The sequence below is a fragment of the Pipistrellus kuhlii genome, unplaced genomic scaffold, assembly GCF_014108245.1.
Source record: "Pipistrellus kuhlii isolate mPipKuh1 unplaced genomic scaffold, mPipKuh1.p scaffold_m20_p_16, whole genome shotgun sequence".
In the NCBI taxonomy this organism is placed as follows: domain Eukaryota; kingdom Metazoa; phylum Chordata; class Mammalia; order Chiroptera; family Vespertilionidae; genus Pipistrellus; species Pipistrellus kuhlii.
Window position 1 is genome coordinate 27,537,052 of NW_023425471.1, and position 55,626 is coordinate 27,592,677.

Below are 55,626 nucleotides of genomic sequence, written 5' to 3' on the forward strand. Positions count from 1 at the left end.
TTTAAAGAAATTTCTGATAACAGCTCTATTGTGCCAACAATCCACCATTTAGTAGTGTATAGTTCAGTGTATATTCACAAGATTGTGCAAGCAGAACTGCTATCCAATTCCAGAACCTATAAAGAAATAGCATACCCATTAGTAGTTACTTTCCACTCCTCCTCCCTCCTTCTAAACCCTAATAACTACTTATATTTCTGTTCTTACGAATTTTTATATTATGGACATTTCATATAAATGGAATCATACAATATATATCCTTTTATATCAGGTTAAATGGATACAAAATGCTGTGTGGTTCATTTAACATAATAATTTAAAGGTTCATTCATGTTGTAGCATGTACCTATCTGTACTTTATTACTTTTTATGTCTGAATAATATCCCATTGTATAGATAATACCACCTTTTGCTTACCCATTCACCTGCTGATGGGCAATATGGGTTGTTTCTACGTTTTGTCTATTGATAATAATGCTATAATAAACATTCATGTATAAGTTTTTGTGTGAACAAATATTTTCATTTAGCTTGGATATATATTTAGGAGTGGAATTGCAGGGTAATCCTATGGTTAACCTTTTGAGGACTTGCCAGACTGTTTCCAAAGTAGCTGCATCATTGAACATTCCCACCAGCAGTACATGAGGATTCCAGTTTTTCTATATCTCCTTTAACTTATTCGTTTTCTTTTTGAGGATAGACATCCTTATGTGTGTGACGTGGTGTCTTTTTGTGATTTTGATTTGCATTTACCTAGTGGCTAAGTATTGTTTTTATAAAAATTTTATTGAAGTAGAGTATATATCGTGTAAGTTTTTAAGTGCTTCAGTACAGCAATAGAGGAACACAGTCAGCTTTTCTACTAGAAACAGGAAACACAAGAGAAACAGGTTGAGGCTGATTAGAAATCATGGCACCAATACTCTATACTTACAAAAATCTCTTCCTCAAATGCCAATTTCTCACCACTCTATGAGCCCACACATTTATCTTTTTATTGCTGCCATTATTTACCTAGACAGTGGGAGATAACAGGAGTAGAAAGTGAACTAGAATTACAACATCCAGAATAACCCAAGCTATCTCGCTGTCTTCCAAAAGGTCCACATTGCCTTCCTCCAGAGGACTAGGAACCACAACCACAGGACACTCAGCAGGGCCTCTCCAGATATCTAGATTATTTCTATCCCAACTTTGTTTTTTGTTTTCACTTGCATAAAAATTTTCTCCATCCCTTTACTTTCAGCATATATCTTTTGATCTGGAGTGAGTCTCTTGTAGATAACACATACGTTTCTTTTTCTTTTTTTTAATGTTTCTTATCTATTTATCTTTCCTATATCTTTTTATTGGAGCATCTAAGCCATTTACATTTAAAGTGATTATTGATAGGTATGTATTTATTGCCATTAATTTATTTTCATTTTTCTCATTTTTTCTTCCTTCTTAAAGAAGTTCCTTTAACATTTATTATAATACTGGTTTGGTGGTGAAGAACTCATTTAGCTTTTACTTGCTGGGAGGATTTTTATTTCTCTTAATTTTCAGTGACAGCCTTGTTACATAGAGTATTTTTAGTTGTATGTCCCCGCTTGTCATCATTCTGAATATATTGTGCCAATTCATTCTGGTCTGAGAATTTTCTGTTGAAATATCAGCTGGCAGTCTTAGCTCCTTTGTAGGTAATTGTCTTTCTCTTGCTGCTTTTAAAATACTTCAGTCCTAAACCTTTGGCATTTTAATTATGATATGACTTGGTGTGCACCTCTTTTTGGTTCATCTTGTTTGGAACTCTCTGCTTCCTGGACTTGGGTGGCTTTTGCCTTCACCAGATTAGGGAAGCTTTCTGCCATTATTTCTTCAAATAGGTTTTTAATTCCTTGCTCTCTCTCTCCTCATTCTGGTATTTTTGTGAAGAGGATGTTGCTGCACTTGATATTGTTCCAGAGATCCCTTAACTATCCTCATTTTAAAAAATTCTTTTATTTTTTGCTGTTTTGCTTGGGTATTTTATGCTACCTTGTCTTCCAAATTGCTGATTGGATCCTCTGCTTCATCCCACCTCTTTCCTTCTAGTGTACATTTCATTCTAGATATTGTATTCTTTATTTCTGACTGGTTCTTTTTTATGGTTTCTATGTTCCTTTTTTATTTTAGCTTACTATGTCTTTGTTGAAGTTTTCTCTGAGTTCATCCATTCTTTTCCTAAGTCCATGAGCATCCTCATAACCATTACTGGGAACTCTGTATTTGGTAGATTGATTGCCTCCATTTCATTTAGTTCTTTTTCTGGAGATTTATCTGCTTTTCTCATTAGGGCATATACTTTATCTCCCTATTTGACTTTCTCTGTGTGTTTGTGACTATATATTAGATATATCTGCTATGTCTCCAAGTTGTAGTAAGGTGGTCTTATAGAGTTGGTGTCCTGTGGGGCTCATTAGCACATTCTCCTTGATCACCTGACCTGGATGCTCCAGGAGTGTTCCTTATGTGTATTATGTGAACTGTCCTGTTATTATTGAGACTTGGTTGCTGTTGACCCTCAGGCTGTACCTTCAATTTTCTCATCTCCAAGTTGATCACCAACTATTGCTAGGAAGATTTGATTTGTTTACTTTGTTTATCAAACACTCAAATAATACTTTCTATGTGCTCTTCATAAATATTATCTCATTTAATCTTCATAACAATCCAATGAAGTAAATTATTTTATAACTGCCATTGTACAGATGAGGTTCAAGTAGTAAATGAGCTCACCAAGGTTCACAATTAGCAAATCACATTGCTGACAGGTGAACCCAGACACTCTGATTTTAGTATCCATGCTCTTAGCTACTATACTATGTTGCTTCCCATATGTGATTATGTATGTGAAAGCACTAAGCACATTGCCCTCTAAATTATGGGTATCCATTAAATGGTGACCCTTTCTTTCTTTATTTGTAAAATTGTCTCTGAGACCCCACACAGCGAGTCTCTAGTTCTCAGATGGGAAATGTTGAGGTCAAAGAAGTTTGATAACATACTTAAGAATGCACTGCTTATAAATAAAATATTTGGGATTTGAACCCAGGAACAACTGATTCCTGTGTCAGTATTATTTCCCTGTATTTTGTCACATAGACACCACAGGAGTACACATGATCCTAAACCACCTTATGAGGAATTCTTGTTTAGGGATGGTCATTATTCCTCAGTCACAGCAGAAAATAATGTAGAAAAAAAGGGGTTTCTGCTTAGTCTCCAGGAGTGACATGAGTCTTTTACAATCATTAAATAGACTCAATGGCAGGTGAAAACAAAGCCTGAGAGCCTCATCAAGCTCCTGGAAAGGAACCATGACACTCAGCTATCAGCTTTCCTTTTATGGGAGGCCCTACAGGGGGTAATTTTTTTCCTCTTCCCTGTTTTCCCCATTATCCTCCCTTTCTATTCTCCTTTCTTCTCTTCCTCCTCTTCCTTATCACCATCAACAACAACCCAGGAAACCAGTCATAATTATTATAATTTTCTTTCTCATAATCTCCATTTACTGAATGCTTTTTGGGTGCTTTTCTAGGCACTTCACATGTATTGATTTACTTCAACTGCACAACAATGCTATGAGGAGAGAATTACTACCATTTCTGCCTCACATATGAGGAAATGAAAACCCAGAAAGGTTAATTAACTAAATAGTACATGGCCCTGAGTTAACAGCCTTTCCAGAGGTCACCTTGGATGATGTTGATTATTGTAAAAATGCTGTTAGTTGCTATTGGATAGCTGAGGGCATTACTGTAATAAGGAACTGGACTTCAAAGCATAACTGCTAAAAGTATTTGGTCTTCCCCTATGGACTGAGCTATCATCAGTGTAAAAGCAACTTTTAGCACAGAAAATGCATACAATTCATTCCCATTGTGTCAGGGAAGTAAAAAAGACCCCAGACTGTTCTCAGATTAGAATGCTTGGCTTCCAATGTGGCATTTATCTTAAATTGCCATGAGATCAGTTACCTCATCTATACTAGTAAAATATGGATTATAATAATGTATGCATTACTAACAGTATTGGAGTTATTAATGTGAGCATCAAATAAGAATGTTGAAAAAGGTGTAAAGCACTTTACCAATATGGCAACTGCACTTACTCTCCTCCTCCTCCTCTCTCTCCTTCATCCCACTTGTCTTATTTTACTCTATTTTTGTTCTTTTTCTCCCCTTCTTTACTCTTTCTTAACCATGTCTGGGACTTAACTGTAGCACTGCACTTAGGCAGAAGGAACACAGGCTATATGGGCAGATAAACCTGAGTCTGCTCCTGGCTTTGCCCCTTCCTAGATAGTCCTCCCTTTGCCCAGAGTGAGCCCGAGTCACCTTAAAAACAGGCTTGTGGTTGAACAAAACCTGGGGTGATAGAGTAATACCAGATAACATAAATAGTATGTATTTTGACTGCTCATCCAATCTACCTGGTGCTGGAGACACAAGGAAAAAAAGAAAATTCATACTTATTGAGTACTTACCATGTACCTGGCATTGCTCACAACAGCCCCAGAAGTAGGTACTATTATTTCCCCCATTTTCCATTTGAGAACACTAAGGCAGACAGAAGTTTTTGTCAGCTGTTGGGCTTGTGGAAAACACTATGGCAGTTTCATGTTCAGGATATTAATTAGAGAACCCTTGGAGAAGGGAAGAGAATGAGGCAAGATTGGACTGAGGGAGCTATTGAACTGCAATGCAGTATTACTGGAAACCTCAGTCCTCACTATGAGGAGCTCTGAAGATGGAATGGCCCTTTAGAGTTATTGCCTACCTATTGTATCTCTACAGGGGACCAGGCCTTCATATTCCTGCAACAGTCACTAGATTCCTAGTGCCTGATTTCTAGTTCATAGTTATTTCAACTACACCTGTTATCATGCCATCCCAAAAGGGAGAATAAAGGATTATGGACAAAAAGTAGAAGAAAAATGGTCCCTGAAACCAGACAAATCTGGGTTTAAATCCTGAAACTTTTCTTACTAGTCATTTGTTAACTATGGACAAATTATTTAACCTCTTGAACTTTAGTTTACCTTTTTGAAAAATGTCAATAAGAATACTTAGCTTGAAAGGTGTTTTGCATATCAAATGCAATCACTTATATAAAGCATCTTGTATAGAGACCTAGCACAGAGTAAGTACTGAGTAAATGGAAATAATTATAATAGCAAAATAAATTATTGTGCAGTGGTGTGCCAGGTTTTCTCATTTGTAGGATAGAGAGAATAAGAGTGAATAAGAGCTACCCAGAAGGGGAAAGGTCTTTACATCTTCCTGGTAGTTATAGGTACTCAGCAGCATTTACTCCAATGAACTTATGTTTATTTAAAAGGTTTTGTATAGACATAACACTCTCAATTTCAAAGAGCAGAGGAATCTCTATATTTTGAACACACAGACACTGTAGAAACTTAAAACTGCAGTTGAGTAAGGAAGGAAGGAAAGAAAAATATCTCTCCTTCCCCACCAGGGACTGAGACTTGGAGATAAAAACTTTTTCAGTCAGGCAACCCCCAACCCTGTCTCTTTTAGAGATCTGACTTTGGTGGAGTAGAGAGTTGTAGGGCTTTGGGACCCTGGTGCCTTTTCTTTAGGGAGGGAAGGCTACCTGCACAATCCACAGGAAAGAGTGTAGCCAGCAGCTGACCTGAGTTGAGGCTGCATTATAGAGGAAGACCCAAGAGAAGGAGGAATGAATGGAGAAGTCCCATCCACTCACATGTGTAAAGTAATTGCTACTCACTTGAATATCACTGTCACCTCTAAGATATAGAATTCAGTAGGTGCCAGAATAATGGTTTTGAACAAAAGGCAACACAATTGTCAGCCTGGGTCCCATCTAAGCCTATAGGAGAGCTGAAGCCCAATGACTTAGGTAGCAAGTTAGGCAGGACTTATAAAGTGGGTACAGCTCCAGTTCCCTGATTTCATTGTGGGGAACTTCTATAGACCTGTGAAAACTAGGACTATGAGAGAAAGGCCCGCGGATCACAGGATCCCCAGACACACAGCCTGGTACCTGAGAACTTTTGCATACTTAGAAGACTAGGGGTGCAGTGTGATGGTGAACTCTATAATGACAGCCAGGCCTCCAAAATTAACATAAAAAAGAGGGCTTCTCCAAATTACTTTTGGGCCTTGAGGATGAGATGAGAGTTGGGAAAATATATGCACCAAGCCTTTTGGAAAGTCCAGCAAGAAGACTGTTGTCCTTTCAATGCCTAAGGCAAACACACAGAAAGGGGGCACATTTTATACAAAACAAGATATGGGCCTCCCCCAATGCTCAAATTTTAGGTCCCAGCCTTCAGGCAGAAGAGACAGAGGATACATCTGGGCCTTCTGCCCTATCCTTAGCTCCAAACAAGAGCAGGGCTTGAAATGTGAGTGTAAAAGAAGGGATTATCAGACATACTGTTATTAGCACCTGAACCACATGTCTTCCTGAAAAAGAAAGCCGAGAGCAGAAAGAAATACCAGCAAAGTAAGAGAGGGATTGTGCTTCCATTACATTAAACAGGAGACTTGGTAGAGGTGGGAAAGGGTTGTTTCACATCAGGACATCAACTCTGGCCAAGGGAAAGGGTTATGAGCAGCAGAGCTCTATGTATTCTTCCTCTCTTCATTCATCCTGCTTCCGTTTTGGCTTTTTGGGGTTCCGGGACCGACTCTTGGCTTTGCACAGAGGGCATATAGGTGCATTCCGGTGAATTTGCTGATGACATGACAAGCAGGCCTGGTGGGGTACATAGGAGAAAGAACATTAGTGGTCAGATTCTCCTAGGCTATGGTTCAGCCTTTTGATTCCCAGGGTTCCAAAAACAGTTGTGATTTTTCCCAGCAGGAAGGAGCAGTAATTAGTGACTGAAACCCAAGAACAGAGATCAGTGCTGGATGTAAGGGATATAAAGGATAAAGGAGTGAGAGTTAAAAATGGGTATTGAGGAAAAATTTTCAAATCTCAGAAATAAGAAAAAATGAGAATTGTGTATCCATTTAGATTATACTGGAACATGGTTTAACAGGCCCACTCAAGAATCCATTCTCTTAATCAGGTATCAGTAAACATTTTCTATAAAGGCCAAAATAGTAAATATTCTAGATTTTTCAGCTCATATACTCTTAGGTGTGACTACTCAACACTACCTGTTTTACATGAAAGAATCTACAGGCAATACATCAATAAGCATGCATGTATAATATACCTTAATAATAAACTTTAAAAATAAAACTTTATTTATAAAAACAAGAAACAGTTCAGACGTGGCTGTAGGCTCTAGTTTGCTCACCTCTGCTCTCTGTTCAACTATTTACTCTTTTTTTTTTTTTTTAACTATTTGCTATTGATCAGTGTTCAAACTGTGACTTATGCTGATAAACTACAAAAGGCTTTTGTCTAATAGAGAAGCAGATTATTTATGTTCTGAAGAAATATAATCTCAAGTGTTACAGTTTTATTGCCCTATAGAACATAAACCAATTCTGTGTTTAACTTTGAAAATTTATTTCAACATTCCTTTCCTTCCCTGACTATATAATTATCTATTCCTCAAATGATCTTGGAACCAGCTTTGTAATCCTGTAGGCTCTGTCATTAAAGATACATATTTACTATATATTTGTACCAGTCATGCTTTTAAGATTAAAAATATATATATATAGTTCAGCAGAGCCTGCCAATCTCCTTGCGTTCTAACTCCTCTGAAAATGTGAAGAAACAAAAGAAGCAGTTCCACTCCAGCATACACATCACACTCCCCTTCCTCTGTATCCCAAACAAATGCTGTTTTAAAAAGGCCCCAAATAAGTAAAGCCAATATTCCAATGTTGCTTAAGGATAAATTGCTTCTTCTACAGCCCCTACCTAGCTCACTCACCTTCATGGGTGGGGGCTGCTGCCTGAAGGTGGCTGTCTGCCGGGTGTCCTGCTTCCTAGCCACTTGAAGTTGTTGGGCAGCAGCGGCTGCAGCAGCCAGGGATTCAGGGATGGGAGGCTCCTGAGGCTCCGTCTGCCACTCTGCTTTCTGCTTCTCAAAGTAACTATGGAGATGAGAGACATTAGCTGAATCATTCTGAAAATAGGAGAAGCTTATCCCTCTTAAAGAATTCATGCCACAGACCCAAGGAGGTTGGGCTGTGGCTCACTTCAGAAAGTTCCTGCACCCTCCCCATCAAAAAGTTCTTCTCCCTGGGTACCAGACCCATTGTCTACTGGAAGGGTAGCTCTTGCTCCTTGCTCTGACAGACCCAGAAAATAAATAAATCCCAGGGTTAGCAAAGTCTTAAAAGAGCATTCACTTATCCTCATCTCATGTTATTTTATAGTATTTCCATTGTGTCCTTAGGCCTTTACTGGCATACCTCTAGGAATAAGAAACTGACCACTTCCACAGGCAATCTGCTCTACCTTAAGGAAGTATATTTCATTGTACTAAACTGTACTTTGTCTCTCTGTAACGTGAGCCGCTGGATCTTAAGATGAAGTTCCAGACTAGCCTCTAGAGCACATGTGTCAAACACAAGGCCCGCGGGCCAAATCCGTCCCGCCAGGCCTTGCAATGTGGCCCGCACTGCGCTGTCATCACTGCACTCCGCTGCGTTTCCATCACAATGACAGTTTATGACTGTTCAGTAAACCATTTGGCCCGCGATTTAGGCTGGATTTTAGATTTTGGCCCCTTCTCTGATTGAGTTCGACACCCCTACTCTAGAGAGCATGAAAGCTTCTGTATTTTCAAAGGTTTTTGGACACCTTTCTCAATCTTGATTTGGGAAGTAACACACACACACACAAACATAGCTTTGTATTGTTAAAATTGCACAAAGAATTTTAAATACCATCTAGTAATTCTAGTCTAATCATTCTTCTTTTGTTATAACAGCCCAACACAGGAACGTGCCCAAGGTCATGCAATGAGTCAGCCACTGACAGGCCTGGGGCAAAGAATGACTTTCACACCAAGCCATTTGTGTGTATATGTGTGTGGTTTGTGTATGTTTCAGGACAGGGGGAAGGCTGCTTACTCCAAGGATAGCTTCTCCTCCTCTTCACATAAATCAGGGAGCCTCTGCAGGCCAAGAGTCATGCGCAGGGCATCCACATGTTCCTTCAGTGGCTTATACTCATCATGTAGCCGGCGAGTAGATTCTAGGAGCTTGTTTAGGTCATTCTCAGACTGTTTGATGGTATTTTCCATCTGGAACACAGAGTAAGGGAGGAACAGAGCAAATACCCCAAGATTCTCCATGATGCTGTATAGGTGAGTAGATATAGCATAGGCTCCAGAGCAAGACCAATATATGGTCAAGTCCTCAATCTGCTATGTATTCTATGTGACTCTTGTCAAGCCTCAGTTTCTTTATCTATAAAATGGTGATAATATTAGTGCCTACTTAATATAATCTTGATGAGGATTCAATCACTGAATTTATATAAAGCTCTCAGTACAGGGGCTAACACAGAGTAAAGGCTCAATAAATGGTAGTTATTATTCAAATACAGCATTCTAGAGCTGGAATGGCCTTTAGAGCTAATTTAGGGGAACTCACCACTATTTTATAAATCAAGGAATTGTCTCAAAGAGAAGGAACTTCCTCAGAGAAATATTTCTTAGGGGGAAAGCCTAGATAAAAATTCAGGGCTTCTGCCTCCCAGGCCAGTGGCCTTTCCCTCAAATTAATGGTTCTCAAAATGTGATAACAAAATCAGCAGCATCAACATCAGCATCAGCATCACCTGGGAACTCATTAGGAATGCAAATTCTCAGTCCCCAACTCAGACATACAGAATCAGAAACTTTAGGGTGGAGTCCAACAATCTGCTTTAGTAGGTTCTCCAGGTGCCTGATGGATATTCAAGTTTGAGATCTAGTCACCTAGATTCTCAGTCCCTCTGTGGCTAATATCTTGTTTATTTTATTGGCTCTGTATTCTTGGGTTAGCTGGCAGCAGAACTGCCAACTCCTCATGAGATCCTGGAATCATGTGATTGTGTGACACAAAAAATTTCAAATACCTACTGTTTGAATTGCATTCAGAAAAATCAAGAAATAAGTATTACCACAGAAGTGAGTTTCCCAAGAATAGAAACTCCTTCAAATATAATTTTTTAAAACTTCTCATTATCATAGGCTCTGAGTTGGAAAGGACCTTACAAGTCAACAGCTTCAAAAACTCTCCTGGTGAAGGAATCATCAATACTGTGGCCCAGATAGGCGATGATTCAGACTCTGATTGAGTAATTCCAAATAGTTAAAAACTTGCCATGATAGCATAGTTCATTCACCACGTTCCAATAATATTCAAAACAGAGACTCTAATGGGGCCCTCCTTTGGCATGCTGGCAGAGGTGATTTTTTGAGCTTAGTTACAGAAGCTTTGGAGCTCTTTAGGCTGGACTCCAGAGTCAACTGCCTGCTCTACTTTTTACCAAGGCTAGCTCCTAACTCCCAGACTCCAGTAATAAGCACATCAGAGCTGAATTATACCTTAGATGAATTCCTCGACTGAATTCCTCTTATAGTACAGAGAGGACTAGGAAGAAGGGACTTGTCCAGTGATATACAGTGACAGAGTCAGGCTGGATCTCAGAATTCCTGAATTTTTCCACTCCAACACAGCCCAAAGCCTACTACCCCAAGTTGGCCACAGCCATATCTTAAGGGGAGACTACAACACTCACTATTACCTATTTCTCAAAGAGCCCAAATGCAAGTTTTAGGCAGCCAGCCACATACCACATTGATGTCAGCATGGATTAGTCGGAGTTCCTCCACATGGGCCATCTTCTCTTGTAGGAGGAGGTCCATTTCCTGCTTGTATTCCTTCAGGTGTCTCTCTTCTGATTCAAGGGCTTCAAACTCAGCCTTCAAACGGGTCTTGATCTTCTCCATCTGCAGGGTCTTATTCCTGCAATTCCCCAAAACCAGGATACAGACCAGAAGAAGAGAGGAAAATGAGTTATGCTCTGAGCCAGGGCAATCTTTCTAAGTGCCCCTCTCTCCAAGAGGAGCCAAACTGAAGCCATCTCAGAAAAGTTAGAAGATTCTCTTTTTTTGAGATAAAAGCTTAGTGAGTCTCAAATGGAAATAATTTTGCTACTTTATGGGGCATTTTCAAACGTGGGACAGGTTTTACCTCCCACCCAAGATGCCAACCATGACTTCCTGAGAAACTCCAGAGCAGCACTGTCCAATAAATATTTTACAATGATGGAAATGTTCTGTATCTATACTTTTCAATACAGTAGCCTCTAGACACATCCAGTTATTGAGCACTTGAAATGTGGCCAGTGACACGAAGGAACTAAAATTTGAATTTCATCTAATTTTAATTAATCAAACTTTAAATTTAAACAACCACATGTGGTTAATGACTATCAAATTGAGCAGCACAGGTCCACTCATCAGTTACAGAAGAACAAGGCAGAAAGAATTGTAGTTCATTTCTTTTCTTAGAAAAATAAAACGTTTTTCTGGTTGTTATATTCCAATTGCATACCCTCTGACTCAGTAATCCCATACCTGGAAATTTTTTCTAAGAAAATAATGGAGGGAGGGAAGGAGGGAGGGAGAGAAAGGGGAGAGAGAGAGAGAGAGAGAGAGAGAGAGAGAGAGAGAGAGAGACTTACAAGGGATCTCTTATTGGACAATCAGCTGATTTCACAACAAAAACACATCAGGCCAGAAAGGAGTGGTAGGAAGTATACAAATAATTAAAAACAAGGGGCTGAATCTCAGACTACTCTATCCAGCAAAGCTATCATTCAAAATTGAAGGTGAAATCAGAAGCTTCACGGAAAAAAAAAAAAAGAATAAAGGAGTTTATTACCACCAAACCAAAATTTCAAGAAATACTAAAGGGGCAGTTGCAAGAATTAAAAATAGAGAGGTAGAAACACTGGCATAAAGAAAAAAGAATGGCAACAAACAAGGACCTAACAATAATAACTTTAAACATAAATTGATTAAATGTTCCAATCAAAAGACATAGGGTAGCTGAATGCATAAGAAAGCATGACCTATATATATGGTGTCTACAAGAGACTCACCTTAGAACAAAGGACTCACACAGACTAAAAGTGAAGGGATGGGAAAAAATGTTTCAGGCAAGTGGAAATTAAAAAAAAAAAAGCTGGGGTAGCAATATTTATAACTGACAAAATAGAACTCAAGAGGAAGGTTGTAAGGATAAGGAAGGCCACTTCATAATACTAAAAGGATCAATTCAGCAAGAGGCTATAACTCTGGTAAATATATATGCACCCAATAGAGGAGCATCTACGTATAAAAAATACTTCTGAAGGATATCAAGAGAAAGATCAAAAGCAATAGAATCATAGTAGGGGACTTCAATACCCACTGACACCACTGGATAAATCTTCTAGAAAACAACAACAACGAGGAGACAGCCATCCTAAATGACACTATAGAACAGATGGAACAAACTGACATCTTCAGGACCTGACATCTTCAGGACCTGAAACCCAAAGCTGGAGAATATATATTCTTCTCAAGTACACATGGGACATTTTCAAAGATAGTCCTCATGTTAGGACATAGACTAAGTCTCTACAAGTTCAAGAATATTGAAATCATATCAAGCATCTTCTCAGATTGCAATGTGATAAAATTAGAAATCAACTATAATAAAAATAATCATAAACAACCAACTATACAGAGGCTTAATAGCATGCTATTAAACAATGAATGGGTTACCAAAGAGATCAGAAAGAAATAAAATGTCTACTGGAAACAAATAAAAATAAAAGCACGACAAAGCAAAATCCATGGGACACAGTGTAAGCAATGTTGAGAGGGAAGTTCATAGTAATACAAGCTTACCTAAAAAAAGTAGAAACACATGTAATAAGTTATCTAACCCTACAACTTAACGAATTAGAAAGAGAGCAACAAGAAAAACCCAGAGTAAGTAGAAGGAAATAAAACTCAGAGCAGAAATAAATGACATAGACACACACACACACACACATATATATATATATATATATTTTTTTTCTTTTCCCCCCTAATAAAACCAATAGCAGGTTCTTTGAAAGGATAAACAAGATTGATGAATCTCTTGCCAGACTCACTAAGAAATGGAGAGTTCCCCCCACCCCCCAAAAAAAATCAGAAAGGAAAGAGGTGAAGTAACAACTGAATGCATGGACATACAGAGGTGTGTAAAAATATACTAAGAATAACTCTACTCCAATAAACTGAACAACCTTGACAAAATGGACATATTCCTAAAAAATATATACAACCTTCCAAAACTCAATCAGTAAGAATCAGAAAACCTGAATTGACCAATAACTACTGATGAAATTGAAGAAGCAATAAAAAAAAAAAAAAATCCACGAGCAAACAAAAGCTCTGGTCTGGACAGCTTCACAGGGGAGTTTTACCAAACATTCAAAGAAGAACTAACATCTATTCTCCTCAAATTATTGTATTCGCAAAAAATGCAGAAAGAAGGAACACTTCCAAGCTCCTTTAACTAAGCCAGAATTACCCTAATTATCCCAAAACCAGATAAAGACAAAGAAATAAAATGAATTAAAGGCCAATATCTATGATGAACATAGATGCTAAAATCCTCAACAAAATTCTAGCAAATCAGACCCAGCAATACATTAGAAAGATCATACATCATAACCAAGTGCAATTTATTCCACAGATAAAAGGCTGGTACAATATTCACAAATCAATAAACGTGATACATCACATAAACAACCGTAAAGGTAAAAAAATCACATAATGATATCAATAGATCATAAAAAGTATTTGACAAGAGAGAGAAAATGGCGGAAGAATAGACAGGCGGATTCTGAGACTTGTTCCGAAGCAGAAAGAGAGAGCAGCTGAGGGTCTGCTGTGAGAGTTTATTAGCAAGCCAAGAGAAAGCCAAACACCAGAGAAACTGGAGGGCTGCTAATCAGGGTACCCCTGACAGGGAAGCACCCACAGATTAATAGCAATACAATCATAGCAGGAGATTTTAATACCCCACTGTCACCTTTGGACAAATCATCTAAACAAAAAACAAGCAAAGAAATATCAATCCTAAATGATTCACTAGACCAGATGGAATTAATCGACATCTTCAGAACATTCCACCCCAAAGCCACAGAATATACATTCTTCTCAAGTGCACAAGGGTCATTTTCAAAGATAGATCACATGTTGGGACATAGGCATAGTCTCTTCAAATTCAAGAAAATAGAAATCACACCAAACATCTTCTCAGATCATAGTGGCATAAAACTGGAAATTAACTACAGTAAAAATAACCCAAAGAAATCAAACACATAGAGACTAAACAGCATGCTATTAAACAAGGACTGGGTTACCAGAGAAATCAAGGAAGAAATTAAAAACATCCTGGGAACAAATGACAATGAAAACACAACTATCCAAAATCTATGGGACACAGCAAAAGCAGTTTTGAGAGGGAAGTTCATATTCCTACAAGCCTATTGCAAAAAACAAGAAAAAATGGTAACAAATTATCTAACTCTACAACTCAAAGAGTTAGAAAAAGAGCAACAAGAAAAGCCCAGTGTAAGCAGAAGGAAGGAAGTAACAAAAATCAGAGCGGAGATAAACGACATAGAGGCCAAAGAAACAATACAGAAGATCAACAAAACCAAGAGCTGGTTCTTTGAAAGGATAAACAAGATAGAAGAACCTCTAGCCAAGCTAACCAAGAAACAAAGAGAGAGGACTCAAATAAACAAAATCAGAAACGAAAGAGGTGAAAGAACAACAGACCCCGCCGAAATACAAAGGATTGTTACAAAATACTACGAACAACTCTATTCCAACAAACTGAACAACCTGGAGGAAATGGACATATTCCTAGAAAAATACAACCTTCCAAAACTCAATCAGGAAGAATCTAAAAATCTCAATAGACCAGTGACTTGGGAAGAAATTGAAACAGTCATCAAAAAGCTGCCAGTAAACAAAAGCCCAGTGCCAGATGGCTTCACAGGAGAGTTTTACCAAACATTCAAGGAACAACTAAAACCTATCCTCCTCAGACTATTCCAAAAAATTTAAGAGGAAGGAACACTTCCAAACTCCTTCTATGAAGCCAGCATCACCCTAATACCAAAACCAGATAAAGACAACTCAATGAAAGAGAATTACAGGCCAATATCCCTCATGAACATAGATGCCAAAATCCTCAACAAAATTCTAGCAAATCGGCTCCAGCAGAACATCACAAAGATCATACACCATGCCCAAGTAGGATTTATTCCAGAAATGCAAGGATAGTACAATATCCACAAATCAATAAACGTGATACATCACATAAACAAATTGAAAGATAAAAATCATACAGTCATATCAATTGATGTAGAAAAATCATTTGATAAAATCCAACACCATTTCCTGATAAAAACTCTCAACAAGGTGGGAGTACAAGGATCATACCTCAACATAATAAAAGCTATATATTATATGATAAACCCACAGCCAACATCATACTCAATGGGCAAAACCTAAAACCATTCCCTCTAAGAACAGGAACAAGACAGGGATGCCCACTGTCGCCACTCCTCTTTGACATAGTACTGGAAGTACTAGCCATCGAAATTAGACAAGAAGAGGAAAAAAAAGGCAACCAAATTGGAAAAGAAGAAGTAAAGTTATCCTTATTTGCAGATGACATGATATTGTACATAACAAATCCCAAAGGCTCCATTAAAAAACTAATTGACTTAATAAATGAATTTGGCCATGTAGCAGGATACAAAATTAACGCCAAGAGATCTATGGCATTTCTATACACCCACAGTGAGCTTACTGAAACAAAGACTAAAAAAGCAATTCCATTTAACATCACACCAAAAAAATTAAGATACCTAGGAATAAACAACTAAGGAAGTAAAAGACCTATATGCAGAAAACTACACGACACTGAAAAAAGAGATAGAGGAAGATGTAAACAGATGGAAGAACATACCTTATTCATGGATTGGTAGAATCAACATCATCAAAATGTCCATACTTCCTAAAGCAATCTATAGGTTCAATGCACTCCTCATTAAAATACCAACGGCATATTTCACTGACCTAGAAAGAACTCTCCAGAAGTTCATTTGGAACAATAAAAGACCCCGAATAGCCACAGCAATCCTGAGAAAGAAGGGTAAAGTAGGAGGGACCTCAATACCAGACTTCAAACTGTATTACAAAGCCACTGTTCTCAAAACAGCCTGGTACTGGCACAAGAACAGACATATAGATCAATGGAACAGAATCGAGAACCCAGATATCAACCCAAATCACTATGCTCAATTTATATTTGACAAAGGAGGTACGAATATACAATGGAATCAAGACAGTCTCTTCAATAAATGGTATTGGGAAAATTGGACAGATACATGCAAAAGAATGAAACTAGATCACCAACTTACACTATGCACAAAAATAAACTCAAAATGGATACAGGACTTAAACATCAGACGGGAAACCATAAAAATACTAGAAGCATCCACAGGCAGCAAAATCTCAGACATATGCCAAAAGAACTTCTTCACTGATACTGCCCCTAGGGCAATGGAAGCTAAAGAGAAAATAAACAAATGGGACTACATCAAAATAAAAAGCTTTTTTACAGCAAAAGAAACCATCAACAAAACAACAAGAAAGCCCACTGTGTGGGAGAACATATTTGCAAATGTTACCACTGATAAAGGGTTAATCTCCATCATCTACAAACAGCTTATACAACTAAATAAAAGGAAAATGAATGATTCAATTAAAAAATGGCTTATTTTCCGGGGGATGCCTTATATTTCACTCAGAAGGAAACCTGTAAGTAGGTCTTATTTTCGGAGGATGTCTTATTTTCGGGAAACATGGTATGTAATAATTTCAACAATAAATATTTAAAAATAATAATATTAATAGAAATAATAACCATAAATGTAAATGGATTAAATACTCTAATCAAAAGACATAGGGTAGGGAATGGATTAAAAAAAAAAAAACATGACCCATATATATGCTGTGTACAAGACATCCACTTCAGAACAAAGCACTCACACAGACTGAAAGTGAAGAGATAGAAAAAAATTCTTCAGGCAAATGGAAGTGAAAGAAGGGGGAGATGGCAATACTTATAGCTGACAAAAATAGACCTCAAAGTGAAGGCCATAACAAGAGACAAGAGATAATGAAGGCCACTTCATAATATAAAAGTGATTGATAAAATAAGTGGATATAACTGGTAAATATATTGTATATGCACCCAATACAGGAACATCCAAATATGAAAAAACAAAAAAGCTTTTGGAGGATTTTAAGGGAGGACTGACAGCTATACAGTCACAGTAGGGGACTTTACCCCATTGACATCACTGGATAAATCTTTTGGACAAAAAAATCAACAAGGAAAAAATCAATCCTTAATGACTCACTAGATCATATGGTACTAATTGACATCTTCAGAACATTTTACCCCAATGCTACAGAAAACACTTTCTTCTCAAGTGCACAGGGGACATTTCCAAAGATAGAACACATTTTAGGATACATACAATCTCTATAAATTCAAGAAGATTGAAAACATATCAAACATCTTCTCAGATCACAATGGCATAAAATTAGAAATCAACTACAATAAAAACACTGAATAACATTCAAACACATGGAGGCTAAATACCATGATATTAAACATTGAATGGATTATCAAAGAGATCAAAGAAATAAAAAAAACACCCTGGAAACCAATGAAAATTAAAACACAACAATTCAAAATCTATGGAAAACAGTTAAAGCAATCCTGAGGGAAGTACATAGCATTATTATAGGCCTACCTCAAAAAATAAGAAAAACTTGTAATAAGTTATTTAACTCTACATCTTTAAAATATATATATACACATATATTTTTTTAATTGATTTCAGAGAGGAAGGGAGAGAGACATCAAAACATCAATGATGAGAAAGAATCATTGATTGGCTGACTCCTGCATGACCCCCACTGGGGATTAAGCTTGCAATTGGGGCATGAGCCCTTCACGGGAACAGAACCTGGGATCTCTCAGTCCACAGGCCAACGCTCTTATCCACTGAGCCAAATGGGCTGAGGCTCTAGATCTACATCATAAAGAATTAGAAATAGAGAGAAAAGAAAAGCCCAGAATAAGTAGAATGAAGGTAATAATAAAGTTCAGAGTGGAAATAAATGATATAGAAACACAGGAATAATACAAAAGATCAATAAAACAAAGAGCTGGTTCTTTGAAAGGATAAATAAGACTGATGAACCTCTAATCAGACTCACCAAAAAACAAAGAGGGAGGACCCAAATAAACAAAATCAGAAATGAAAGATGTAAAGTAACAAACTGACCCCACAGAAATACAAAGGATCATTTAAAAGAATACTAGGAATATCTCTATTCTAACAAACTGGACAACCTTAACCAAATAGACATATTCCTAGAAAAATACAATCTTCCAAAACTCAATTAGGAAGAACCAAAAAACCTGAAGAGGCTGGTAACTAGTGATGAAATTGAAGCAGTCATTTTAAAATGTGCCACATACAGAAGTCCTGGTATGGACAGCTTCACAGGGGAGTTTTACCAAACATTCAAAGAAGAACTAAAACCTATTCTCCTCAAAATATTCCAAAATATTTAACAGGAAGGAACACTTCCAAACTCTTTCAATGAGGCCAGCATTGCCCTAATACCAAAATCAGATAAACTACAAGGAAAGAGAATTACAGACCAATATCCCTGATGAACACAGATGTTAAAAGACTCAACCAAATATTAGCAAATCTGATCAGGCTATCAGGCAGGCAGGCAGGTTAGTGGTTAGGAGCCAGCAGTCTCGGAGTGAAAGGGATGTCTGACTGCCTGTTTAGCTCCAATCCCACAGGAATCGGGCCTAAACCGGCAATTAGACATCTCCCAAGGGGTCCCAGATTGGAGAGGGTGCAGGCTAGGCTGAGGGTCAACCCCCACCCCCCAATGCACAAATTTCATGCACTGGGCCACTAGTAAAAACATAAAAATAGAATGTAGAACACTAATCCAACCCCCCAAAACAAACAAACAAATGAAGTTTAAAAATAATAATAAAGAAAGAAAAAATTTAGTTTCTTATGTAAAAGATAAAAAACGTTAAGTAGTGAAGTTGGTTCATTTCAGCTGAATATTTAATGTACCATGGGGGCTGGTCTAAAATCCCTCTCCACTGTTCTGTCTGCCAGGTCTCAGCTTCCTGCTAGTCAGCACTATGTTGAAGCTCCCAGCGATCCACTGCTCCTTGGTGTCAGATGCCACAGCATTGGTGTCAGCCAGGTGGGACCACTTGCCTGCTTTTAGTTGTCTTTACTCAAGTTTCTATTTCTGACACTGCCTTTAGGTGGCAGTGTTTCTGTATTAGTTTCCAGGATCATGTGGCCCTTCAACACAGTCCCCAAGGGTTCCCTGAGGGTATTTTGAATTTTTGTTTCCCTGGCGAGGGCGAGGATGGATGCAGCTGTGCTGCTTAGGAGGGGCCTGGTCTTCAGGAGAAAAATGTCTGTTCAGGGTTCTAGGCATCTGACCGTCCCAGAGCTGGCTTCCTGATCACCTCTCCCTATTTGTTCCCAGCTTCCACAAAGCCACCTTCCCCTAAACTGCAGCCATGGTGAATGTTTGTAATTGAAGTCCTGGGTTTTGTGAGTAAAATTACGGAGATTTTAAAGACAGAGCAGCCCTGCCACTGCACGATCTCCCCACCCCCCACCCCACCCCGCACTGTGCATCCAGTGCAGTTCAGGGCTACCTTTCTTGTTGCAGCCCTGTGGACACCCTTTCATAGTCTAGTGCTACACATGTACCCAATAGCTGTGGGCTTTGATCTAGAGTCCCCCACTGCCAGCAGCCCTGTGGACACCTTTTCACAGTCGAGTGCTACACTTGTCCCCAAGGGAAGGGATGTTGGTGCAGCGCATTCTAGGCTGCATGTGTCTCCCTCCCCCCCCCCCCCCCCCCCCCCTGCCAGATCTCCGATCCTACCAGTTTCCTGGCTAGCTCTGATCTTTCTGTCCAGAGATTCTCTCCAGCTGTGTTTAATTCACCAGTTCTGGGTGGATGTTATTTGATTCAGCTGTTTCTTCAATCTGCTCCATGAGAAGGTGCCAGACTTATTCGCCCATTTGGCCACCATTTTGTCTCCCCCGTACAAACTTTTTAGGAGCCCATAGCCAGGGAGGCTGGAGTCTGGGTATTCATGGGTTCGCAACCATGGCAGCTGGTCCCCGGCTGTAGGGTCCTGGGTGTTGTCCAAGGTTTCCCTGGGTGGAGGTAAGGCTGGGCTTCCAGACACACCCTCTTTCCCCTTCAAGATTGGAGTGGTCTCTGTGGCAGAACCAGCCAACCGAGGATGGATTTCATCAGTAATAGAGGCTGCCCAGCCAGCGGAACCTGGTCCACCAGTCCCCAACACTCCTGTGGAATATAATTGTCCCTCACTCACACATACACACACTCCCGGCACATTCATGCTCTCCCCTTTCACTCTCTCTCTTACTGCCCTCGGTCAGCCGCTATCTTGGATCCTTCTCTTCCTTCTTCATATCCCAGATTTACTTCTTTTATTGTTTCCTTTCTTTTGAGAGAAATTCCTTTAGCTATTATTTTAGGATATACCTGCTGGTGACAAATTCTCTTAGTTTTCCTTCATCTGAGAATGTCTTAATTTCTGCTTTATTCTTCATGGATATTTTTGCCATATATAGTTGTTTTTTCAGGACTTAAAAAAATCATGTGTCAAGTCCTTTTGATGTGTCATGTTTTATGATGAGAAAAGTACTGTAATTCAAATTGTTTTCAACTGTATATAAAGTGCTATTTCTCTTTGGTTAAGAAATTATTTTTCTCCAGTTTTTAGACATGAACTGTGATGTGGTATGGTAAGAATTTACCCTGTTTGCATTTCATAAAGTTACTTGAATCAGTGGGTGTACTAGTATATCTTTTGACAGATTTTTCATTATATATTTTTTTCCATTACAGTTTATATTCAATATTATCTTGTATTAGATTCAGGTGTACAATATAGTAGCTAGAAAAATCATATACTTTGATTTTTCAAAGTGATCTTCAATATTTTTAGTTCCACCTGGCACCATACATAGTTACTATAATACTACTGACTACATTCCCTATTCCCTATTTACATCACTGTGACTGTTTTGTAATTACCAATTTTGTTAACCCCTTCACCCTTTTCACCCAGGCCATAACCCCCTTCCTCTCTGGCAATCATAAATTTTTCTCTGTATCTATGAGTTCGTTTCTGTTTTGTTTGTTCATTTATATTTTTTCAAAATTCACATATAAATGAAATAATGTCATATTTGTCTTTGTCTGACTTATTTCACTTAGCCTAATATCCTCTAGGTCTATATTGTCCCAAATAGTAAGATTTCCATTCTCTTTTATGAATAATATTCATTGTACATAAGTAGCACATCTTTTTAACCATTGGTCTGTCAATGGACACATAGGTTGCTTCCATATTTGGCTATTGTAAATAATACTGTAATAAACATAGGGATATGTATGTCTTTCAAATTAGTGTTTGGAAATTCTTGAGTAAATAACCAGCACATTGTTTTCCATAGTGGCTGCATCAATTTATCATCCCACCAACAGTGCATAAGGGTTACCTTTTCTCTACATCCTCACCAACATCTGTTGTTTGTTGGTTTATTGATGATAGCCATTATGACAGGTTTGAGGTGATTTTAGTTATTATTATAATTTACATTTTCTTGATGATTAGTGGCATTGGACATATTTTCATTTGTCTATGGTCCATCTAAATGTCCTCCATGGAGAAATGTCTATTTAGTTCCTCTACCCATATTTAATTAAATTTTGGGGGGGTCTTAAGTTGTATGATGTCCTTATATATTTTGCATATTAACATGTTACCAGATGGATCATTGATGAATATCTTATACCACTCAGTAGGTTGTCTTTTTGTTCTGTTGGTTTCCTTTTCAATGCAAAATATTTATTTTGATATAGTCCCATTTGTTTATTGTTTCTTTTGTTTTCCTTACCTGAGAAACATATCCAAAAAATATTGCTAACAGCAATGTCAAAGAGTTTACTTCCTATTTTATTTTAGGAATTTTATGGTTTCAGTCTTCCATTTAAGTTTTAATACAACTTGAGGTTTTTGTGTGTGTGTTTTTCTATATGGTATAACAAAGTGGTCTAGTTTCATTTTTTGCATATAGTTGTCCAGTCTTCCCAACACCATTAATTAAAGAGACTCTATAATGTTTCTTTTTTAGTCACAGATTAATTGACCATGGAGGTATGGGTTGATTTCTGGGCTATTTAATCTGTTCCATTGATCTATGTGTATTTTTCTTTACTTTGATATCATGCTGTTTTGATCACTACAGTCTTGTTGTATAGTTTGATATCAGTTAGTGTGATATCTCATACTTTGTTCTTCTTTTTCAGGATTGCTTTGGCTATTTATGGTCTTTTGTTATTCCTTATAAAATTTAAGATTATTTATCCTAGTTATGTGAAAAATGTCTTTGGCATTTTGAGTGGGATTGTGTTGAACCTGTAGATTGCTTTGGGTAATATGGACATTTTAATGATGTTAATCCTCCCTATCCATGAGCATGATATAGCCTTTCATTTACTTGTGTCTTCTTGAGTTTTTTCTGGGACCTGTCATACCTATATTTTTCTGATTTCTTCCCTTTAAAAAGAGAATATATGTCCAATGCCTGCCCTACCACTATAATTGGGGAGCAGATAATTTGTCTGATTTCATAACTGGAAATAAATTGGAAATAAGATCAATCATCACTCAAATCTTATCCCAAATGAATTAGATGATATTAAAATGAGACTTTTGAAATGGACAATGATGCTGGAATAGGTTAAGATATTTGGGATTGTTGGGGGGTGAATGAGTTTTGTACGTGAGAAAGACATGCATAGATGTGGGATTGGGTGGAATGTTATGGAATGTATTGTGTTCCCTTTAAATATATGTGTTCAAGCCCTATTCTCCAATGTGATTATATTTGGAGAGAGGACATTTAGGGAGATAAAAAGATAAAATAAGTCATCATAGTTGGGCCCTATATGATAATGGTGCATTTATAAGAAGGATAAGGGATGTGAGTTCTTTCTTTCTCCACATCATTAGAAAGTAGAAAATGCCATGTGAGGACCCAGGATAGAGGTAGCCATTTATAAGACAGGAATATCCCTTACCAGAAAACAAAATCATTGGCATCTTTACCAAGGACTTTTAATCCCTCGGACTATGATGAAATAAATGTCTGCCGTTAAAACCACAATAAATTTTTCACTGTGGCACCCTAATCTCACACATGCACAAGTAAAATGTGGTGGATGGCCACATTTAGAAACAAGAAATCCTGGATATTAACAGAGTGCTGCTTGAAATACATACACACACACACACACACACACACACACACACACTGAATGGCCAGATTATTGTGATCTCTGAATGAATAATAATCTAGCCAGTCAGCATATATATATATATATATATATATATATATATATACACACACACACACACAATATTAGAGGGCCTGGTGCATGAATTTGTGCATGGGTGGGATCCACCCAGCCTGGCCAGGAGGAGGGGACATGGGCGGTTGGCGGGCCTGCCTGCTGGTCGAACTCCTGGTCGAGGGGACAATTTGCATATTAGCCTTTTATTATATAGGATATACACTGAATAGCCAGATTATTATGCATCCAGAGATAATAATAATCTGGCCACTCAGTATATATATATATATATATATATATATATATATATATATATATATATATTTATATATATATATATATATTTATATAGATATTTATATATATAAATTTTTTTAATTATTTTTTTTTCAAGCAGCACTCTGTTAATATCCAGGATTCCTTGTTTCTAAATGTGGTCATCCACCACATTTTACCTGTCTACTTTTCCAAGGATAGACTCTCACTTTACTTTCATTTTTCTCCTCCACAAATAACACTTCAATGTATATCCTTGTGTCTTTCTGAGTAAATTTAAGGAGATATATCTCAAGAGTGGAAATTCTGGAACACAAGTAATGTCTATTTTTATTTCATCTAAGTAGTGCCAGTTTGCTCTGCAGGAGAGCTGCACCAGTTTACATTCCTACAGTAGATCATGTGAGCTCCTGTACCTGTGTTTGTACTCAGAAAGCAGGAGCAATGAGGAAACTTGGGGGATCCACCCAATAGGACACCTGTAACAGAACACATTCTGAGCTGGTCTCATTTCTCTGTTAGACAACCACTGCCCAATTCTCTTAGTATTTCTACCCACCACCATCAAGATCTGATTAAGAGTTTTATCTAATGATTGCAGCTCTGGCCCCAACACCCCATCTACGATCTCTGGTGGTTAAGTGAAAATTTTATCTAAAGTTCTGTACTTATTTGCAGTGAAGTCAAATATGGAGCAATCTGGGCACTGATAGCAGCCAAGTGATTCATGTGCATCAAGTTGTTCCAGAGACTCTAAGTCCAATGTGGGTAGAACCTGAGCACATGTGAATTTCCAGTCTGAAAAGGACCTTCGAAGGCATCTACTGTTCCTTCCCCAACCACTATGTAAGTACCATTTATAACATCACTGCCAAGTATTCAATTAGGCCTTCTTTGAACAATTAAGTCATAGAGCTCTTACTACTTATCTAGATAATTCACTCCATCTATTGTATAAGCAGCTCAATAATTTGAAAACAATAGGGTCACACAAACACAAATACCTCTAGTCTCCCAAAATTCATTTACCCCTATTTTGATAGTAAGAGAACCTCTGCTTTACATCTGGGCCTGGGATGAGGACTATATTTTTCCCATCTACTTAGCAGCTATTTGTGGCCATGTGATATGTGCAACTTGTAGGCTGTAACTCTAAAGGAAGAAGCATGCAATTTACTTCCCTTTTGTCTCCTTCCAGCTGCCTAAAATGTGTATATAACATTAAGCCATCTTGAGCCATGTAGATGAGGGCAATACCCTGTACATGGTGAAGCAACAAGATAAAAAGATCCTGAATCCCCAACATTGAGAAACTACATAAACTGTAAGTAGCTTTTTCCTGACAATGTAAGAGAAAAATTATCTTTCTTGCTTTAACCACTGTTATTTTGGAACCCGGTTGGATTAGCTTTACTAATATTCTAACTAATTGGTTATTTTATTAAATTGAATTTAAGATGTTACTGAACATAAGGTACACGTTATTTTACATACAACTAAGAAAATATGCTACCAATTATATTATGACAAAATGTTTTCTTATTATTTAAATGTCAATTTTAGTTCTTGTTAAAAAGAGCTCTTATAGACTTATTTAGGACACTATTTTTATCTGAAGTTTGCAGTCTGATTCATTCCTCCTACACAATAACTTTTCATTTCAAGGGAGAACCATGATGAAATCTTTTTGAAGATATTTTAAATGACAATTAAATTAAACACATACACTGACAATCAAGGAAATAAGTCAGTTAAAATGATGATAGTATGAACAGCCATGGACAAGTACGTATGTATTCATGCAATGATAACAACACAATTACCTCTTGGCCAACAGGGATAGAAAGGTACCATTATAATTAAGACGCTTCATGATATTAGATTTGTAAAATATAAAATGTGTGTGTCTTAAAGGGTGAAATCTGATATTTTGAAATCAAATTTGGAGAATAACATTGACTTCCACTTCTAGTCAAAACACAGTAATAGGGACCAGACATACCTTCTCATAAAAAATAACTAAAACAAATTAAACAAAAATGCCAGACAAAATATCTGAAACAAGAATGCTCAAGTTATTGGACATCAGGCAAGTCAATTCAGTGATTTCTGTGAGATGAAAAAGCTTAGATGACCCCAAGCTTTCTGCCTAAATTATCCTATCTTTCTGCCTAAATTAATATTCTAGATTGCAGGGCAGGTATGGGGAACTGACACAGCCTGGCAGTCTACCTCAACTGAGAAAATGGAGCCATGAGTCTGGAGAAGACAAGGCATCTGGAGTTTGCTGGGAAAACTTTTGGATAGGGAAGACCTGTGGAGAGAGATATTATAAGCTTCGGAGGATCCTCCTCAAATACTTAAGTATTGATCAGCATGTGTGTGTGTGTGTGTGTGTATAAGGAAACTACCTGAGGGCAATGAAAGAACCACTAAAAAGGATTAGAGGGAACAGTGCTCAGAGCCCACACATGGCTGGGAACAGTGACTGTTCCAAACAGCCAATGTGGAAAATTTTCACAATTCACAAATCATTAAAGTACAAAGAAAATGTTTTACGGTACATTACTACATGTGAAAATGAGCCCTACACTAAATCATGTGATGGTCCCATTAACTAAGCGGAAAATCACAGTCCAGAAGGTTAGAACTGTTTCCAAGTGTCATAATGACATGCCAGAAGAAAGCTCAAGAATATTTATAAGAATGTGAAAATATGAAAAATCAACAAGGTAAAATTCACAATGTCTGGCATCCAACCAAACCCTGTTAGTATGCAATTAAGCAGGAAAAATGTAATCTCTAACATGGAAAATAATAAAAATAGCACAGAGATGACAAATGTGAACAAAAAGGGGCCACATACTAATCATTACAAGCTCAGGGGAGGGCTACATGGCTGCCTTACAAACTCAGAGATCTAAAATAACTATGATAGGACAGACAAGCAGAGTGAGGACCATGGGCTAGGTACAGAAGGTCATCAGGGTGGAAAGAACTGGGTGCCTAGCAATGGACAATTACACAGTGGGACCGAGCCCCCGGGGTGACCTTTCTCCACTAGCATATGGAGAGTCATGTCGTTTGGACATCTGACCTTTCCTCCCTAGAGATAGCATCTAACCTCAATTGTATTTCAGCTCCAGATCCAGAAAAGCAGTAAAACCAGCCAATGCTGACCTCAGGAATAGCTGCATTGATTAATGACCCCCTGCCCAAGTGCCCACCAATCAATCAGTTGAGACCATAAGCATGAAATGTCACATTTGAAAAACTGTTGAATATTCTATTGAGATCTCCCTTGGGACCTCCCCTAAAATCTCTACCCATAAAACTTAGGAGTAGGACCCAGAGGGATCTCCTTCCCAGTAGCATGCCGTTCCCTTTCCCCTCCTCAGCCCTCTCCCCAGAAACATTACCATTAGCTTCCTCACTCCCAAGCTCTTTTACCTTCATAACTTGTTTCCTAAGCCAATTTCTTCTAGGAATTACTTTTTCTACCTCTGTAATTTACCAAATAAATGTTCCCTTAGAGTTTGGGTCTTGGCTCTGAATTCTTTCCTAGCCAGAACCAAAGTACTGAGGTTGCTGAATCCAGGTCCAGTCTGACCTCATGGGTCTAACACCTGGTGCTATTCCCACCACCTACAACATAACCACATAGGATGGACTGAAATTAAAAATTTTTAGCTAAAAGCAGGTCATGGTCCTAGGCAGTCATGTCCTAGGCTAGAATATTTCCTGACAAAAGTCAATCTTTACCTTAACTGAACCTGTCCATAGTCTTTTGCATCTATGGTAACATATCTTTAGAATGTCAAAGTAACTTCCTTTATCCCAGACACCTCAGGGCATAAACACACCAGATCAGAGGCCATAAATCCCCTCACTGTTGTTATTACCAATTGTTAATTGTTGACTGTTAATTATCCTATATTCAACTATGAAAAAGATGTAGTATGCCTATCATTTTTCTTTTTATCCAATCCCAGAGGTTTTCCTACTTTGCTTTCTCCCACCTCCCTAATCTATCACCAATGGATTTCATGTAATCCACTTATGCCTTCTCTTTTAAGTATAATGTATAAACTAAGGTGCAAAACTACTATTCTCTGGAGTATTCTTTCAATCTGTTTAGATTTTGCTTCCAAGCAATTGTTGACAGTTTAGATCAAATAAACAAAATTCTCTACAGGTTTGAATGTTTTTCACATTGACACAGAGTGAATGAATTAGAACCCAAGGATACGAACAGTTACTATTGATATATTTCATATATTCACAAAGCTTGAGAAATTATTGGCCACACCAGGTAAAAATGAAAAAGGCCCAAATAAAATATTGAGAGATGATGTTCTGGTCTACAAACATTGCACAGCTTCTCTGTTGCCTGGAGGCAGGATGCCTTGGGACAGAGGGAGGTAGAGTAGGTCACTGAACAATGGGTTTGTTGGAGTTTAGAGGGACGTGATGGTTCAAGCTCCAGCCAAGCGTGCCCAGGCACTGCACCTGTGCCCTGAGTTTCTTGGAAACGGCTGAAATAGATTTTGTAACCTTTGGGTTGTCATTGTAACTGTCCTAACTCCATCTTGTAGATTCTGGGTATAAATTTGCTGTAACACCTGTGGTCTGCACTGTAGTTTGGCCTTTACCACGGTGAAGTACTACAACTGTAGTTGCTGACCAGCTTAATAAAGGCTCATAAATTTTTATCTGTCTCTGGTGGTCATCTCTTATGGGTCGCCCCCTAACAATGAAAAACTGCATTAGTGATCTAAGACAATAAAGGAGAAAAGACTAATGAATATGAAGACATAGCAATAGAAAATTTCACAAATTATGTATGTCGAGAAAAATCGATTTGAAAAAAAAATCAGAATCAGCAGAGTGTGTGGCTACTTCAGTAGCTAAAAATTCTAGACTGCCGAAACTAGTTTGGCTCAATGGATAGAGTGTCAGCCTGCGGACTGAAAGGTCCCAGGTTCGATTCCATTCAAGGGCATGTACATTGGTTGCAGGCACATCCCCAGTAGGGGGTGTGCAGGAGGCAGCTGAGTCAATGTTTCTCTCTCATCGATGTTTCTATCTGTCCCTCTCTCTTTCTCTCTGTGAAAAATCAATAATAATAATAATAATATATATATATATATAATAAAATTATATCTATATATCTATATATCTATATATCTATATACATATATATCTATATATCTATAATTATTTTTTATTATATATATATATAATAAAAAAAATAAAAATTCCAGACTGGGAGAACATCTTGCCAAAGCATGTATCTGATGAGGGACTTCTTATATCCTGAACATATAAAGATTACTCAGTTGATTACCCAACTTATAACTGAGGAAAAGGTTTAAATAGACACTTCATCAAAGAAGATATAAGGGTGCAAATAAACCCATAAAGAATTTTAGTCATTAGGGAAATGCTAGTTAAAACTAAAATGAACTACAAAGAACTACCATTTCACACAACTGGGGTGGCTAAAATATCCTTTTTAGACACACAATAACAAGTGTTGTTGAAAATGTAGAGAAACATACCTTCATATTTTGCTTCTGGGGATGGAAATTGGCACTACGATTTTGGAGAAAAGTTTTGCAGTATTTTTTTTTCAGAGAGGAAAGGAGAGGGAGAGAGATGGAAACATCAGTGATGAGAGAGAATCATTGATCAGGAGCCTCCTGCATGCCCCCCTACTGGGGATTAAGCCCACAACCCAGGCATGTGACCTTGATTAGAACTGAACACAGGACCCTTCAGTATCCAGGCCAATGCTCCATCCACTGAGCTAAACCAGCCAGGGGTGTTTCACAGTATCTTAAAAAGGTATATGCATGTTCGTTATATGACCCAGAAATTTACTCTTAAGAATCTAACCAGAGAGATTAAAAATGGTGGCTGAATAAGTATATGCTGCAAGGACATGGCCCCAGGACTAAACTGAAATTATTGTACAAGTAGAATACAGAAAACCTTCCTGAATAATCAACAGAGAACCCTGATAACCAAGGACCAAAAGTGGAGAAACTGGTAGGAGGGGAGGAGGTGCAAAAGGACTGGCTGGGCCCACACAGATAGCAACTAAAGTTCTAGAGAGATATCTCAGCTGTGGGTGTTGCTACTGAGAACTCGGGGATCTAATCCCCAAGCTGGGCCTCTCAGCAGAGAGCACCAGAACTGAGAAGGGTACCCACATGACATCTGGCTGTGAAAAGCAGCAGGGTTGCTGTCTGCCTGGGAGAAGCTGATAGAAATTCAGGCACCCTCTTGAAGGACCACTGCACAAAATTCCCTGTCAAACCACCCACCTTGTGTCCAGCAGAGGGACAGCAGAGTGGACTGGAGCTGAGTGAACAGAAGCCAGGATTAGGGGTCTCTGGGGTTAGAACTCAGAAGGCAGACACCCAGTTTCCTGTGCTGAGTCATTCCCTCACACTGCATAAGTCAGCGTTTTTCAACCGCTGTTCCGCGGCACACTAGTGTGCCGCAAGATGTTGCCTGGTGTGCCGTAGGTGCAGACAAGACAAGAATTTTATAATTTTTCACTATTTTGTTTACTTAATATTTCATAATAAAGTAATTATAAAATACTTTCTTTGTGTTTATTTGATTCCTATTCAAGAGAATTACTTTATATATAGTCAATATAGGCACAGAGTTAAATTTTTTAACATTTTTTAATGGTGGTGTGCCTCGTGATTTTTTTCATGAAACAAGTGTGCCTTTGCCCAAAAAAGGTTGAAAAACACTGGCATAAGTCATCTTTCCCATCCAGACTTCTGCTATACATCTGCAACTGTCTTGCCTGGGGGAAAGACAGTTGATCCATCCCATCGGAAAACACCTTGCCCCGTGGTGTGGATTTGCTCAGGCCCATTAAGAGACTGAGAATAACAATTAGTTTCCAAGAAGAAGCAATTGCCCCACACTGTTGAAAAACTCTTGCCACATCTGTGGACCACTGCCTGAAGGCAATCAAAGACAAAATCCTATCAGCCTGTAGATAAAGGCAGTCTCCAGAGTCTTTGAATCTTTATCCAATCTAATTAGTCAGAAACAGTGTTTAACACTGTCCTGCACTAGAGATTGAGAGGCGTAGCAGATCTATCTAATACATAGTCACAAACCCAAATAGACAACCAAAATGAGGAGACAAAGAAACATCCCTCAAATAAAAGAACAACAGAACTCTCCAAAAGAAGAAATAAATGAAACAAAGATTAAAAAAATTATCTGAATCAGAGTTCAGAATAATTATGGTAAATATGCTAAACAGTATGAGAAAAGACATAGAAACTATTAAAACAAAAATAAACACGACATAGCACAAATGAAGAACACATTGGAAGGAATGCACAACAGATTAGGGGAAGCTGAGGAATGAATCAGTGAATTAGAAAATGGGGTTGAAGATATCACTCAGAGATCAAAAAGAAAAAAAAAACAATTAAAAAACAGGAGGAGAGCTTAAGGGAGTGTGGAACAACATGAAACATAACAATATTAGAATAGCAAATGTGCCATAAGAGGCAGAAAGGGATAGAGAACATGTTTGAAAAGATAAAGGCAGAAAATTTCCCTAACCTAGTAAAGGGAAAAAAAATCACACAAGTCCAGAAGGCACAGAGAATCCCAAGCAAGGAGAACCCAAACATCATAATTAAAATGGCAAAAAGTAAAGACAGAGAGAATCTTAAAGGCAGAAAGAGACAAGCAAACTGTTACCTATAAAGGAGTTCCCATAAAGCTGACACCTGATTTCTCATCAGAAACTCTACAGGTCAGAAGGAAATATTGTTGGGAGCCAGCAGAGTTGAGACGAGCAACTCAGTCTTAAGAAAATAGAATTAAGTTCCTTCTAACAGAAGTTATTCGGTGCCCTGAGGGCTTGGCCAGAAGATAAGATTAACCTGGGGCTTAGCATCTTCCTGTCTTCCTGCCACTTCCCCTTCCTGATCCTCTCCCCCTAGATAGCCCAGCCTTGGAATGTTGCACCTTGGAATGTTAACATCTTTGCAACTTCCCCTTCCTGATCCTCCCCCATGGACACTGCCAGGGACCCCTCTGCATGGGCGGCCCTGCCCCCCTTTGTCTCTGCTGTATAAATACAGCCATTTCAGAGAATAAAAGTTCGAGGCTTGATCAGAACCTTGACTTGCCTTCATTCTTTCGTGTTCCTTGTTTGTTTCATTCTCTTAGGTGGTTCCTGCGTGCCCCCATTGTTGTCCCGCGGGTTGGGACAAAATAGCATGAAGTACTCAAGGTAATGGAAAGCAAAGATCTAAATCCAAGATTATTATATCCAGCAATGTTATCATTCAAAATAGACAGTCAAATAAAGAGTTTCCCAGACAAACAAACAAACAAAAAATAAACTAAAGGAGTACATCACCACTAAGAAAAAATTTTAAAACTTCCTTGAAACAAATAAAAATGAACAAACAACAACCCCAAATCTCTGGAACATAGCAAAAGAAGTCCTGAGAAGGAAGTCCATAGCATTATGAGAAATGCTAAAGAAACTGCTGTAATGAGAAGAAATAGGGAGAGAAACCTATCCATATAGAATTAAAATGGAAATATATAAATACCCATCAATAATAACCTTAAATGTAAATAGATTAAATGCTCCAATCAAAAGGCCTAGGAGAGCTGAATGGATACAAATACATAACCCAACTATTTGCAGTCTACAAGAGACCCACTTCAAAACAAAAGACACACACAGGATGACAGTGAAGGGATGGAAAAAATTTTCCATGCAAATGCAAAAGAAAAAAAAAAGCTGTAATAGTAAACACTCAAATCAGAAAAAAAGGAGACTTAAAATGAATGCCATCGCAAAATACAACAAAGGTCATTACATAATACTAAAGGGATTGATCCACTAAGAGGATATAACCCTGGTGAACATATATACACCCAATATAGGAGCATACACACACACACACACACACACACACACACACACACACCTTCTAGAGGACTTTAAGAAAGTGACAGACAACAATACAGTCACAGTAAGGGAATTTAACACCCAGCTGACTTCACTGGATAGATCTTCCAGACAAAAACTTAACAAGGAAAGAGTGACTCTAAAGGACATAATATATTAGATGGATTTAATTGACATTTATAGTACATTTCACCCCAAAGCTATAGAATATACAATCTTCTCAAGGGCACATGGATCATTCACAAAGACCACGTTAGGACACAAAATAAAGCATCTACAAGTTCAAGAAGATTGAAATCATATCAAGCATCTTCTCAGATCACAGTGGAATGAAATTAGAAATCAACTATAGTAAAAACACCCAAAAACATTCCAACACATGGAGACTAAATAACATGTTATTAAAAAATGAATAGGTTACCAACGAGATTAAGAAAAAAAATAAATAAAACTTCCTTGAAACAAATGAAAATGAACACTCAACAGCCCCAAATCTCTGGGACACAGCAAAAGAAGTCCTTAGAGGGAAGTTCATAGCACTACAGGCCTACCTCAAAAAACAAGAAAAATCGACAATAAACTATTTAACCCTACAATTTAAAGAACAAGAAAGAGAACAACAAGAAAAGCCCAGAGTAAATAGAAGAAAGGAAATAAGATTAGGGCAGAAATAAATTGACCTGGAGACTAAAAAAACAAACAAACAATGCAAAATAATCTATGAAATGAAGAGCTGATTATTTGAAAGGTTAAACAAAATTGATGAACTGTTAGCCAGACTCATCAAGAAACAAAGAGAGAAGACCAAAATAAATAAAATATAAAACAAAAGTGGGGAAGTAACCACTGATACCACAGGAATACAAATGATTGTAAGGAAATACTATGAACAGCTATATGCCAACAAACTGGACAATGTGGCTGAAATTGACAAATTCCTATAAAAATACAATCTCCAAAAACTGAATCAGGAAGAATTAGAAAACTTGAATAGGCCAATAACAAATTAAGAAATAAAAGCAGTAACAAAATCCTGAGCCTAGACATCTTCACAGGTGAGTTTTACCAAACATTCAAAGAAGAACCAGCACCTATGCTCCTCAAATTATTCCAAAAAATCCAAGAGAAAGGGACACTTCCAAGCTCTTTTTATCAGGCCAGCATTACCCTAATTCAAAAAGCAGACAAAGATATTACAAAGAAAGAGAATTACAGGCCAATATCCCTGATGAACATACTACCGTGTTTCCACGAAAATAAGACATCCTCCGAAAATAAGAACTACTTACAGGTTTCCTTCTGAGTGAAATACTATAAGGCATCTCCCCGAAAATAAGCCCCCTCCCCCGCCCCTAAGCTAAACATGAGACATTTGGTCCACTGATTCTGAAAGAAATGGAGTCACAAGAAATTTACCAGGAAATTCAGGAATTGGATTGTTATGATGATGTTCCAGAAGATGATGACATGATTGTCATTAAATAAATGAGTAGATTCTTGATACTGTAGGATTCACAGTTTGTCTGGTTTGTGTTGACAACTACAGTACTACCATACTGTATACAAGTAATAAATTTCCTTTATTTTCATTTAACAATAAATGTGTACTGTATTCTTCATGAAAAAATAAGACATCCCCTGAAAATAAGACCTAGCCCATCTTTGGGAGCAAAAATTAATATAAGACACTGTATTATTTTCGGGGAAACAGGGTAGTAGATGCTAAAAAGCTCAACAAAATACAAGCAAATCGGATCCACCAATATATTAAGAAGATCATACACCATGACTAAGTGGGATTTATTCCAAGGATGCAAGGCTGGTATAATATTCACAAATCAATAACCAGAATTCATTATATAAACAAATTGAAAGGCAAAAATCACATGATCATATCAATAGATGCAGGAAAAGCATTTGACAAAATCCAACACCCATTTTTTTTGTTCTATTTTTTTCCTATATTGATTAAAGGTATTACATATGTGTCCTTATCTTCTCATTACCCCCCCCCCAGCATTATGCTAAGCGAATAAGTCAGAGAGGGAGAAATATCACATGATTTAACACCCATTCTATCTAATACAAGAGTAATATGCAAATTAACCATCACTCCGCTACACCCATAAGCCATGCCCACCAGCCATGTCCATCAGCCAATCAAAATGAGTATGCAAATTAACCCCAACCAAGATGCTGTGGCCACAGAGAGCAAGAGGGAGGCTTGGGTTTCCCTGGCAATGGAGGAAGCCAAGCATTCCACACACCCTGGCAGGCTCAGGCATCCACTCAAGGGTACAAAGTTTCAATTATAGAAGGTAAATAAATTCCAACAGAAATGGTGGCAGCCATTGAGCTGGAAGAGCAGGAGGCTAGGGTTGCCCCCCAGCGATGGAGGAAGCCAAGCTTCTGAAGCCCTGGCCTGCTTTGGCCTTCACTCCAGGCTACAAAGTTTAAATTATAGAAGATACATAAATTCCAACAGAAATGGCTGCCAACAGGGAGCAAGCAAGAGGCTTGGCTCCACTCCAGACTACAAAGTTTCAATTGTAGAAGATAAATAAATTCCAGATACCAGGGCCTCTGCTTGGATTGCCAAGGGGCATGGCTGGCCTGCAAACCACCACTGGCCCCTCGCCAAGGCTGCCCCACGCCCCAAGTGAACCCCTTCAGGGCAAACCAGCTGGCTCCCACCCGTGTACCAGGCCTCTATTTTAAATAATAAAAGAGTAATATGCAGATTGACCATCACTTCAACATACAAGATGGCTGCCCCCATGTGGTCAAAGATCCTGCCCCCATGTGGACACAAGATGGCTACCACAAGATGGCCAGTAGGGGAGGGCAGTTGGGAGGGACCAGGCCTGCAGGAGAGGGCATTTGTGGGCGATTAGGCAAGCAGGGGAGGGCAGTTGGGAGGCACCAGGCCTGCAAGGGAGGGCAGTTGAGAGGGACCATGCCTGCAAGGGAGGGCAGTTAAGGGCGATCAACCCTGCAGGGGAGGGCAGTTAGGGGTGACCAGGCTGGCAGAGAAGGGAAGTTGGGGGCAAACAAGCTGGCAAGGGAGCAGTTAGACATCAATCAGGCTGGCATGGGAGTGGTTAGGGGGTGATCAGCTGGCAGGCGGAAGTGATTAGGGGCAATCAGGAAGGCAGGCAGGCGAGCAGTTGGGAGCCAGTAGTCCTGGATTGTGAGAATGTTCGACTGACTGGTGGGATCAGGCCTAAACGGGCAGTCGGACATCCCTTGAGGGATCTCAGATTGGAGAGGGTGCAGGCTGGACTGAGGGACACCCCTTTCCCATGCACGAATTTTGTGCACTGGGCCTCTAGTTTTTTATAAAAACCGTCAACAACAAAGTGGGAACAGAAGAAGCATATCTCAACAGGATATGGGCCATATATGACAAACCTATACCAAACATCATACTCAATGGGCAAATACTAAAACCATTTTCCCTAACAACAAGAACAAGACAAGGATAACCACTTTCACCACTCTTATTCACCATAATACTGGAAGTGCTAGCCATAGCGATTAGACAAGGAAAAGAAATAAAAGTTATCCAAATTGGAAAGATAGAAGTAAAACTCTCATTATACATAGATGACATGATATAATACATAGAAAAGCCTAAAAATTCCATAAAAAATACTAAATTTAATAAATGAACTTGGCAATGTAGCAGGATACGAAATCAACACCCAAAAATCGATGGCATTTTTATACACCAACTAGGGGCCCATTGCAGGAAGATTCCTGCAAGAATATGGCTTCTGGTGGGCTTTCCTCCCAACACCACCACCTCTCCTGTCCCCCCCACACTTTCCAAGCAGCCTCTGCCCCCTACCCCACACTTTTCCTCCCGCTGCTACAGCCTACCCCACCAGCCCCGCCCACGCTTTCCCTCCTGCAGTTGCTTTGCTCTCTGCTTTTCCTCCCTCTTCCTTCTATGCTGTCTTCAGTCTTCACTCCTTCCCCTCTCAGTGTATGCAAATTAGCTACAATCTTTGTTGGGTTAATTTGTATACTTGCTCTAATTGGCTGTGGGTGTGGTAGAGTGATGGTTAATTTGCATATACCATTTTATTAGTGTAGATGATGAATTAGAAAAAGAAACTAAACAAGAAACCCCATTTACCAGTGCAACAAAAATATTTAAATTATTTAGGAATAAACTTAACCAAAGAGGCAAAATACTTGTACTGGGAGAACTATAAGATGTTGAAAAAAGAGATAGAGGAAGCTATAAACAAGTGGAAGATTGTACAGTGTTCAGGGACTGTTAGAATTAACATCATTAAAATGTCCATACTACCAAAGGCAATCTAAAGATTCAATGAAATCCCTATTAAAATACCAGCAGCATATTTCACAGATCAAGAACAAATTTTCCATAAATGTATATGGAACCAAAAAAGACCCGAATAGCTGCAACAATCTTGAGAAAGAAGAACAAAGTTGGAGGAATCACAATACCAGATTTCAATTTATAATACAAAGCTACTGTAATCAAAACAGCCTGGTACTGGCACAAGAACAGGCATATAGGTCAATGGGCCATAATAGAGACCCCACAAATTGGCCCAATCCATTACTCTTAATTAATATTTGACAAAGGAGGCAAGAGCATAAAATGGAGTCAAGACAGACTCTTCAATAAATGGTGTTGGGAAATTGGACAGATACATGCAAAACAATGAAACTAGACCACCAACTTACACCATACATAAGAATAAAGTCAAAATAGATATAAAACTTAAATGTAAGTCATGAAACCATAAAAATCTTAAAAGAAACCATAGGCAGAAAAATCTCAGACATCTCTCATAGCAATATGTTTACAGATATCAAGGGGAAAGGAAACTAAAGAGAAATTTTTTTAAATGGTACTATATAAAAATAAGAAGCTTCTGCACAGCAAAAGAAATCATCAACAAAATAACAAGAGAGTCAAATGCATGGGAGAAAATATTTGGCCATTATACATCTGGTAAAGGATTAATATCCAAAATATAGCAGGAAGTCATACAACTTAGCAGAAGGAAGATAAACAACCCACTAAAAAGTGGGCAAAGAACCTAAATAGACATTTCTCCAAAGTGGACATGCAAATGGCCAAAAAAATATGAAAAAATGCTCAAAGTCACTGATCATGAGAAAGATGAAAATTGAAATGACAATGAGGTACTCACCTCACACCTGTCAGAATGGCTACCATTAATAAATCAACAATTGACAATGCTGGCGAGGCTGTGGCCAAAAGGGAACCATAATGCACTGCTGGTGGGAATACAGACTGGTATAGCTGTTATGGAACAGTATGGAGTTTCCTCAAACACTTAAACATGGAACTACCATCTGACCCAGTGACCCCACTTCTAATAATATATCCTAAAAAACCTGAAATAACAATCAGAAAGAATGTATGCACCCCTATGTTCATAGCAACACAATTTACAATAGCTAAGATGTGGAAAAAACTTAAATGCTCATCAGTAGATGACTGGACAAAAAAGTCTGTTGTAGGGAGAGACAAAATTGCAGCGGAATAGAAGGATGTATGCTGAGCCTTGTCCCAGAGCAAATAGAATGAGCAGCTGAAATGAATAGAATTCAGCCCGGATTGGCGAAGGAGACTCAGCTGGTGAGACAGTTTGCAGCCGGGAAGGGCAGAGGTCCCCTGGCGGTAAAATCAAGGATCTGGGCAGGAGAGTCTGCTGGACCTCTGTGCCCAGAGGGTCAGGGGAAACCACACGGTGCCAAGCCGTGTCCCTGGGGACAGCCAAAGAGTCTGGCTGTGAAAAAATAGTCCAAGAGACTGTGGGAGGCAAGGGATTTTGGACTTTGGATTTTGGATCTGAGCTCAGAGGTAGCCCTGAAGGGCTGGCCTGACTATGCAGTGCCAGCAAGAGAGGAGCTTGCAGAGACACAGTCCTTTCCCAGCTCTGGGGCCTGTGCCTTTCTTCACTGAACCCAGTTCATAGGACCTTTCAGATACAGACACTTACCCATGGCTGAGGTGCTGGAGAAGGTGTGGACTTGTGGAGTGTGGGGAGGGGAGGCAGGCCAGGAGAGGTGGTAGCGAGACTGGTGCGGAGTCATACCTGAGCATGAGGTCGCCATTTTCTCTTGAGAGAGAGCCCTTCCCTCCAGTCTCCAGGCAACCAATACAGCCACACCCAGATTCCACCCTGAATGACTCAAAGGAATCTGAATAGTCCCTGAGAGTCCACTGGGACTGGACTAAAGAGAAAAGTTCAGCCCCAGTAATGGGAAGCTTAGAAACAGTACAGTACAGATGACTGGAATCATAAGCCAGCCAAAAGAATGACACTTCACTTTTTTCATTTTTTTAAATGTTTTTATTATTTTGTTATCCTTTTTTTCTTTTTTTCCTTCATTTTTGTTTGTTTTCCTGTTTTTGTTTGTTGCTTTATTTTCTATTTCTTTCGCATTAATTTTCCATAATTATATTTTATTTTATTTTCACTTGCTATTTTTAATTTTTTATACCATTTGTGAAATCAATTTTCTTGTAAATTTATTATTATTATTTTCTTCTCAATCTCTTTCTTCTTATCCACTCATTCCCTTTCTACTTTGTCAATAGCGAATTGAGGCTCTCTCAATATTCATCCAATTCTTAATCTTATTTTCAGTATATAAGCTCAGCCTCTACAGATTCTGCCCCAATCCTCTTAGCTCAGTGTTTAGTATTTGTATTTTTTTGGTTCATCTATTGGTTCTGTGGTGTTTTAGCCCATATATATATTCTCCTTTTTTCTTTTATCTCTTATCTTTTCTCTCTCTTCAATATCATTTGTGCTCTCTTTTCTCTTCCCTAATTCTCTTTTCTCAGGTGGTCACTTATATTGTGATTATTGGTGTTGTGAGTACATTTGTGCTTAGTTCCCTTTGTGTTGTGTCCTGTCGAGGTGAATTTTATCCTATCTGGCCAAGGTGCTAGAGAGCAACCCACACAACCAGACACCTGGAGAGGAAACTCATTCCACAAACGGGTCAATAACACCCAGACCCGACTATAGAGGCAGGAAGAATGCAGCAGTGAGGGAGAGAGCATGAGTGAGTGAGGGAAGGAGGGAGCAAAAGAGGAGTGTGTGGTCAGGTGAGGTGTGTGTGTGTGTGTGTGTGTGTGTGTGTGTGTGTGTGAATGAGGCACAGTTAGATCCCACAGGACCTCCAGGGGCAGGCATCTTCGCTACCACTGCAAACAGTACCGAGAGGCTGGCTCATTCTCAGAGGCCTAGCCTTTTTGAAGGGGTGAGCTGCTGTATCTGGGTGCTCAACCACAACTCCACCCAGAGTGCCCTCAGAAAACACCTGGGATTCTACATCCACCCCTTCCAGGGACCTGATACCTATGCTGTGATACCATGGTCAACAAGGCTCCAGCCACCCTTGGCATAGACTCCAGTGAGTTCTGAAGTGCACTCCCCTCTGACTGGCCCTATGCTTTAGTCCAGGGGACTGCAATGACATGAACAGCAGAAACGTGAGCAGCCTGCTCCTGTCCAAGGAGCAGAAGCCCCATGAGCAACCCATCCCAGGCATAAGAGCAGAAGCTTCACGTGGCCTACCCATCTCCAAGGAGCAGCAGCTGTGTGAGTGTCCAGTTCCCCTGTCTGAGGAACAGAAACCATGCAAGCAGCTGACCCCATCCGAGGAGCAGAAGCCGCATGAGCAGACACATGACTGAGGAGCAGCAGCCACACACAGCCGACACCCATCTGAGAAGCAGCTGTGCTCAGCCCACATTGTGCACCTGTCTGAAGAGCAGCAGCTGTGCAAGCAACCTGCCCCCAGCCAGGGAGCAGCAGCCACATGAGCAGCCAGTCCCCTTCAAGGAGCAACAGCTATGTGAGCAGACCACTCCCTTTCGAGGAGCAGCAGCTGCATGAGCCACCTGCTCCCATCGGAGAAGCAGTAGCTGTGTGAGCAGCCTACTCCCTTTTGAGGAGCAGCAGCCACATGAATGCACCTGTCCGACGGGAAGGAGCCAGGTGAGCGACCTGATGCCTATCCGAGGAGCAGCAACAAGACGTGCATCTTACTCCCACCCAAAGAGCAGCAACCACACAACCAGCCCATTCCCCCGTCCAAGGAACAACAGCCACGCGAACACATCACCCCCTGTCCAAGGAGAAGCAGCTGCATGAGCAACCCACACCTGTATGAGAGTCAGCCCTACAAGTAACTTAGCGCTGTCCAAGGAGCAGCAGCATCTTGAATACCCCATCCCATCTGAGGAACATTAGCACCATGCAGCCAGCCCCCATCTAAAGAGCAGCATTCACAGTGAGCAGTCAGCCCCTGTCTGAGGAGCAGCAGGCATGTAAGCAGCCAGCAACAAATGACAATGAAAACAAAACAATCCAAAATCTATGGGACACAATAAAAGCAGTGTCGAGAGGGAAATTAATAGCTCCACAAGCCTACTGCAAAAAAATAAGAAACAATGGGAATAAATTACCAAAGTCACTGATCATGAGAAAGATGAAAATTAACCCTACAACTCAAAGGGTTAGAAAGAAAGCAACAAGAAAAGCCCAGTGTAAGCAGAGGAAGTAAATAATAAAGATCAGAGCAGCGATAGACAACAGAGAGACCAAAGAAACAATACAAAAGATCAACACAACCAAAAGGTGGTTCTTTGAAAGCATAAACAAGATTGATGGACCTCTAGCCAGGCTCACCGAGATGCAAAGAGGGAGGACCCAAATAAACAATATCACAAATGAAAGAAGTGAAATAACAACAGACGCTGCTCAAATACAAAGGATTGTTAAAAAATACTTTGAACAACTCTACTCAAACAAACTGGACAACTTAGAGGAAATTGACATATTCCTAGAAAAAATAACCTTCCAAAAGTCAATCAGAAAGAATCAAAATAGCTCAAGAGGCCAGTAACTATGGAAGAAATTAAAGCAGCCATCAAAAAGCTTCCAGCAAACAAAAGCCCAGGAACAGATGGCTTCATAGGAGAGTTTTACCAAACATTCAAAGAAGAACTAAAACCTATCCTTCCCAGACTATTCCAAACAATTAAAGAGGAAGGAACACTTCCAAGCTCCATCTATGAAGCCAGCATTACCCTAATACCAAAACCAGATAAAGACAACAGAATTACAGGCCAGTATTTCTCATGAACATACATGCCAAAATCCTCAACAAAATTCTAGTAAATCGGCTCCAGCAATACATCAGAAAGATCATACACCATGACCAACTAGGATTTATCCCACGGATGCAAGGGTGGTACAATATCTGCAAATCAATAAGTATGATACATCACATAAACAGATTGAGAGATAAAAATCACATAGTCATATCAATTGATGCAGGAAAAGCATTTGCAAAATTCAACACCCTTTCTTGATAAAAACTCTCAACAAGGTGGGATTAGAAGACCCATACCTCAACATAATAAAAGATATCGATAAACGCACAGCCAACATCATACTCAATGGGCAAAAACTAAAACCATTTCCCCTAAGAACAGGAACAAGACAGGGATGCCCACTCTCACCACTCCTGTTTGACATAGTACTGGAAATTTTAGCCACTGCAGTTAGACAAGAAGAAGAAATAAAAGGCATCCAAATTGGAAAAGAAGAAGAAAAGCTGTCCTTATTTGCAGATGACATGATATTGTACATTAAAAAAAAAAAACCCTGAAAGACTCCATCATAAAACTAATATTCTTAATAAATGAATTTGGCAACTTAGCAGGATAAAAAATTAATGTAAAAAATCTATGGCCTTTCTGTACATCAATAGTGAACTTACAGAAAGAGAGATTAAAAAAGCAATCCCATTTACCATCACACCAAAAAAATTAAGATACATAGGAATAAACTTAACTAAGGAGGTAAAAGACTTATACATGGAAAACTACAGGACACTGAAAAAAGAGATAGAGGAAGATGTAAACAGATGGAAGAACATACCATGTTCATGGTTTGGTAGAATAAACATCATCAAAATGTCCATATTACCCAAAGCAATCTATAGATTCAATGCACTCCCCATTAAAATACCAATGGCATATTTCACAGACCTAGAAAGAACTCTCCAAATATTCATCTGGAATAAAAAAGACCCTGAATAGCCAAAGCAATCCTGAGAAAGAAGAACAAAGTAGGTAAGATCTCAATACCAGATATCAAGCTGTATTACAAAGCCACTGTTCTCAAAACAGCCTGGTACTGGCACAAGAACAGACATATAGACCAATGAAATAGAATAGAGAATCCAGATATTGAACCAAAGCTCTATTCTCAATTAACATTTGACAAAGGAGACATGAATATACCATGGAGTCAAGACAGTCTCTTCAACAAATGGTGTTGGGAAAATAGGACAGATACATGCAAAAAAATGAAACTAGATCACCAACTTACACCATATAAAAAAATAAACTATGAATGTATATAGGACTTAAACATAAGATGGGAAACCATAAAAATACTAGAAGAATCCACAGGCAGCAAAGTCTCAGACATATGCCAAAAGAACTTCTTCAATGATACTGCCCCTAGGGCAATGAAGCTAAAGAGAAAATAAACAAATGGGACTACATCAAAATAAAAAGCTTTTTCACAGAAACAATCAACAAAACAACAAGAAAGCCCACTGTATGGGAGAACATATTTGCAAGTATTATCACTGATAAAGGTTTAATCTCCAACATCTACAGGCAGCTTACACAACTTAATAAAAGGAAGATAAATGGTCCAATAAAAAATGGGCAACAGACCTAAATAGAATCTTTTCAAAAGAAGACATAAGGAAGGCCAAGAGACACATGAAAATATGCTCAAAGTCACTAATTATCTGAGAGATGCAAATCAAAACAACAATGCTGTACCATCTCACACCTTTCAGAATGGTTATCATCAACAAATTAACAAATGATAAGTGCTGGTGAGGATGCAGAGAAAAAGAAACACTCGTGCACTGCAGGTGGGAATGCAGACTGGTGCAGCCACTGTGGAGAACAGTATGGAGTTGCCTCAAAAAAACTGAAAATGGAACTCCCATTTGACCCAGTAATCCCACTGCTAAGAATATATCCTAAGAAATGAGATGCACCCCTATGTTCATAGCAGCACAATTTACAATAGCTAAGATTTGGAAATAGCGTAGGTGCCCATCAGCAGATGAGTGGATCAGAAAACTATGGTGCATCTACACAATGGAATACTATGCTGCCATAAAAAAGAAGGAATTCTTACCATTTGCAGCAACCTGGATAGAATTGGAGAACATTATGCTAAGTGAAATAAGCTAGCCAATAAAAACAAAAAAACCACATGATCTCCCTCATTTATGGATAATAAAGAACATTATAAACTGATGAACAAAAGATAGTTACAGTTACAGTAAAGCATCAAACAGATTGTCAAATTACAGCAGTAGGTTAGAGAGTAGTAGGGGAGTTAAGAGATCAACCAAAGGACTTATATGTATGCATATAAGCCTAACCAATGCACGCAATACTCTGGGGGGTGTGGGCATGTATGGGAGTGTGTGGAGGGGCAATGGTAAGATATGAACACATATAATATCTTAATACAAAAAACAAAAATGTAAAAATAAAAATTGAAGATGAAGTAGGGAGCTTCACAGACAAAAAAAGGCTAACGAAGATTATCACTACCAAGCCAGCAATGCAAGAAATGCTAAAGGGACTGGTGTAAAAAAAATAATAATAATAATAAAAAGGTAAGAAGGAACACAGGCACAAAACATAAAAATGGCTACAAACACGTACCTTTCAATAATAGCTTTAAACGTAAATGGACTAAATGCTCCAATCAAAAGACAATGAGTGGTTGAATGGATAAAATAAAAAAAAACATGACCCATATATATGCTCTTTATAAGAGACCCATCTCAGAACAAGGGACTTACACAGACTGAGTGTGAAGGGATGGAAAAACATCTTTCAGGCAAATGAAAATGAAAAAAAAACAACTGGGGTAGCAGTACTTATATCTGACAAAATAGTCCTCTTAATAAAGGCCATAAGAAGAGATAAGAAAGGCCACTTCATAATAATAAAGGAATCAATACAACAAGAAAATATAACCCCAGTAAACATATATGCACCCAATGCAGGAGCACCCAAATGAATAAAAAAAACTCTAGGAAGATATCTAGGGAGAGATCGACAACAATACAATGATAGTAGGGGACTTTAATACACCATTAACATCGCTGAATAAATCCTCTAGACAAAAAAATCAGCAAAGAAACAGCAATGCTAAATAACTCACTAGATCAGATGGCCCTAATTGACATCTTCAGAGCATTTCACCCAAAAGCCACAGAATATACATTCTTTTCAAGTGTACATGGGACTTTTCAGCAATAGACCATATATTGGGTCACAAGCAAAGTCTACCAAAATTGAAGAAGATTGAAATTATATCAAGCATTTTCTCAGACCACAATAGCAAAATATCCTATCTAATAAAAGAGTAATATGCAAATTAACCATCACTCCATGACAAAATGGTAGCCCCCATAGCCACAAGATGGTGGCACCCAGTACTCTAAGCCCTGCCGGAGTCCCGGCAGAGTAAGCAGTCTGGCAGAATGCTGCCCAGAGGCCCTCCTGACCCTTTGTTAAAAAAAAAAAAAAAAAAAAAAAAAAAAAGCAAATTCACTAGCCACAGAGTGATCCTGTCCCAGTCCCAGCCTGGGGTCTCAACCTGGGAGGGGCGTATAACCCTACTCTGGGGCCTCATCCAGGGAGGGGTGCATAGCCCCATGGAGCAATCCCCTCAAGCCCCAGCCTGGGGTCTCAGCTACTGAGTCACACCAGCCAGGCAGAAATGGAGGAATCTTAAATGTTTCTTTTTAAAATATATGTATATTTTATTGATTTTTTACAGAGGGGAAGGGAAAGGGATAGAGAGCTATAAGCATCTACAAGAAAGAAATATCGATCAGCTGCCTTTTTCACACTCCCCAGTAGGTTTGTGCCCCCAAACAAGATACATGGCCTTGACTGGAATCAAACCTGGGAGCCTTGAGTCTGCAGGTTGTCACTCCATCCACTGGCCCAAAACAGTTAGGGCTGTCCAATATGTTAAAGAAAAAAACCCTATCTAATAAAGATGGAATATGCAGGGGAGGGCATTTGGGGGTGACTGGGCTGTGACGGGAGGGCAGTTGGGGATGATCAGGCCAGCAGGGGAGCAGTTAGGCATTGATCAGGCTTGTAAGGGAGTGGTTGGGATGATCATGCCAGCAGGCAGAAGCGGTTAGGGGCAATCAGCAGGCAGAAGAGCAGTTGGGAGCCAGCAGTCCTGGATTGTAAAAGGAACATCTGACTGCCTGTTTAGGCCCGGCAGTTGGGCATCCCTGAGGGTCCTAGATTGGATAGGGTGCAGATTAGGCTGAGGGACACAACCTCCCATGCACTAATTTCATGCACCAGGCCTCTAGTTAGAAATAAACTACAATAAAAACATTCCAAAAAATTCAAACATTTGGAAGCTGAATAACATGCTATTAAACAATGATTGGGTTACCAATGAGATCAAATAAGAAATTAAAACCATCCTGGAGACTAATGACAATAAAAATTCAACAATGCAAATGCTATGGGACACATTGAAAGCAGTCCTAAGACAGACGTTTATAGCTTTACAGGATTACCTCAAAAAAACAAGAAAAAAAAAATGGTAATAAAGCATCTAACTCCACAACTCAAAGAATTAGAAAGAGAGCAATAAAAAATGCCCACAGTGAGCAAAAGGAAGGAAATAATAAAGATCAGAGCAAAAATGAATGACATGGCCGAAACTGGTTTGGTTCAGTGGATAGAAAATAGGACTGCGGACTGAAGGGTCCCGGGTTCAATTCTGGTCAAAGGCATGTGCCTTGGTTGGGGGTGTGCAAAAGGCAGCTAATCGATGTTTCTCTATCATTGATGTTTCTGACTCTCTATCCCTCTTTCTTCCTCTCTGTAAAAAAAAAAACAACATTTTTTTAAATCAATAAAATATATTTTTTTTAAAAAAGAAAAGAAATGAATGACATAGAGAAAAAGAAAAACACTAAAAATTCTCTCTTAAAATCCAACCCTAGATAACTCTACCAGAGTTCACATTGACATACCTCCCTGGCACTCCCAGGCCTACTCAGAACATTATTTGCAAGCTTTCAATCAAATCCATCCTCTTCATTTCAGAAATGAAGAAACATATTCAGAAAGGAAAAGGAACTAGCTGAAGAGGAAGCAGGTATGGTCAACTGAGTCCTCTAAATGTAAAGACTTACACATAAAGCAAATTGAAACCTAGATGATTATAAACACAAGAGCCTTTTAGAGACTGGCACTATATCATATTTCTCTCTGTAAATTCCCTGTCATCTATCACACTGATTTGGTCATCAGTGGGGGATCAAAAATTACATTTGAAGGATAAAAATGAATGAAAATAGGTAGTAAATCTCAGATACTGCTATTACCATTGGTGTGTATGGGGAGATTTCATACATTCAGTTAACATTCACCAAGAGTCTATAAGTGCCAAAAACTGGGAAGGAATTGGGTTAAGAAAGTGGTACAGCCCTAGCTGGTTTGTTTCAGTGGATAGAGCATCGCCCTACCGACAGAAGGGTCCTGGTTTCAATTCTGGTCAAGGGCACATGCCTGGGTTATGGGCTCGATCCCCAGTAGGGGATGCGCAGGAGACAGCCAATAAATAATTCTCTCTCATCACTGATGTTTCTGTCTCTCTCTCCCTCTCCCTTCCTCTCTGAAATCAATAAAAATATATATTTTTAAAAGTGGTATATTTACATGATGGAATACTATGCAGCTGTGAAAAGGGAATATATTACCCTTTGAGACAACATGGATGGAGCTGGAGATTATTATACTAAGTGAAATAAGCCAATCAGAGAAAGATAAGCCCATATCACCTCACTTACCTGTGGAATCTGATGATCAAAATAGATCCGGAGACATGGAAGAATGCAAAAACTGATCAATGTCAAAGGGAAGGGGGTAGGAAGAGATTAATCAAATAACTTATATGCATAACCCATGGACACAGACAATAGTGTGATGAAGCCCTGAGGCTGGAGTGGGAGTGGGGAAGCAGGCTTGGCTCCACTCCAGACTATAAAATTTCAATTGTAGAAAGTAAATATATCCCAGATACCAGGGCCTCCACTTGGGTTGCTGGGGGGTGTGGCAGGCCTGCAAACCACCACAGGCCCCTTGCTCAGGCCAGCCCACGCCCCAAGGGAACCCCCACCCTGACCTGGGACACCCTTCAGGACAAACCAGCTGGCCCCCACCTGTGCACCAGGCCTCTATCCTATCTAATTAAAGAGTAATATGCAGATTGACCATTATTCCAACACATAATATGGCTGCCCCCATGTGGTCAAAGATCCTGCCCTATGTGGACACAAGATGGCCAGCAGGGGAGGGCAGTTGGGAGGGACCAGGTTTGCAAGAGAGGGCAGTTGTGGGTGATCAGGCAAGTAGGAGGGCAGTTGGGAGGCACCAGGCCTGCAAGGGAGGGCAGTTGAGAGGGACCAGGCCTGCAAGGGAGAGCAGTTGAAAGCGATCAACCCTGTAGGGGAGGGCAGTTAGGGGTGACCAGGCAGGCAGAGGAGGGAAGTTGGCGGTTTCTTAACTTTTGATCCAAGATTTCTGACCTCCCCAGACCACAGCCTCTCCAGACAGAGTCCTGGTTCAAAGCAAAAACATTCAACTGGCTAACTTCTTTCCAATGGATCTACACTGGCTAATGTGGAGGAAGGGTGAAGAGCAGGAGAGGTTCTGGGACAATGGATCATCCATTCCTGGGGCAAATTTGGCAGGCTCATCTGTCTTCCAGCTTCAGAGGTGACTTAACCCCAACCTTCACTCAATAAGCAAGGTAAGACAGCTGGGACATGTAGGACTTGAGGATGGGCAGATCAAGTGAAGACACTAGCTAGTAGAGATGTTTGGAAAATTGCTCAGATTTATTGATGAGCTAAGGAAATGGTGAGAAGTGGACAGATCCAGAATATATTATGTATGCAAAACCCCAGGTTTTACTAATGTAATGGTTTTCCAAGTGTGGTCCCTGGACCAGCAGCAACAGCATTGCCTAAGAACTGTTAGAAATGCAAATTCTTAGGTCCCACTTCAGATCTAATGAACCAGACTCAAGATGAAACCCAGCAATCTATGTTTCAACAGCCCTCCAGGTGAAGCCTAATGCACACTCAGGTTTGATAAACACTGTGCTAATGTTTCACATACACAGGGTCAGGAGTGGGAGATATGAAGGATGATTTCAGATTTTTGGATGGGGAGACATTTACTACTGCTGGGGAAGACTAGAAAGGGAGAATGTTTGGGGGTGGAGTGAAATTGAGAGTTCTCTTGGGGCCTGTTTGAGATGACAGCGATACAACCAGTGGGAATGGTTAAGTGGGAAGTTGGATATGTGAGTCTGGAACTCTGAGGAAATATCAAAGATATTTACCTTAATTCTAAGATCCTTGAGAACAGGCCTAATTCATCTTACTGGTTTTCACAAAATATCCCAGCCCTGTGTATGGCCCAGAGCAGGTGTTTGGTAAATGTCACTGAATGCAGAAAAACCCAGCTTTTCCTTCCTCCTCTAACCTGGTGAGGCCACTGCCTAAATACCAAGTGTTCTATTTAATGACTATTTGCTTTATCTGGGAAAACAAGCTACTTTCAAGACAGTAGGTTTCTTAGAACAGCTCACCCTGAAGATTTTCTTATATAGCTCACTACCAAATGTCAATTCCTTTCCAATCCCTCTTCAGTGGCCAACACTGATTGGCTTAAACTACCCATCCCAAGTCCCAAAGGTCTCAGCTGTTCTATGATTTGCTCTTCAGTGAACACTCAAGCCAGCTGACAGAGGAGCCTGCTGAAGCTGCTACAGCAATGATAGACAGATGGAAGGAAGGAAGGAAAGAAGGAAAAAAGGAAGGAAGGAAGGAAGGAAGAAAGGAGGAAAGAAGGAAGGAAGGAAGGAAGGAAGGAAGGAAGAAAGGAAGGAAGGAAGGAAGGAAGGAAGGAGGGAGGGAGGGAGGGAGGGAGGGAGGGAGGGAGGGAGGGAGGGAGGGAGGAAGGAAGGAAGGAAGGAAGATGTATGAATGTATGAAACAGGAACTTCTGTGTGGACAAAAGATAGTAGCAGCAGATAAGATCAGAAAGTTTTGTCTGGGACAGACTTGTGGGGGAGAGGGGCATGAATACCATGGCAACAATTATAGGCAAATACCTGTCCAATAGACACAACAAGAAATGACTTACAGTCAGAAATGAATTTCAATTGTGACCCAATACACACATACACAGACATAAAACAGAAAAGTTTCCACAAAGAATACCTACCATTTCTTATGCAATGTTTGCTAATATTTCTCTTATTCTTTTATTTTTATTAAAATTATTGGGGTGACATTGGCTAAAAAGATCTTATAGGTTTCAAGCATACATTTTTATGATATATGATCTATATATTGCATTATGTGCCCAGCAATAAAAGTCAAATTATCTTCCATCACCATATATTGTCACCCTTTACCCTTTCCTAACCCAAAACCTTCCCTCTGATAACTACCACACTTTTGTCTGTATCTATGAGTTTCAGTTTTATATCCCACACTAGCGGCCCAGTGCATGAATTGGTGCATCAGTGGGGTCCCTTGCCCTGGCCTGCAGGGGTCGGGCTGAAACTGGCTCTCTAACATCCCCCAAGGGGTCCCAGATTGCAAGAGAATGGTTCTCAGGTGACCCACCCTGGAATCAGGCTCCCACCTCTCTGGTTCTGGGTGTCAACTGAAAACCACAGCTGCCAAATCACCACAGCTCGGCAGCTCCTGCATTGAGTGTTTTCCCCCAGGTGGTTAGTGCACATCATAGCTACTAGTCTGATGGTTGGATGGTCGCTTAGGTTTTATATATATGGATGTGAATGAAATCATATGGGTCTTAGCTTTTTCTGACTTATTTTGTTTAGCATGATATTCTCAAAGTCCATCCATGTTATTGCAAATGACAGTATTTCATCTTTTATTATGGCTGAGTAGTATTCCATAGTGTGTGTGTGTGTGTGTGTGTGTGTATGTGTGTGTGTGTGTGTGTATATATATATATATATATATATATATATATATATATGTATATATATATGGTATCTTCTTTATCCAATCCTCTATTGAAGCACACTTGGGTTGTCTCCATGTCTTGGCCACTGTGAATAATGCTGCAATGACCATATGACCATAGGGGTGCATATCTTTGTAAATAAATGTTTTTGAGTTTTTTTGGTTAGATACCCAGAAAGGGATGGCTGGGTCATATGGTAGTTCTGTTCTTCTTCTTCTTTTTTTTTTGAACTGCAAAATAATCTATTTTACAAATGCTACTAGCAACTGATCAATTTATTTCATGATATACTAATGGTTCATAACCTGTGTTTTGAAAAATGCTGCTATAGACAACTGAAAGTCAGTGAATGTATGCAAGGAACAACATAACACCAGTGCTTTAGGAAAGTTGTTCTCACAGAAGTGTGGATGGCATTGAAGATGGTGGGGTGGGGGGGAGAGAACAAAGACAAACATAATTCTATAGGTGGAAATGGATACAACATTATAAATATCCAAGACAGCCATGATGAAGGAGATGAGTATGGAGATGGAGAATGGGGCAGTAATTTGAATCAGATGTTGAAGGTAGAAAGAGTAGGACTTAGTAAGTGACCAAGAAGTGAGTTATAAAAAGAAAGGGTAATCAACATTGACATTCAGGTCTCAATCTGAGAGAACTGTGCAGAGAATGATAGCATTAAACCAGAGATTAGGTGGTAGAGCTGGATTAGACCAGGAAGAGATAAATTCTAAAGAGTTAGCTAATTTGAGTTTTGTCTGTGGAACAAAAGGTGGACAAGACCAAATAGGCTTGTGGGATGTATTGGGCTAAAGCTTAGAAGGAAGGTAGAGGTTAGAGATTTAGGACTGAGGGATAATTGAATCCATGAAAGTATAAGAGATCACCCAAGAGAATCTGTAGAGAGAAAAAGATAACACACGGTAGAAACTTACACTTAAGAGGATCTATTTAACACCATAATATTTACTTCCAAAATGAATTTTTCTTTTTGTAAGTGAAGGAAGCTCATTGTGTATGAATAAGGACATGGGTGTGCACAATGTGTGTGCGTGAATATCATGTGCATGTTAAGGAGATATTAATATGCATTTGGGGAGCTAGTAAAGGGCTCTAGTTCATCTAGGGTGACTACACTCTCTCTGTCTCATGAATTCTTCTCCTTTCCTTCCTCTTTTTGTTCCATTCTTTTCTTCCCCTTTCCACATATCCACATGCACCTTCATCACCTCTTGAAAGTTTAAGGAATGTATGGGCAAATAGACCAGTTTGAACTTTGTGGGATAAGATCTGGAGCATAGTGTTGGACTGTGGTTAGTATGAGGAAAGACAGGGCTGGGCATGTGGTCAGAGTCAGGAATGGGTACCTGAATTTCCCCACTTCAAATTCTGCCACTGGTATACTTGAAACCCATATAAATGTATTAACCAATGTCACTGTAATAAGTTTAATTGAAATAGTTTAGAGTTTTTAAAGGTCTTTTTTAGCTACTGTATTTTTTCAGTTTTCATATTTCTATATAATAAAGAAGAATTGAGACTTTCTCTGTTGAGACTTTCTACTTGTATGATGAGATTTTCTATTTTATCATTTGTTTCAGGTGTATAATTACAATTACTCATTGGAGATTTTTAATGATTGCTGCTTTAATTTCTTGCCAGATAATTCTAACATCTATGCCATCTCAATGCTGGCATGTTTACTTTCTCTTGTCATTTAAGTTGATAAGCTGGATATGACATGTGATTTTTTTAAATTAAATTTGAACACTTTGGTTCTCTTTTATAACTTTTGTTTCTGCAGGCCTTCTCTTACATTGTCATTTTGAAGAGAAGGGAGCCAGAAGATGTCTAGGTCCTCCACTGAGTCTCTGGCTGACATCCAGGCTGGTATGGGTTTCTTATTTACTGCTGGTTGGGGATGGGAGTCAACCCTCTCTCTAGGCTAGGGGTGTCGAACTCAATCAGAGAAGGGGCCAAAATCTAAAATCCAGCCTGGCGGGACGGATTTGGCCCGCGGGCCTTGTGTTTGACACATGTGCTCTAGGCCATTGATTATCTCATACCAGCTAGTACTGGTAGAAATTACTGGTTTAAAACTGGTAAGAGTAGAAGTCATACACCCCATTTGATTTTCACTGTGAGGGATCATTTTTCCTTGCTCCCAACTGTTTGTTCCTTCTCTTGGAGTTGGGCAGGGGCTTCTTTAAAATCTAGTAAAAGTTTAGGCTCTATACTTGCATACCTAAGCTTCTGATTAGCTACATTGTTATTATGACAGCTGGTTATTTCCTGTACCAAGTTATCTCACTCCCTATCTCCTGGTGCTTTTGCAGAAAAAAAAAAATTGAAACATGTCACCTCTCCACCCTTTCTAAGATCCTCTATGCTATGGGAGAGAGTGGGAAGACCAGAGCCTCTACATGCATATTGACTGAGTTCCTGTCAAAATCTAGCATTTCAAGCTGTTTGGCTCTGGAAAAGTTAATTAAATTTTCTGAATCCTATTTTCCCAATTGTAAAGGAGGTGTAGGAAGCTCTCGGGTCTCTTGCTGAAAGAAGCAATAGTAGGTCAAAGGGCTTGGCCCACCATGGGTTCAATAAATATCAGTTCCCTTCCTTTTGCTCCCTTGCAGAAGTAAAGATATAACCCTTCCAATTTTCAAAAAAGTCAATGTGCATCCCCATAAAGTGGGAGTCTCATTCTAGGTATTGTCTCCAGAGGTAAATTTAAATCTCTTCCTAAGTCTTATTAAATTGACACGTTATATCCTCCCCTCTTTTTCTCTAGGTTCCTGGAAAACACTAAAGGGAGACAACTGAACCTATGTCACCCTCAAAATGAGGGTGGGAGCTGGAGGGGGCAGTGCTCTGGCAGAGGAGGGCAGGTGAAGGAAGGCCTGGTGCTGGCCCAGGCAGTCCACTTACTGGCCGCTATTGTATTCTGAGCAAGGACAACTGGTCGCCTAGCCAAAGCCACTCCCAGAGGGAAAGAAAAGTAGGGAGGGGGAAGCACCAGGCAACTCCCATTTGTCTGCTTGCCCTTCACCTCTGGCACCTAAGAGCAGCGGCTTCGATCTTACTAAGTGATGCAGAACCTCTTCCCCAGTCTCCAATGCTCCCATCCCCGTTTCAGAGCACAGGATAGGAGGGGAAGAAAGTGGTGAATGAGTGGAAAGCAAATACACACGCGGGAATCAGTGTTCGCCATCCTCCCAATCCCGGCCTGCTGGGATTCCTCAGCATTCCCAGCGGGCAGTCCTTGACAGCAGCCACCAGCCCCAACGCACTAGACTTTGCTCTCAAAACGCTCACCGGAGCTCCAGGTCTTGAAGTTGAATGGAAGACTGAAAAAAAAAATCTCTGTACCTAAAGATCAAGGAGCCTAATACACATTGGAGCCAACAAACACTGAAAAAAATAATGGGTCCAAGAATGTCACCTCCCAACTCCCACTCCAAGAATAAAACTGTCTTGGATCAACACCTCTCCTCCACCTCACCCCACCACCGTAGTTCCCATTTGGCTTTCTCTGCCACACCTGCTTGCTACATCTGGTGAGGTCTTTTTCTGTCAGTGACTCTGTTTCCCTGTCTTTCTCACTGTATATAATCTGTCTCAACTCTTCCAGTCTCCTTCCCATCCTTGAAATTCCTGGTGTACGGGCTCCTTTGCCCCCCCTTCCGCAAGTAGCCCAACAATAGATACTTTACAAGGTAACTCAGTCTTCTACCTCAGGAAGCGAATGGGGGGTAGGGGAGCGGCTACAAGGGGGCTTGGAGGCGCTACAACGTTCCACTTACCTGATCTCTTTAATGCTTTCCAATTTGCACATTATTTCTTGCTCATCTGCCATGCTTTTCACTTTCAATTTCACGTCCCGAAAAATGTACAACACACACATCCAGGGATACAATAGACACAAAGTAACCACCTCCTCCCAGCATGGGGCTCTGAGTCTGTGCAGTAGGGACTGGAAGAAGGCCTGGGAGCTGTAGTCGCAGCTCCAGGGCCAGTCAGGCAGAGTTGGAGCCTGCGGGACTACAAATCCCAGAAGGCCAAGCGAGACACGCCTATTTTTCTTCCGGCAAACGCACTTTAAATGAATTTGTCACAGATAATTATGCCAATGGTTGTGAAGAGTGCAGTGGAATGGTGACATCTGTCTGTCCCATCCGCGGAAACATTTTGAGCAAAAATTACCCCAGAAGGCAGCAACTGGAAAGATGAGAGATATACACCCCTCCTGGGGCCCTCACCCCTACTTAGCCAGTAAAGGATATCAGAAGTTGCTAATTGGTGAACACAGGCTGGAGAGAAACCCTACACAGGGATTCACTTTGAGAACTGTTTAGTCCGCTGCCTCGGAACAAGTGGGTTTGGTATTTAGATGCAGATGAAGTGAGGGGGGAGGGAGGGGGAGGTAGAGGGTGTGTGGCTGCTAAAGCTAGGGCTTTGAGTGTTGACTGTTCAGACCCTACCTCCATTCGACAGTTTCTGAGCTCAGATTTTGGGAGAGGCAGTGAGGAAGGTGAAGATAAGTAAAAGCAAGCCATTGCCTTTGAGAAGCAGGAGAGACAGAAAGGTAAC

The 55,626-nt window shown here is 39.6% G+C and overlaps 1 protein-coding gene across 2 annotated transcripts; it reads right to left on the reverse strand.

Moving 5' to 3' along the window:
• Positions 1–5,335: 5,335 nt before the first annotated feature.
• On the reverse strand, positions 5,336–55,025 carry ZC4H2 (zinc finger C4H2-type containing). 2 transcript variants are annotated; one of them, XM_036439931.2, is made up of 5 exons: positions 54,840–55,019; positions 10,772–10,943; positions 9,060–9,232; positions 7,913–8,075; positions 5,336–6,771 (listed from the first exon to the last, which is right to left on the reverse strand). In XM_036439931.2, the coding sequence occupies exons 1-5, from the start codon at positions 54,938–54,940 to the stop codon at positions 6,658–6,660; spliced, it is 723 nt and encodes a 240-aa protein (XP_036295824.1). In that variant the 5' UTR covers positions 54,941–55,019; the 3' UTR covers positions 5,336–6,657. The 2 variants fall into 2 exon arrangements, with proteins under 2 accessions (XP_036295824.1, XP_036295823.1); XM_036439930.2 differs by lacking the exon at positions 7,913–8,075 and having other exon boundaries at positions 54,840–55,025.
• Between the last annotated feature and the right edge of the window lie 601 nt (positions 55,026–55,626).

Excerpts from the sequence above, each read along its gene's own strand:
- ZC4H2 (XM_036439931.2), bottom strand. The coding sequence starts at position 54,940 with ATGTGTGTGTTGTACATTTTTCGGGACGTGAAATTGAAAGTGAAAAGC. Across the intron at positions 10,944-54,839 it reads GAAAGCATTAAAGAGATCAG|GAATAAGACCCTGCAGATGG; the intron begins GTAAGTGGAACG and ends GGGGAATTGCAG. Across the intron at positions 6,772-7,912 it reads AGCAGCCCCCACCCATGAAG|GCCTGCTTGTCATGTCATCA; the intron begins GTGAGTGAGCTA and ends GTACCCCACCAG.